Below are 72,089 nucleotides of genomic sequence, written 5' to 3'. Positions count from 1 at the left end.
TCAACAAAGTGGATTGATGCTATGCAAGAAGAAGTTGAGAGTCTTCTCAAAAACGAAATATGGGAATTGGTGAAGTTACTAGAAGGAAAATGAGTCATTAGTTGAAAGTGAATCTTTAAGAGGAACGAAGGGATCCCCAGTGTTGAGAGTACAAGGAATAAAGAAAGATTTGTTGTAAGAGGTTTTGATCAAGAGAAAGGTATTGACTTTAATGAAGTATTTTCTCCTGTTGCTTGTCATACTTCAATACGTATATTACTTGCTTTAGTTGCCTTGTATGATTTGGAGTTGGAACAGTTAAATGTGAAAACTGCTTTTCTTCATGGTAATCTTGAGGAAGAGATTTACATCCAGCAGCCTGAGGGGTTCGTTGTTCCTGGAAATGAGGAAAATGTATGTCGTTTGAAGAAATATCTTACGGCTTGAAGCAATCACCAAGACAATGGTATAAGAGGTTTGATTCTTTCATGGTTGGACATGGCTACTCCAGAAGTAGCTATGATAATTGTGTCTATTTTCAAAAGACATCCGATGGGTCATTTATATACTTATTGTTATATGTTGATAATATGTTGATTTCCGCAAGAGATAAATTTTTAGTTAACAAGTTAAAGGCTCATCTTAGTAGTGAATTTGATATGAAGGACTTAGGCCCTGCCAAGAAAATTTTAGGAATGGAGATTAACAGAGATCGTCAAGCTGGAAAACTTTTTCTATCACAAAAGAATTATGTTCTTAAGATGCTTGATAAATTTGGAATGCGAGATTGCAAAGTTGTTAATACTCCAATTGCCGCCCACTTCAAGTTGTCATCAGATCAATGTCCAAAATCAAACGAGGACAAAAGGCGCATGTCACATGTCCCGTATTTAAATGCAATTGGAAGTCTCATGTATGTTATGGTATGTACTAGACCTGATTTAGCTTATGTTGTTAGTAGGTTCATGCATAATCCAGGCAAGACACACTGGGAGTTAAATGGATACTTCCTTATCTGAAAGGTTCTCCAAATCTTGGTTTCGTATTTGATCAACATAGAGTCGATCCTGGAGGAGCAGTTGGCTATGTTGATGCTGACTATGGTGGTGATTTAGATCGGAGAAGGTCACTTTTAGCCTACATTTTTACCCTATGTGGGTTTGCTATCAGTTGGTATTCTTCACTTCAAGCCATTGCGGCTTTGTCCACCACTGAAGCAGAATATATCGTTGCTACAGAAGGTATGAAAGAGACTATATGGCTTCGAGGCTTGGTAAGTGAACTTGGTCTTTAACAAGATGTTCTTGTTATATTTTGTGATAGTCAGAGTGTTGTCCACTTAACCAGGAACAACAAGTATCGATTAAGGACCAAGCACATTGAAATTAAGCACCATTTTATCCGAGACATTGTTTATACGAGAGATATAATTGTTTAAAAAATTCATACGGCCAAAAATCCTGCAGAAATGTTGACCGAGCCACTTCCACCAGCTAAGTTCGATAATTGCCTTAACTTAGCTGGTATTATCCATACTTAATCAAGGCTTCATGGCGAGAGAGTGTTCCAGTCAAAGGCAAGTCAAGGTGGAGATTTGTAGGTTATGACTCACCTTTTCCGTTATCTTGGCATAATTGAGAGGTTACTTACCACAATTAATTGTAATCAAAGGGAGGTTACTTACCATTAATTATTTTTATTAATGTTGTCTCCTATAACCACTATATATAGTGGCTTCCTTCAAGTAAATGTAACACAACAAACAACAACATACACTTACTTCGTCTCTTTTTTCATATACTCTCTATTTCTTCTCTTGGGTGTAAGTGTTTAACCCATATAGAGAGAATTTTTTTTGGGGCTATTTATCTATTAGCCTGAGAGGAATTCATTGTACTCCCAGTACCATTATAGTGGAAGTTTTGGCTCTCTCGCCTGAGGTTTTTTATCTCTATTTAAAGGGGTTTTCCACCTAAAAATTTCTGGTATCATTCTCATTTTCCTTGTTACTTTAATTTCTCATAATCTTTGGTTGAAATTACCGCGCTTCCACACATGATATCCCTATAGAATCAATCATCATAACATAACCAAACACAAACAGAGATATGAAATAATTCATTTTTACCCGAGAGAACCAAGATAACACAACAGAACAAAATTGAAGGGGAAGAATGGAAGATACTCCAATGAATATCTGGGTGTTTCTCCAACAAATGGATTCCAACACCACATCATTTTTTAAAACACCATTTTACCCCTTTCGAAATGATTTCTGGATTATTTTTCTGGAATATTTCCGAAACACATTTTATGAATTTTGGATTTACCATTTCAGAAATTAAAAAAAAATGTGTTTTAGAAAGGATATTCTGGATTTTTGCTTTCCAAATTTCCTATTCCATAAATACTTTTTCCTTACGAAATCCTTATTCTTAATCACCCAAAATTATCAAGGACAATTCTGGTATTTCAAAGAATGTAGGAGTGCAAGAAGAAAAATGAAGGGGTGCATGACGAAATACTCTTAATACCTTATTTTCTTAACCCAACCTACTTTCTTGAGCAGCCCACTGTTTGCACCTCCTACATTAACTAATAGACCTCTATTTTATATTTTTCTTAAATTACTTTTTGAAACTGTCAAAACAAATTTATTCAAGAAAGTGTTTAACAAAATTGTAAAAATAAACATTCTTCCAATGTATTTTTCAAGTGTTAAAAAGTATTTAAAATTATTAAGATGATATATCTTTGTTATTGTTTCAAAAATTTATTTTTTAGCCTTTCAATTATATATTCTAATTTGTTAGTTTCAGCCAGACTTGCAACAAGAGCTTGCAAAATCTTTTCTTCCTCTTGTTCTTATAAGAGAGTGTGTGGAAGTTTCAAGAGAAAAAAGGTGTGATGGTAGCAACATCTTCAATGGCAGCAAATGTTCTTTAGCCACGATATTTCACATCCCACAAATCAGCTAGTTGTGGTATAAAAACACTAAAACTTGCTTTCGATTTTGAGATTTTAGTTTTGCATTGATATTCATCAAAAGACTCAATTCAATGAAAACAAACGACAAGATAAATTTATCACATACACAACCAAACCAAGACAAATTCTCCCAAATTTTTTGTTTCAATAATTAAATATGTAAAAATTGTGTTTTATCTCTATATTTGTTTTCAACAAGAGGTAGTGACATAATTTCAATTTCCTTACATTGAATATTGGTTAATTGTTTCTTAATAATTGTTCCACAATGAAAGTGTGTTAAGAAAATTTATTTTCCACGGTTTTCTATTTTAGATGACATAAACAGATTAGAATATATGTATGCTTAATCTATCTATCTCTCTATATATATATATTATGTATTGTATAATTTAAAATACATTTTTACACATCTAAACATACATTTTTAATTATATTATATAAAACTTTAAAATATATTTTTGGATTCAAAAATATATTTAAGACTAAAATATATTTTCTGATCAGAAATATATTCTGAACTGAAATTTAAGACATGTTTCTAAAGTATAAAGATTTAAAATTTTCAACACACTTATAAAGTGAACTAAGAGAACATAGGAATGGTGGAAGAATCTTCATACTTGTTATTAATTTTTATTTAAATTTTTAAGAATCAAATGACTAAAATATTAATAATTGAAGAATAATTTAAAATTTAATTATATATTTTTTCTTTATTTAAAATTATGAAATTATAGTTATTTTTAAATGAATAATTTTGTTTAAATTTATATTCTGCAGCGTAATTTATTTAATTTATCTTTTTGACATACGGATCTTATTTGTACTAAAATTAATAATACAAATTTTATTCCTGTCGGTTGACTTCGATTGCTTTCGTATGCCTACGATGATCACACGCCCAATTATCTCTGTCTTCTTTCGTGTTTTTCTTCGACCAAACACCTGAAAATGCAAAGACAAAAGGCGCCCTAGAGGTCGTTTACACTCCGACGCTCAAGTCAGTACTAGGCTAGGAAACACCGAAACTTAGCTGTAAAATGTTCTGTGTGTAATTTGTGTCAGTGCTGCGTAAAAACTTGCGTACCTTATTAGGTTTGATGCTACCCCTTATATACTCTAGGGTTTTCGCTAACCGCAATTAGAGTGTGCCTTAGTGCCGCTATCACCCACTCTTAGGGCAATCTAACGCGTAAGGCTCCCTTACTGGAGTGCAACCTCTGACGGGATGACCACCTGGGTACCAACTTGTGCACCTAATAGGGCCATCCGTCCTGGAAGTGTCCTAGCTGTTCACGGGCCATGCATGCAGTTTACCCCTGGAACGTGACCCTCACGGGTCGTATCTCTTCCAGTGGCTCTTTGCTTGTGTTACGCCTGAACGCGTCATCCACACCACACACATGGATCCCTCATGATCTAGGCTTCTCCCTAACAGGTAATTGGTGTGTTGTCTAGGATCCACCTCTCGTGGCCCAGCTCTACTGTTTGACGTGCCGAGGTTCGAGAACACGTCAGCATATCTTGATGATCGATGCCTGACCACTCCCCGACTCTCTGGGCGTACTGTCTGTGAGACATTCTAGGCGTACCACTTGTGAGACCCAACTTATGTGACCGATGCCTGACCACTCTCGATACCCTGGACGTGCCGTCTGTAAGGCATTGACCTATACCAATCGTGGAACCCAACTTACGTGGCCCCATGTCTACTAGCAGTCCACGACGTCCGAGGACTGATCAATACAAATTTATTTATATTTTTATTTAAATTTATATTTTAAAGAATAACTTTTATATAATTTTATTTAAAAGTTACAAAAGAAAAAAAATATATATCTCCACAAATATAAAATAATCTTCAAGATCTTTCAAGTTATTACACCATAAATAACAAGATTAGAAACAAACAATCTTTTTAGACTAAACTAGATACTTGAGATCATCTCATCAACTATAATCAATCCCCTTCTTTAGTTTAAACTAGCACGTTGATCTATGCAACACATGGTAATTTTTCTAATATTTTATATTTAAATATTAATATTAAAAATAATAATTTTATTTAAATATATATAAATTATTAAGTTGATGAAATGAAATTAAATATATAACAATAGTATAAGTTTACATACTTTTAGTATATTAATGAATTTAATATAACATAAATAATTAAAAGTTCATGAATATATTTTTGCCATAATAAATATATTACAATACAATAATTTGAACGAATACATTATTATATAAACAATTATCTAATATTATGTATTCATTATGTATTTATGGTGAAAATGAAGTCCTCTTCACCAACCTCATGCTATCTTCATGCTGTAATTTAATCTGCAAAAAAAAAACTCTCCAAAAAATTATTGCAATTAAAAAATAGAATTTCGTAGATTATACCAAGTACAATTATTACAAAAAACTATCAGTAAATGTGTGTTTCTTCTAGAAACAGATTGTAGGCAAAATCATATTAAATTATGAATTCACCTTTTATGATATAAATTAAATTAAAATGTAATGTAATATAATACAAATAAAACATAATGAAATATAAATATAATGAAATACTATTATATAAATAACTAAAGATCTTAAAAACCATACAACGATAATAAACATATATACATCATCAGGTTTATAGATAAAAAAAAGCAACAATTAATACTTGAATGACTAATTAACAATAAACAATATACAAAGAATAAAACGAATATAAGCATTCTCTACTATTAACACAAAATATATTAAATAAAAAATATGATCAAAGATTTTTATGACTTTAATATACTGACAATTGTTATAGCGTTAAGCGTATGTAATAATGCAAACCTATTATAAATAAACCAGATAATGAAACAAAATTGTAATAATTTAATAATTTATGTATTCACATTGCAAGAAATGCATGAACAAATAGAATATGAATACTACTAAACAGAAACATATAGTGAATATAATATAAACATAAAGAGTACCTAACTGTTGACCCGAGCAACGCACGAAAATTTTTACAACATTTTATTATATATAAATATTAATATTATAATTAAAAAATATTATTCCTTTACATAAGAAAATTGTAAAATTAAGCAAATGAAATTAAAATGTTAAAAAATTTAACTTAACTTATTATAAATTTGTAATATATATTAGTAGCTATGAAGCTCAGACACTTCTTTTAAATGGCGTGTCGGTGTCCGATATTCGTATCGAACACTGACACTCGTATGACACCTGTAAGTCACGTATCTGTGAAGTGTCCAATTCAAAAACTATTTGTTAGATTTCTGACAATTCTAGTACGATTTTAACACAATTTTAAAAAGGAAAAATACATTAATTTTCTAAAAATACAAACTTTATTGTATAAATTGTTATTATGATTATAAAAATAAAAAACAAATCCTTGAGAACCAGTCATGAAAAACATCTTTCTGCTCCAAAAAATAATCTAGAACATACTTGTGCACATAAATCTTTATTGTCAATTTATATAATTCATAATTATATATAATATATATATATATATATATATTTGTGTCCCTATGTCCTTGTGTCCCCGTGTCCCTGTGTCAGTGTCTATGCTACATAGATTAGTAGTCCACAAATTAATAATAAATAAAAAGGAATGAATAAAATTTTGTCATAACAAATACATTACAATAGAAAAAAATAATTTGAACAAATTTACATTATATAAATAATTATCTAATATTATGCTCTCATAAGATATTTACGAAGAAAATGATGTACTGTTCACCAACTTCATGCTAAGTTAATATGCAAAAATCTATCAGAATTATTATTGCAATTAAAAAATTAATTCATTATATTATACCAAGTACATTATAGTAAAAGTAATAAAAAATGTGTGTTTCTTCTAGACACATATTGTAGGCGAAAATCATATTAAATTATGAAGTCATATTTTGTCATATAAATTAATACTTGTGCACATAAATATTTATTGTCAATTTATATAATTCATAATTATATAATATATAGATCCGTGTCCGCGTATCCAGTGTCCCCGTTTCAGTGTCTATGCTACACAGATTAGTAGTCCACAAATTAATTATAAATAAAAAGGAATGAATAAATTTTTGTCATAACAAATACATTACAATAGAAACAAATAATTTGAACAAATTTACATTATATAAATAATTATCTAATATTATGTTCCCATAAGATATTTACGAAGAAAATGATGTACTGTTCACCAACTTCATGCTAAGTTAATATGCAAAAATCTATCAAAATAATTATTGCAATTAAAAATTTAATTCATTATATTATACCAAGTACATTATAGTAAAAGTAATAAAAAATGTGTGTTTCTTCCAGAAACATATTGTAGGCGAAAATCATATTAAATTATGAAATCACATTTTGTCATATATAAATTAGTACTTGTGCACATAAATCTTTATTGTCAATTTATATAATTCATAATTATATAATATATAGATCCGTGTCCCCGTGTCAGTGTCTATGCTACATAGATTAGTAGTCCACAAATTAATTATAAATAAAAAATAATGAATAAATTTTTCTCATAACAAATACATTACAATAGAAAAAAATAATTTGAACAAATTTACATTATATATATAATTATCTAATATTATGTTCCCATAAGATATTTACGAAGAAAATGAAGTATTGTTCACCAACTTCATGTTAATTTAATATGCAAAAATATCTCAGAATAATTATTGCAATTAAAATATTAATTCAGTATATTATACCAAGTACAGTTATAGTAAAAGTAATAAAAAATGTGTGTTTATTCCAAAAACATATTGTAGGCAAAAATCATATTAAATTATGAAGTCACATTTTGTCATATAAATTAATACTTGTGCACATAAATCTTTATTGTCAATTTATATAATTTATAATTATATAATATATAGATCTGTGTCTGTGTGTCCCCGTGTCCCCGTGTCAGTGTCTATGCTAAATATATTAGTAGCCCACAAATTAATTATAAATAAAAAAGAATGAATAAATTTTTGCAATAACAACTACATTACAATAGAAACAAATAATTTGAAACAATTTACATTATATAAATAATTATCTAATATTATGTTCCCATAAGATATTTTCGAAGGAAATGAAGTACTGTTCAGCAACTTCATGCTACGTTAATATGCAAAAATCTCTCAGAATAATTATTGCAATTAAAAATTAATTCATTATATTATACCAAGTACAGTTATAGTAAAAGTAATAAAAAATGTGTGTTTCTTCCAGAGTCGTATTGTAGGCATAAATTAATACTTGTGCACATAAATCTTTATGTTAATTTATATAATTCATAATTATATAATATATAGATTTGTGTCCCCGTGTCCTTGTGTCCCCGTGTCAGTGTCTATGCTACATAGATTAGTAGTCCACAAATTAATTATAAATAAAAATAAATGAATAAATTTTTGTCATAAAAAATACTTTACAATAGAAAAAAATAATTTGAACAAATTTACATATATAAATAATTATCTAATATTATGTTCTCCTAAGATATTTACGAAGAAAATGAAGTACTGTTCACCAACTTCATATTACGTTAATATGCAAAAATCTCTCGGAATAATTATTGCAATTAAAAAATTAATTCATTATATTATACCAAGTACAGTTATAGTAAAAGTAATAAAAAAATGTGTGTTTCTTCCATAAACATATTGTAGGCGAAAATCATATTAAATTATGAAGTCACATTTTGTCATATAAATTAATATTTGTGCACATAAATCTTTATTGTCAATTTATATAATTCATAATTATATAATATATCGATTTGTGTCCCCGTGTCCCTATGTCCCCGTGCTCCGTGTTAGTGACTATGCTACATAGATTAGTAGTCCACAAATTAATTATAAATAAAAAGGAATGAATTTGCCATAACAAATACATTACAATAGACAAAAAATAATATGAACAAATTTACATTATATAAATAATTATCTAATATTATGTTCCAATAAGATCTTTACGAAGAAAATGAAGTACTGTTCACCAACTTCGTGCTACGTTAATATGCAAAAATCTCTCGGAATAATTATTGCAATTATAAAATTAATTCATTATATTATACCAAGTACAATTATATTAAAAGTAATAAAAAATGTGTGTTTCTTCCATAAACATATTGTAGGCGAAAATCATATTAAATTATGAAGTCACATTTTGTGATAAATTAATACTTGTGCACATAAATCTTTATTGTCTATTTATATAATTCATAATTATATAATATATAGATTTGTGTCCCCGTGTCAGTGTCTATGCTACATAGATTAGTAGTTCACAAATTAATTATAAATAAAAAGGAATGAATAAATTTTTGTCATAACAAATACATTACAATAGAAACAAATAATTTGATGAAATTTACATTATATAATCTAGCGGGAACACAGGCACTCACGTGCCTGTGTATCCGCATTTTTTATTTTTATATAATTATGTTTAATAGTAAAATTGAATAAATAATATTATTATTTACACATTATTAGTAAAAGTGAAAACAAAATACAAAACAATTCAAAGCAAACATCATTCACCTTTTTCACCCTCTCTTTCAACATTACTGTTAATTTTATTACTTCCATTCTCATTGCTAACATGAACCAATATTTTAGAATGAAGTTCCATTTAACCAAAAGTTTGGTCTTCTCATCTTCTTTATTATTTCCAAAGGACAAATGCACACTCATCACCATGTGATTGTAAAATAATAATCCCAAAATATATAGGAACACACAATTCTCCAAAGGAGACTCAAGGCAAAACCCCTTTAATGGAAAAAAACAATGCCCAAAGAATCATTATTGTTGTTGCTTTCTTGAGTTTCTTTACACCACAGACTCCTAAAAGTATCTATCTTTTTCGACCGTGTAACTCTTGCACCCTGTGAAGGCAAAATGGGAGCACTTCAATTCTGAAAACACAAACGTTCTCATCTGGAGTAAAGTGTCACCATTCATTGGTTTATGATTTTTCCACATTCCCATGAGTCTTTGACCTTGGTCTTTGTAACATGGATAGGAAAAGTTGACTCTGGGAGATAAGAGAGTGAAACACCAAAATCGCCCAAAATTTAAATCCAAAACTACCCTTTTTGTGGGTCTGACACACCATCTACCGCGGTTTATATGCTTCACCACCCTCATTCTTGATGATATTACATAACAGGTTGACTTTTAATGTAACAAAACAAAATTATACATGTACCATCAATTTTCAATTTCAGTTGGATGAATGACTTACCTTCTTCTGCATTTAGATGCTTCCGTGTCGTGCAAATCTTGTGCTTATTCATCTACTTTGTTTGATAGTTTGAGTTCTTTGACATTTTTATGAGGGATAGGTTGGAAACATGAAATGATGAGATGAGGGTTGTTATGAACATGAGGGTAGAAAGGTTTGTAAATCTCTTCCAATTCATTAAGCACCGTTTTGGTTTATGAGAATTTCTGAAAATCACAAAGTAGGTCATCTTGTTCAGCACAAAAACCTTGAGAAAGAATGAGATTCGGGTTGTCCATAGTGGTGGCTAGGGCAATGGTGCATCCCACAATAGCTTGCAAATTTCAGGTCATAACGCGTGAAAGTTCTTCAAACTGCAAATCGCATATAATAAAATTAAAAGAGATTAAGGAAGAAAAGAGATACAAAGAATAAAGAGAAAAGGTAATGAGACCAAAAGATTAATTTGAGAGAGTTATAAATGTTCACGAAACAAAAAATGGAGAATCTTGTTAATGGAATGGTTTTGGTAATTATTATAAGAAACACAAAACAATAATTATATACATACTTACGAATTTGCAAGAGTCAACTGTGTAGAAGCCATTGAAAAACACTACTTACTGGTTGATTTGATTTCGTGGTTCTTGAAATAAAATTACGACTAATATTTTGAATAAGAAAATAGAAAACGAAAAAGATATTTGATGGGTTTATAAAGCCTTCAGTTTATATTTAAATTTAAAATTTTGAAAATTTAAAAAATTTTAAAATTCGAAATTTGAAAATTCTGAAATATGAAAATTTCGAAATTTTAAAATTTAAAGATTTTTTGGGTTTAAAAAATTTAAAATTTTTGAAAATTTAAGAATTTTTAAAATTTTAATTTTAATTTTTGTGAAGTGTTTTACTTTAGGGTTTGAAATTTTGAAAGAATTGAAAGTTTTTTAAATTTAAAAATTTCGCAAATTTAAAATTTAAAAATTTTGAAAATTTAAAATTTAAAATTTTAAAAAGTTTCAAATTTAAAAAGTTTGAAAAAATTTGAAACCGGATTTTACACAGTGGCAGCAGTTTCTAAATGGAATCCTTGTAATTGAAAACCAACTACCATTATGAATCCACTCTGCCACAATTCTACACCGGTGACCCATCGAACAACTCTCTCCTTGCCTATGTCTGCGGTGAGTCAATCAAAATCGCCGACTTCGTTACTACCGTCATCCGTTCCACACTCGATGTTGAGTCGGAATCCATTACCGCCATGGCACTGAACCTGACAATTGCAGCGGTACGTTCTTTCCCTTTCAATGTTTTATGTATTAGCACAATAAGAATAATATTATTATCAATAAATAAAACATAAAAAATAAAAAATAAAAGTAAATTCATATAATGTAATTTCATCTTCTATTTTATAATTGAAAGACAACACTTACTGGTTGGGTTCCTGGGTTCGTGGTCGTGGAACGTAAGAATGACTTCTCATATTTTGAATATGAAGACGAAAAGATCGTTTGATGAGAGAAAATAATGGGAGAAAAAGATATGTTTAGTTTTGATTTTTAAAAATAATGTTATCTCTTCTGTTATATATTTCTGTTATACATTTAAAACATTTAAAAAAATGAAATAATAGATTTTTAAATTTTTAAAATAATGAAATTAAATATAAATCTAAGAATAAAATTGAAATAATATTATATGGCAGTTAGAAGGGGAATCCCCTTTATAGGTATAGATTATTACTATTATTACTATTATTATTACTAGCGGGAACACAGGCATTCACGTACTTGTGTATCCGCATTTTTTATTTTTATATAATTATGTTTAATAGTAAAATTGAATAAATAATATTATTATTTACACATTATTAGTAAAAGTGAAAACAAAATACAAAACAATTAAGAGCAAACATCATTCACCTTTTTCACCCTCTCTTTCAACATTACTGTTAATTTTATTACTTCCATTCTCATTGCTAACATGAACCAATATTTTAGAATGAAGTTCATTTAACCAAAAGTTTGGTCTTCTCATCTTCTTCATTATTTCCAATGGACAAATGCACACTCATCATGTGATTGTAAAATAATAATCCCAAAATATATAGGAACACACAATTCTCCAAAGGAGACTCAAGGCAGAATCCCTTTAATGGAAAAAAACAATGCCCAAAGAATCATTATTGTTGTTGCTTTGTTGAGTTTCTTTACACCACAGACTCCTAAAAGTATCTACCTTTTTCGACCGTGTAACTCTTGCACCCTGTGAAGGCAAAATGGGAGCACTTCAATTATGAAAACACAAACGTCCTCATCTGGAGTAAAGTGTCACCATTCATTGGTTTATGATTTTTCCACATTCCCATGAGTCTTTGACCTTGGTCTTTGTAACATGGATAGGAAAAGTTGACTCTGGGGAGATAAGAGAGTGAAACACCAAAATCGCCCAAAATTTAAATCCAAAACTACCCTTTTTGTGGGTCTGACACACCATCTGCCGCGGTTTATATGTTTCACCACCCTCATTCTTGATGATATTACATAACAGGTTGACTTTTAATGTAACAAAACAAAATTATACATGTACCATCAATTTTCAATTTCAGTTGGATGAATGACTTACCTTCTTCTGCATTTAGATGCTTCCGTGTCGTGCAAATCTTGTGCTTATTCATCTACTTTGTTTGATAGTTTGAGTTCTTTGACATTTTTATGAGGGATAGGTTGGAAACATGAAATGATGGGATGAGGGTTGTTATGAACATGAGGGTAGAAAGGTTTGTAAATCTCTTCCAATTCATTAAGCACCGTTTTGGTTTATGAGAATTTATGAAAATCACAAAGTAGGTCATCTTGTTCAGCACAAAAACCTTGAGAAAGAATGAGATTCGGGTTGTCCATAGTGGTGGCTAGGGCAATGGTGCATCTCACAATAGCTTGCAAATCCCAGGCCATAACGCATGAAAGTTCTTCAAACTGCAAATCGCATATAATAAAATTAAAAGAGATTAAGGAAGAAAAGAGATACAAAGAATAGAGAGAAAATAAGAGAGAGAAAAGGTAATGAGACCAAAAGATTAATTTGAGAGAGTTATAAATGTTCACGAAACAAAATATGGAGAATCTTGTTAATGGAATGGTTTTGGTAATTATTATAAGAAACACAAAACAATAATTATATACATACTTACGAATTTGCAAGAGTCAACTGTGTAGAAGTCATTGAAAAACACTACTTACTGGTTGATTTGATTTCGTGGTTCTTGAAACAAAATTATGACTAATATTTTGAATAAGAAAATAGAAAACGAAAAAGATATTTGATGGGTTTATAAAGCCCTCAGTTTAGATTTAAATTTAAAATTTTGAAAATTAAAAAATTTTAAAATTCAAAATTTCAAAATTTGAAAATTCTGAAATATGAAAATTTCGATATTTTAAAATTTAAAGATTTTTTGGGTTTAAAAAATTTAAAATTTTTGAAAATTTAAGAATTTTTAAAATTTAAATTTTAAATTTTTTGAAGTGTTTTACTTTAGGGTTTGAAATTTTGAAAAATTGAAATTTTTTGAAATTTAAAAATTTCGCAAATTTAAAATTCACCGTTTTGGTTTATGAGAATTTATGAAAATCACAAAGTAGGTCATCTTGTTCAACACAAAAACCTTGAGAAAGAATGAGATTCGGGTTGTCCATAGTGGTGGCTAGGGCAATGGTGCATCCCACAATAGCTTGCAAATCCCAGGCCATAACGCGTGAAAGTTCTTCAAACTGCAAATCGCTTATAATAAAATTAAAAGAGATTAAGGAAGAAAAGAGATACAAAGAATAGAGAGAAAAGGTAATGAGACCAAAAGATTAATTTGAGAGAGTTATAAATGTTCATGAAACAAAATATGGAGAATCTTGTTAATGGAATGGTTTTGGTAATTATTATAAGAAACACAAAACAATAATTGTATACATACTTACGAATTTGCAAGAGTCAACTGTGTAGAAGCCATTGAAAAACACTACTTACTGGTTGATTTGATTTCGTGGTTCTTGAAACTAAATTACGACTAATATTTTGAATAAGAAAATAGAAAACGAAAAAGATATTTGATGGGTTTATAAAGCCTTCAGTTTAGATTTAAATTTAAAATTTTTGAAAATTTAAAAAAAAATTAAATTCAAAATTTCGAAATTTTAAAATTTAAAGATGATCCTGCCTGTTGACCGGAACGCTGGAAACTGCCTCGTCAAAGGATCGACGTGCGCACCGCTTCTCACGTCCGTTCCTCTCCGAGATCCACCTCAAGAACCTGCAAAGAAACAGAGCGGCGCCGCTGCGGCCGATCGCACTCCAACGCTCAAGTCAGTGACGGTATCACCAAAAACTAAGAGAACAAGAACCGTGCAAATCCTCTCTCACAGTCAGCTCTATCACTCGCAAGCGTAAAGTGTATGAACTGAACGTGCGTACCTCAGAAAGTTTGTTAAGAACTCTTATATACCTGGTAGCTTTCTCTCTCCTGGCAGTTACAGACTTGGACACGTGGCCCGCATCCAACTGTACACGTGCCATCATCTGGAGGCTCCCTGACTTGGCGTTGCTTCTACTCTCATTTTGGCTAAGTTACTTATGCATGGTACTGCCCAGTGCATAGCTAACTTAGGAGTGCGATCTCTACTGGAACTGGCGAGTTAGGGGCCTTCATACACCTTCCCTGTGGTCTCGCCGGCCGCCTTCATAATCTGCTTCTCCCTCATCTCCGGCGATGTGCTCGCTCTGGCGATCTCCAATGACTAGGTCGCCTGAAGCTACATCTGGCGACTTGATCTTTGACCTGGCGATCGCCGATTCTGGTAAGCTGGAAATCGGAACACACCAATATAACAGCTGGCGACTACACGAACCCCCGACTTCCTTCCCTTCTGCCAACCTGGCGCCTTGTCAACTCGCCTATACTGTAGCGGGATGCCACATCATCACACCCGACCACCAGGGCGGTACACAAGCCCCCCAGTCTTAAGCGAAGACTTGTCTAGCGAAAAGACTGAAAGAGCCTTCGTTAACACCGATCCACGTGGCACTGACGCGGAATTCCAAGCGGTTGTACCTTCTGCTGCTCTGACGCTCCACCAAACCCCTCACTCATCGCTCGACGCGTGGCTTCATCAACGGCTCTCTTCATTTGCCGGTTGCGCTTCCTAAAACCATTTCGAAAAACCCTTAAACCCATTTCGTTCCACTGTTCCATCACTTTCTTCGTGCTTGCAAACGCTCTAACTTCCTTCTGCGAAAACTCTCAACGCTCTTCAACGCTCTAGATCACCATCTTCCTCCATCGTCTTCCTGATCATCGAAAGGTACCTACTTTCCTTCATCTGCTGGGTTTTCTTGCATTTTCACCGATTTGCATCATCCTGTAACTGCTTGGTGCATACGCTGTGGGCTGTTTTTCCATTTATTCTTCTGTGTAACTTAGGGCTTCGTCAATCGTCGCAACGAACCTACATTCGTTCGTCTTTCACCTTCCTTCTATGATCGAGTCAGCCTTTGTAACCCCCCTGATCATTTTTCCTTTCTTCTTCCTTTGCAGCTGCTATCATGACTCGCACCAAGATTACCCCGAACCCCCCTCCATCAGCACGAAACCTTCCTTCACAAGCACACGACTCAACACAAGTTCGTGGCGCTTCCTCTTCGCAGGCTGAGAGGCCTGCGTCTTCCCAATCTGCCCTGGCCCAGGCGACTCCACCTAACGCTGGAGGAGCCCCCGTTCCTTTGCCAGACTTCAAAACTTTATACCCCTGGGCCACCTCAACCCTTCTGAAAGAGACGTCCTCTGTGAACACTGCGGGAGCAGTCTTGCGGCTGACTAAGGGGGACGAGATCTACCAATCGTTTCACAAGGAGCACGACGAAAAGATGATGGTGTTGCCTTGCCCTGCCGACCTACCCGTGTGTGCTGATGACAAAGTAAGCGCCGACGGGCCCTTCTGCTTTGTCTATACAACTTTGTTCAAGAAAGTCATGCTCAGGTTCCCCTTCACTCGATTCGAGAGGGAACTTCTGACTGAGCTCAACATTGATGCCGCCCAGCTTCATCCCAACAGCTGGGCGTTTGTTCGAGCCTTCCAAGTGACGTGCGCCCACCTGGGTTGCCCGCGTCGGTGGACATGTTTTTGTTCCTTTTCGAAGCCAAGCACCCAGGAGACCGCCTGTGGGTCAGCTTGAACGCGATTGCTGGGAGGTCCATCTTTACCATCTTCCAGTAATCGTACAAAGACTGGAAGGGGAAATTCGTCCAAGTACGTGCAAACGACAAGGACACCTCCCTTCTTGATGGTTTCCCCTTGTACTGGGTGGACAAGGGGAAAAAGGAGTCCAAGAGCTGCTTCAGGAGGCCCAGAAGTCCTGATAGCATGGGAGCATTGGACAGAGACCTTTGTCTCTTCTGGAAGAAGGTGGCGGATGCCAATGTAACATTCCTCACCACCACCTTGATATGCTTCGAATTCTATGAAGATCAGCTAGATATCCGAATAGGTTAGGACATTACACTCTTGTCTTGATATTGCTTCTGTTTAGCTGTTTCTGGGCGTCTTGTGCGTTATGCGCAAGACTTTGGTTTTACCTTTCCTGCATATACCACCTGCTTTGCTGTTTTATTACCTTATGCACTTATTCGTTTCCCTTGAGTTAACCCACGCATTTTCATTCCATGCAGACGACATGTTGCCCAGAAACATGCTCGCCGAACTGAATGCGCTCTCCCGAAACCACGGGTTGGCGACCGGTTCCCAAACGGTGCCAAACTCAGTGGTGGAGGCCGCCATTGTCCATGGGCGATCACCACTGAAGGAACCTGCCCAACGCAAAAAATTGGTCCTTAAGAGACCCAAAAGGAAAGCCCCTCAAGTCATCCATGAGGAGGAAGAAGAGGACGACGAGGTCACCGAGGATGGCCTCGTTACGAAGAGGAAAAGGGTGGCACCATCTTCCCCACCTGCCCCACCCCCTCTTCCAACCTCAACACCACCATCAACGCCTGCTCCTCCTCCATCATCGCCAACACCACAGGCTCCCTCCTCACCAGTCCAAGCGGTTCCACTGGCCACTGCGCCACCTGCAGCTGAGGCCCAAGAGCCAAATTTTCTGGAGGACCCCCCAAGCGCCTCTACGCCATACGTGTCAGCCGGAGGGGGCCCCCCTTCAAACACTTCAGCTGCAGAAAATGTTCCAATCGGGGATGAGGTTGCTCATACCTCTCCGATTCTGATTACCGAATCCCCGATTGCGTCGCCACGCCAGGAAGCAAACACTGAAGAACCTGCTAAGGAAGGTGGCGACGAGAACCCACTACAAGCCCCCCTGGCGCCTCTCCAAGCGACAAACCTTCCCCTTGAGGTCACAAGGATGTGGGAACCTCTAACTGCCAAACTGAAAACCATAGCAGAGGATATCCCAGCGATCATGAAAGCTGACGCCGCTAAGGTGCAAAAACTGGAGCAAAGGTCGATCGATCGAGAGAAACTACTTGGGCAAGTAGAAAAAGCGAGGGACGACGCCATGGCTGATCTCGTCGAGGCCAACAAAGAGAAGGGAAAGATGGCTGCTGAGTTGGCCCAAGCACGATCGGAATCCAAGAAGGTTACTGAAGACCTTCTCCAGGCTCAAGAGACCAACGAACAACTTAAAAAACAGGTTGAAGAGCTGGAACAGCAGAACAAAGAGCTGAAAGAGCAAACCGAAGACCTCAAGAAGCGGATTGAGGAACTTCAGGGGCAAATCGAAGAACTCAAGCTAAATTCTGCTCAGATTCTGGCTGCTGGATTCGAAGCTGCGCGGGAACAATTCGCTTGCCTATTCCCCGATCTCGATCTCAGCCTGGTGTCGCTGAACAACGAAGTAGTAGATGGAAAGGTCGTTCCTGCTGAAGACTAATCAACTCCACTTCATCTGCTACTTTTATGATTTCCCTTGTATTATTCTGTAAAAACTCCTGTATGTATGCCTTTAACAAATACTTATCTCAATGACAAAGTTTGGGTACTCATTCTCCTGACTTCTTTAAGCGCTTTAACCTTCTTTGCATGTTTAACTTTGTCGGATTTAACTTAACGATTTTGCGCACACGACTTTTGACTTAACTGCTTCGAACCACTTCAAACTCAAGTAATAATCACTTTAACCAACTTGTACTCTTAAGGAAACTAACCTTATCACAAGAATACCCTTCAAGCAACGAACTGTAACTCAATTATTGGCTCAAACAACGTCCCACTCGACCTGCTTTATCAAACAAGCCTTTTAACCTTCTCGCCGCTGTTTGAACTTTCCCCGATCTTCAAGAACTCTTGGTACCATTAGCTTTTCCTAGCCTCATGCTTTGGCAATCGTTTCTTTGCATGGGGCAGAGACGCCTTTAGGGATCCCTATTTACCCTCCTGGTCTTCAGAACAAAGACCGGCTGACTAGGCGTTCTCTTCGAACCTACCTTAGCCACCTTCCATACTTCTTCCACCCTCTACGCCATACCTGAACTCGTTCGAGACGAGAAGGATTTTATCTTGCCTAAGCTCGCATGTAAGCGAGAAGGTCTTTAACTCGCCTGAACTCGCTCATCGGCGAGAAGGTCTTTATCTGGTGCCTCAACTTGCCCAGGGTGTACATCTCCTCCCCCCTGGATGCACTGAGGACCTTTCTCTTTCTCGCCTGCACTCGCTCGACGGCGAGGAGGTCTTTAACTGGCCTTAGCTCGCACAACGGCGAGAAGGACTTTATCTGGTGTCTCAACTTGCCCAGGGTGTACATCTCCTCCCCCCTGGATGCACTGAGGACCTTTCTCATTCTCGCCTGCACTCGCTCGACGGCGAGGAGGTCTTTAACTTGCCTCAAAACGCGCGAGGGCGTCGAGGTCTTTCATCTGGTGCCTTCGATCGCCGAAAGACGATGAGGACTTTAAAACTTTAACTGGTGCCTCCAATCGCCGAAAAACGATGAGGACTTAAAACTTAACTGGTGCCTCCAATCGCCGAAAAACGATGAGGACTTAAAACTTTTTAGAAAGCATGCGATATATCTTTTCTCGCCTTAAATCACGTACAAGCGACAAGGTCTTTCTTCAAAAACTCTTGGAAAAAAGCAAACATGCAATCTGAAAACGCCTTATACTTCAAAAACTCTTCTTTATTGGGTGGCCTCATTAAAAACCCTCCTTAGGGAAAAAAGAGTGCCCCCTTGAAACTGTTTTAACAGAGACATTGTAATATAACATTGTGTTTGTCTTTACTTACAAAGCTCTTAACTATAGTACAACTTCAGGTGTGTGGCGTTCCAGGTGCGAGGGATCGCCCCTCCTTCCAGCGTCTCTAAGCGGTAGGCTCCGTTCCCGAGCGCCTCGGTTATTCTGAACGGTCCAGTCCACTTGGGTGACAGTTTATTCTCCATCTCGTACTGGTGGGCCTTCCTCATCACCAAGTCGCCCTCTCTAAACTGTCTTGGCATCACCTTCGAGTTGTATCTTCGTTCAACCCTTCTCTTCACGGCCTCAGCCTTCAACCTCGCCTCTTCCCTAACCTCATCCAGCAGATCCAGGTTCAGCCTTCTCTCTTCATTCGAGTCTTCCTCCACGAAGTTCTGGAATCTCGGCGAGCTCTCCTGGATCTCTACTGGAATCATGGCATCACACCCATAGACCAAGCTGAACGGGGTCTCATGGGTTCCTGACTGCTCGGTGGTGTGGTACGCCCAGACTATACGGGGTACCTCCTCAGCCCAACTTCCCTTGGCTTTCTCAAGCCTTCTTTTCAAACCTCTCAACAACACCCGATTAGCTGACTCCACCTGGCCATTTGTCTGAGGGTGCTCGACGGATGCAAACACTTGTTGAATTCCCACCCCTTCACAAAGCTTCTTCAACAGGTGGCTTGCAAACTGCGTCCCATTATCTGACACCAGGCGTTTAGGCACTCCAAACCAACAACACCCGATTAGCTGACTCCACCTGGCCATTTGTCTGAAGGTGCTCGACGGATGCAAACACTTGTTGAATTCCCACCCCTTCACAAAGCTTCTTCAACAGGTGGCTTGCAAACTGCGTCCCATTATCTGACACCAGGCGTTTAGGCACTCCAAACCAACAACACCCGATTAGCTGACTCCACCTGGCCATTTGTCTGAGGGTGCTCGACGGATGCAAACACTTGTTGAATTCCCACCCCTTCACAAAGCTTCTTCAACAGGTGGCTTGCAAACTGCGTCCCATTATCTGACACCAGGCGTTTAGGCACTCCAAACCGGCACACAATGTTCTTCCATACAAAACCTTCGATCTTGTGTGCGGTGATCTGGGCCACTGGTTCTGCTTCAATCCACTTGGTGAAATACTCAATCGCTACCACCAAGTACTTCATCTGCCTGATCGCCAGCGGGAAAGGTCCCAGGATGTCGATTCCCCAAGTGTGAAACGGCCAAGGGATATAGATCGACTTCAGCTCCTCGGGAGGTGCCTTGTGCCAATCGGCGTGCTGCTGGCATTGTTTGCAGCACTGGGCATACTTCTTGCAATCTTCTCTCATAGATGGCCAGTAGTAGCCTGCACGGAGAGTCCTCGCGGCCAGAGCTCGACCCCCGACGTGGCTTCCACATATACCTTCGTGGAGCTCTGCCATAATTCTCGTGCACTTCTCGCCGTGTATGCATTCCAGGAGTGGGTGAGTGAACCCAAACCTGTACAGATCGCCATCAATCAATGTGTACTTGCTGGAATTTTTCTTTACCTTCCTAGCTTCTGTCGGATCCAGCGGGAGGAGGCCATCTGCCAAGCACCGCTTGTACTGTGTTATCCAAGTGTCTGGCTCGTGGGTGGCGCAGACCTGCATCACATTCACCTTCTCTCCTTGACATGCTCTAATTCTCGGCGATCTCAGAGTTTCTTGCGTCAAGGACTTATGGCTTCTCGGTGCTCTCTCCGTCGACTTGCTTATCTGAAGGACCAGGTGATCTGCGACAAATGCCCTTGGCATCTTCAGAGTTTCTTGAATCACCGTCCTCTGCCTACCCCCCTTGCCTGAGCTGGCGAGCTTAGCAAGCAAGTCAACTCGGGCATTCTGCTCTCTGGGCACATGTACTACTTCAAAAGAGGCAAAGGAACTCTTCAACTCCTGCACATACGCCAAGTAAGCCGCCATTTGTGGATCTTTAGCCTGGAACTCGCCTGTTACTTGCCCCGTGACGAGCAGCGAGTCACTCTTAGCCATCAGCACCCTAGCTCCCATCTCCTTGGCCGGCAGAATCCCGGCGATCAGCGCCTCATACTCTGCTTGATTGTTGCTGGCTTTGAAGGCAAATCTCAACGATTGTTTGATCAGCACGCCGTTGGGTCCTTCCAATATGACTCCAGCACCGCTGCCCTGCTGGTTCGACGATCCATCCACCGAAAGTACCCAACGGAAATCGTCTCCTTCAACCCGCGCTGCCTCTGATGAGAGCTCGACCACGAAATCTGCAAAGATTTGCCCCTTGATCGGGCCTCGAGGCTCATATTTAATATCAAACTCTGACAACTCCACTGCCCACTTCACCATCCTTCCCGCAACGTCGGGTTTCTTCAAGACCTTCTGGATGGGCAGGTCGGTCATCACCAGTATTGTGAAGCTATGGAAGTAGTGGCGCAACCTCCTCGCCGAAAACACCACAGCCAGCGCAGCCTTCTCCAGGGCCTGATATCTCGTTTCTGGGCCCTGCAACACCTTGCTCACAAAATAAATAGGCTTCTGAGCCTGATCTTGATCCTGGGCGAGCACCGCACTCACCGCCCTCTCAGTTACAGCAAAATACAACCTGAGAGGGATTCCCGCCAGTGGTTTGCACAGAACCGGCGGGCTCGCCAGATACTCTTTTAGTTTGACGAAAGCTTCCTCGCACTCTTTCGTCCAAACGAACTTGTTATTGCGCCGCAGACATTGAAAATAGGGATGCCCCTTTTCTCCGCTAGCTGACACGAAGCGAGATAGGGCTGCCATCCGACCTGTTAGCTGCTGGACTTCTTTCACCGTATCCGGGCTTCTCATCGCCAAGATGGCGGCACACTTGTCTGGGTTAGCTTCTATTCCCCTTTCAGTCAAGAGAAAACCCAAACATTTCCCAGCCTCCACGCCGAAAATGCATTTCTCCGGGTTGAGCTTTAACTTGAACTTGGCGATCGTCGTGAACAATTCTTCCAAGTCTGCAACGTGCTTGCTTTTTTCCTGCGAGGTCACGACCATGTCATCGACGTAAGCTTGCACGTTCCTTCCCAGCATTGGTGCAAGTACTCGATCCATCAGCCTTTGGTACGTGGCCCCCGCGTTCTTCAGCCCAAACGGCATCACCTTATAGCAGTAGCACGATCTCTCCGTCATGAAGGCTGTTTTTTCTTCATCCATGGGATGCATCTTGATCTGATTATAGCCCGAGAAGGCATCCAAGAAACTCAGCAACTTGCACCCTGCAGCACTATCGACCAGGGCATCAATGCTCGGTAAAGGATACGAATCCTTTGGGCAAGCTTTGTTCAGATCGGTGAAATCGACGCACATGCGCCATTTCCCGTTACTCTTCTTCACCAGCACGACATTTGCCAACCATTCAGGGTACTGGACTTCCCTGATGTGGCCTGCAGCGAGGAGTTTCTGTGTTTCGTCCCTGATCGCCTGCCTCCTCTCCTCGTTGAATTTTCTTCTCCTTTGTCGCACCGGTCTCACCATGTTGTCCATCGCCAGATGATGGCACAAGAAGTCGGGATCAATCCCGGGCATGTCCGAAGCGGACCATGCAAACGCATCCAGATGCCGCTCAATCACCTTGGCGATCTGGTCCTAGAGATCAACTTCCAGAGATATTCCCAGCTTGAAGACTTTTCCTCCGATCTCCTTTTCGAGCCACTGCTCGACAGGTTTAGGCCTGGATTCTCTGGCGATCACCGCCCTGGCGATTCCCTGTTCCCTTGCTTCTTCGGGGCGATTCCGCGCCTCTTCCTCCTCCAGGCCAGCGTTCCTCTCCCCCAGCTCAGCATCCACCATTTCCACGTCTCTTCCGGCGGCCTCCTCTGTTACCGTCGATCTGGGTTTCACACCGGGAGGTGGGGTGGTTGTTACATAACTCACTGATCTTTTGTTTTTCAGGCTATTCTCATAACACCTTTTCGCTTCTTTCTGATCAGACTTGATCGTGATCACCACCCCTTCCATGGACGGCAACTTCACCTTCATGTGCCGAGTCGACGGAATGGCGCCTATCCTGTTAAGAGTGGGCCTTCCCAACAGGATGTTATATGCTGAAGGGGCGTTTACGATGAGGTACTTGATTTTCTCCGTCCTCGACCCAGCCTCATCTGTAAACGTGGTTCTCAGCTCAATGTACCCCCTGACCTCCACCTGGTCACCAGCGAACCCATATAAGCACCCTCCATAGGGCCTTAGCTGGTCAAGGGGCAATTCCAGCTGCGTGAAAGTCGGCCAGAACATCACGTCTGCCGAGCTTCCTTGGTCCACCAGAACTCTGTGGACCTTCCTTCCCGCTGTAACCAACGAAATAACTATGGGATCGTTGTCATGAGGCACAACGTCCCGAAGATCCTGCTTGGTGAACATAATGTCCACTTCCGGCGAGTGATCTTCAAACATGTCCACTGTCATCACCGATCGCGCATACTTTTTCCTCTGCGATGAGGTGCATCCACCACCTGAGAAACCCCCTGCAATGGTGTGGATCTCCCCGTGGATAGGCATCTCGTGTTGCTGGGCTTCTCCACCTGCTGGCTGGGAACTCGACGCTCCCCCCGTCCTTCTATCCAGCAGATAGTCATTTAGGAACCCGCTCTTAACCGATCGTCGAGCTGATATCCCAAAGACAAACACGAGTCCAAGGTGTGGCCAAAACATTGGTGGAACTCGCACCAGGCGTCCGGCTTTGACCCCAGCACCTTGTCGCCCACCTTCTCAGGCGCCTTCAACCTAGCAGATATGTTAGGGATAGCGATCAGGTCCGCTAGTCCCATGACAAATTTTAATTAAATTATAATTTTTTTACTTGTTGTAATTATTAGTTTTATTATTTATATTATTATTAATATTTAAATTTTGTTTATCAGTTGTTATTATTTTTGAAAATTATTTCAGATTTGTTGCTTCAATATTTGTTTTTTTTGAATATTTATTGTCTTTGTTATTTTTCATGCTCTGAATGCATTGTTTGCATTGTCCAAGAATAGTCCTTTGACCTTTTTAGTTGGGATTCCGCGTGGTGAAAACCCATCTTCATGAGTACAATAGTAATGGTAGTTAACTTAAACCCTATAAGCAACATACCTCACTACACATGTTCATGAAGTTAAATCTTCCATTGGTTTGCAACCTTAGTATTTCATCCCAATCTGAATCTGACATGGTCTGAAGAAAGCGTAATATTAGAGAACCAAGAACATAAAAAAGAATTGGAGAAAACAAACCAAAAAACATTTTGACAAACAATTCAAATAGGTATGTTATGGATGCACCAAAAAATGAAAAGAAAAGATTAAAGAATCACCTTTTATTCGAAAAAGAAGAAAGTTAGTGATCCAGCCGGTTGACCAAACGCAAGAACGTTGCCTCGTCACAAACTACTCTCACCAGCTTCAACGCCACGTGTACTTCAAGTCTTCGTTCCAATTTTATTGGATGTCAACTAAAGTTACAGAGTAGCGCCATTGCAGCCGGTGTACTCCTACGATCAAGTCAACAGCAAGAACACCAAAAACTCAGAGAAATTGGATTATGCGGAACCGTGCTCAAGTGCTCACTCCTCGCAAAATGAATTCCCCCCCTCCAAATTCTGTTAAGTGCGGTTTTTATACCTATACATTTTCTCTCTCCAGACAGTTACACTTTTGTACACGTGGCTCGTATCCAACTTTACACGTGTCATCATCTGAGGCTAAAGTAACTCAATCGTTATTTCTATGTATCTCGTTACGCGACTAAATTACTCACACAAGGAGTAACCCAGCACGTAACGCACTCTGGAACGCACACTTGACAAGGTTAATACCAGAATGCAATAGAGTACATCACCTCTGGGGTATCACCTGTTGCAAGTGCCACCTTCTTCCCTGACAAGCCACGCATGTTCTAGCTAAGGAAACCTCGCTATCAATGAATGTCCTATTCTGGGAAGCCCTATCACTGATGAGCAAGCTGCTTTCTCTAACTTACTACTCATGCTGGGACATGATCACCTCGTATCTTAACTTCTATGTTCCGTGTTGATGTTTACACGCCTGTACCTCCTAACAGCTTTAATTAAGTTTACTGAAACATCCGACGATGTGCTTCTTACGGCGATCCTTGACCACTTGATCTTCTATTCAAACACGACGATGATATGAAACTCCGACGACAACCGACTATGTACACTAGAGAACGCCGCTTCGTGGAATGGCGACTATGTTAACCTCTTAACTACTCGTCTTTCTCTCGACCACGTGTACCTCCAGGCAGGCCCCACACAGTCACTCACTGTCCACGCCATCACACCCGATGACCTGATCGGTACACAAGCCCCCCAGTCTTAAGCTGTGACTTATCCAGCGAAAAGACTAGGAAGTCGAATGCTCGGCGACCTACGTGGCTCTGCGCGCTAAGACTTATACTATTCATTGTTTTGACATTTCCTCAACCCCTTTCAATCGTCCCACACGTGGACTCATCAATGACCATTATTTGTTGTCGTTTGCGCTTCTGGCATTGTTCAAAACTCTTAAAACCCTCGCGCTACTCCACTGTTTCATTACCCTCTTCTTTACTTATTGCGTTCAAAACACTCTTGCAAATCTTTCATCTCTCTCAATCATCGCCTTTCTCAAAGCACTTCCAATCATAAAAAGGTAACGTTTTTATTTCTCCCACCGACATTTACTGCATTTTAATCGATTTGCATCATCCATTAACTGTTCTGAAGCATACGTTGTGGGTTGCTCTGTTTTTCTACATTTAGGTTCTTTATTACGTTTCTCTTCTGTGAGCCCCCCTTGTTCATGCTGTTTTCTTCTTTTCAATCAAATCATTCTGTTTATAAACCTTCATCTCTTCCCTTTTTACCTTCTTTGCAGCTCTTCCAATGGCTCGTACAAGAAACATCCCAAACCCACCTTTGTCTTCCCGAAACCTTCCACCAAAGACTCGCAGAGTCAATCCTTCACAAAACCCTTCCTCCTCTCGCAATCCACCGAGGGATTCCACTATTCCCTTAACCCAAACTGAGAGACCCGCACCTTCTCGACCCAGCCAACCACAACCAACTCCATCACAAACTGAAGAACCTGTGAGACCCCTTTATGACTACAAAAAACTATATCCTTGTGCCACCTCAGCTTTGCTGAGTGAAACTTCCTCCATTAACACAAACCGTCGTTCTGCGTCTCAAGAGAGGCAATAAGGCTCACCTTTCGTTTAGCAAAGAACATGACGACAAGGTCACCGTTCACCCCTGCTTTCCTGGAGAACCCGTATGCACTGACGGCCAAGGGAGCAACGGTGGACCATTTTTTTTTGTCTATACTACCGTCTTTAAGAAGGTCAAACTTTGTCTTCCCCTCACCTGCTTTGAAAGAGAACTCTTAACTGAACTGGACATAGCCCCTGCCCAATTACACCTCAACAGCTTGGCATTCGTTAGGGCCTATCAAATCATGTGTGCACATTTGGGGCATCCAGCTTCCGTTGATGTCTTCCTATTTCTGTTCGAGGCTAAAAACCCAGGTGATCGACTATGGGTTAGCCTCAGTGGGATTGCAGGGAGGTCCATCCTCTCCATCTTCCAGCAGTCCTACAAAGATTGGAAAGGGAAATTCGTTCGTGTTTGCCATAACGATCAAGACCCCACCCTCCTCGACGGATTTCCCTTATATTGGGTGAATAAGGGAAAGAAAGAATCCAAAGACAACTTCAGAAGGGTAAGGAGTCCAGAGAAGATGGGGGACCTCGATAGAGACTTGTGCAACTTCTGGAAAGGAGTCGCTTCTTCCAACATCACTCTGCCCACCTCCTCCATAATTACCTTTGAATTCCACGAAGATCAACTAGACTTCCATATTGGTTCGTTTTCCCTTCTTCTCCAAATTCCCTTTTTCCCTGTGTCCCAAATCATTCTATCTTTTATCGCCATTGTTTGTGTTATTCCGGTTTGCACTCAATCTTCACTAGCTAACTCATGTGTTTGTTCTTACTTGCTTTTCTGCATACTATCAACTGTCAAAATTCCCTGTGCTAGTTCGTAAATCTTGTTCCTTTTATGCAGATAGGATGTTGGGAAAAGAACAGATGGCCAGACTGCGCTCCATTGCCAAACTACACAACTTGGCGGCAGGCTCCCAAACTGTTCCCAACTCCGTTGCAAAAACTGCTGCAACATGTGGCAAATCTCCAATAGTCGGCCCAGTTCCTCCTGACCTTGTACAGAGAGAGCTGCAATCAAAGAAGACCAAAAGAAAAGCTGCTAGGGTAATCTCTGATGACGAAGAAGATGAAAGCCTTCAAGAAGAATCGGCCTTTAAAAGGAAAAGAGCAACTGCTGTTGAACCATCTGCGAATGAAGGCGTTACCCTTGACTACACAGAAAACCCCCCAAGCGCCTCCACACCATTTGGATCTGCTGACGATGCCTTTCCTTCCAATGCCTCCACTGCTGGGAATTATCAAGAGCAAATTGCTGATACCCAAACATCTCCTCAACCTGCAGCTGAGCAACCTTCCTCACCACCACACCCTGAAACTGCTCTTACCATTCAACCTGATGAGGGTGATGGTGGTGAGAATCAATCAACAACACCTCCTCCAGTTCGAACGCTTCCAGCTCCTCTCCAAGAAGCTCTGAAGTCCTTTACTTTACACTTCAGTGCCATAGCTGTTGAAAATTTGGAGAAACGCCTTCCCCAAGTTGTTGGTGAGGCTCTGAAGGACTCCTTGAGCAAGTATGAAATTGATAACCACCTTTATCAGGAAGAGGCAAACACTGCGAGAGCTCAAGCCGACAAACTTAGACGAGACATGACGATGCAAGGGTTAGAGTTCTCACGAGTAGAAAATTCCCTCAACGCCGAACTTCGAAGTTTGCGCGAGGATAATGCTGATTTGCGCCAAAAGTTGGATGCTAAACTCCAAGAAGCCGTTGAGTTAGAGAATGGGCTTGCTTCTTTGAAGGTCAAAACATCTGAGCTGGAGAAGGCCCATGAAACCGACAAGGCTGAGATGGTTATACTAAAGGAGAAATCAGCTGAGAGAGAAAACCTTCTAGGACAAGTCAAAACAGAACGAGATCAAAAGTCTGAAGAACTGAGCAAAACGACCCTGGAGCTTGCCCAAGTGCATGAAGAGAACAATGAGCTTAAGAAGAAGATCGACGAACTTGAACTCAATGTCGCCCATGTTCTCACCTCAGGCTTTGGGGCCGCTCTAGAGCAGTTTGCTTGTGAATTTCCCGATCTCGACCTCTCCAAATTCTGTGTACAATGAAGTGGTGGATGGCAAGATCGCTCCTTCGACTTAACTGCTTTAATCTGCCATTTCAACTTTATTACCTCGAAAACTCTCATTTTGAACTTTTTGATTTATCTGTAATAGCTCTCATCTTGTATAAACTACTTTTGTAAACGCGGCGTCACCTGTTCATGGCAATTCAATCTGTCTTAGCTTTATATATCTTTACCTTTGTCTGTTGTGCAATTATTCGATGCAACTAGCTGAATTTGCTTAACCAATATAACTTAGCACAAACTGACACTTAATTCTCTGAAAATCAACTCATCCTGGACAAACTGTTATCTTACAACAATAATATTTAACGTAAAATCTCTTGCTGGGCAGCATGTGCAAGTCAATCTAGTATTTTAAATATCGTTGTTCGATCTGTCAAGTGAAATGGGTATTTCTAGGTCATCACCCAAAACTCCGCTAATCTTTACTCATCTGGAGAAGAGTTGCCTTGCAGATCTCTTTCTCACTGAGCTTTAAAACAATGCTCCGGATAGTGAGGTGTTCTCTGCGTACCCACCTCAGCCACCCTTCACACCGCACCTGAACTCGTTCAAGACGAGAAGGATTTTATCTATCTTCACAACGCCCACAGACGCGGAAGCTTTAACTGATCTTACTAGGCCAATATTGATGTTTCACTTAAAGAGAGGAGACGTTTTTCATCAACCTTCCTCCTCCACATTTAAGATCATTAACACCCCTGACTTTTCAGTTTCAACTTGCCTAAACTCACTTGCGGGTGAGAAGGACTTTCTCTAGTGCCTCAACTTGCCCAGGGGTGATACCTCATCCCTCCTGGATGCACTGAGGACTTCCAAACTTGCCTCAACTGGCTTACAACCAAGAGGTCTTGCAATCTATTCTTGCCCGCACCCGCTCAAGGCGAGGAGGACCTTTCAATCTTCTTTCTATCATCTCAAAACGCATAAGGGCGTTGAGGACTTTTAAACTTTATACTAATGCCTCCGATCGCACGAGGGCGATGAGGACTTTTAAACTTTATACTGAATGCATGCAATAATCTTTAAGCTGTTACCTTAAATCACACAAGAGTGATAAGGTATTTTTCTGAAAACTTTGGAATGATAAACATGCAAACTTAATAAACTTTGAAACCTTCTTTATTGGGTGGCCTCATTAAAAACCCTCCTTAGGGAAAAAAGAGTGCCCCCTTGAAACTGTTTCAATTGAATACCAACTGTTTAAAATTGTTCAAATTAATCACTATTCACCATATTTTAACTGTAATAAAACTTGAGATGGGTGGCGTTCCAAGTACGAGGAATCGCCCCTCCCTCCAACGTTTCCAAGCGGTAGGCGCCGTTTCCGAGCGCTTCGGTTATTCTGAACGGTCTTGTCCACTTGGGCGACAATTTGTTCTCCATCTCGTGCTGGTGGGCCTTCCTCATCACCAGATCGCCATCTCTGAACTGCCTTGTCTTTATCCTTGAGTTATGCCTGCGTTCCACTCTTCTCTTCACCGCTTCAGCCTTCACCCGAGCCTCTTCCCTGATTTCGTCCAGTAAATCCAAATTCATTCTCCTTTCTTCATTCAAATCTTCAGCCACAAAATTCTGAAATCTCGGCAAACTTTCCTGGATTTCAACTAGAATCATTGCATCACACTCATATACCAAACTAAACGGGGTTTCATGGGTTCCTGACTGCTCGGTGGTATGATATGCCCATACTATACGGGGAACTTCCTCAGTCCAAGACCCCTTAGCCTTCTCTAGCCTCCTTTTCAAACCTCTCAACAAAACCTGATTGGCAGACTCAACTTGCCCATTCGTTTGTGGGTGCTCCACAGAAGCAAACACCTGCTGTATTCCAACGTCCTCGCACAACTTCTTTAATCGGAAACTTGCAAATTGAGTTCCATTATCCGACACTAAACGTTTAGGCACGCCAAATCGACACACAATATTTTTCCACACGAAACTCTGAATCTTGTGCGCGGTGATCTGGGCACCCGGCTCTGCTTCAATCCACTTCGTGAAGTACTCGATTGCCACAACCAAATACTTCATTTGCCTAATCGCCAACGGAAAGGGTCCCAGAATATCAATTCCCCATGTGTGAAACAGCCAAGGGGTGTAAATCGACCTCAGTTCTTCCGGAGGCGCCCTATGCCAATCAGCGTGCTGCTGGCACTGTTTGCAACACTGGGCATATCTTTTGCAATCTTCCCTCATTGCGGGCCAATAGTAACCTGCACAGAGAGTTCTCATTGCCAAGGCTCGACCCCCAATGTGACTTCCACAAATCCCCTCATGGAGCTCAGCCATAATTCTCATGCACTTCTCTCCGTGTACACATACTAGGAGAGGATGCGTAAACCCAAACCTGTATAACTCGCCATCGATAAGGGTAAACTTGCTGGAATTCTTCTTTATTCTTCTAGCTTCTGTCGGGTCAAGTGGGAGCACGCCATCCGCCATGTAGCGCCCGTACGGCGTTATCCATGTATCTAGCTCATGGATAGTACAAACTTGCCTCATCTTTACTTCTCCCACTGGATGTGCTCTAATTCTCAGCGTCTTCAAAGTCTCCTGAGTCAAAGATCTATGAATCATTGCCATTCCCTTCGCCAACTTGCTCACCTGAAGAACCTGATGATCTGCCACAAACGCCCGAGGTCTCTTCAAAGTTTCTTGTATGACGGTCCTCTGCCTGCCCCCCTTGCCCGAACTGGCGAGCTTGGCTAGCAAGTCAGCTCGGACATTCTGCTCTCTTGGTACATGTACCACTTCAAACAAGGCGAATGACCCCTTTAACTCTTGTATGTACTCCAGGTACGCTGCCATTTGCGGATCCTTGGCCTGAAACTCGCCAGTTACCTGCCCAGTGACCAACAACGAATCACTCTTGGCCACCAGCACCTTTGCTCCCATTTCTTTTGCCATCAAAATTCCGGCGATCAATGACTCATACTCTGCTTGATTATTGCTAGCTTTGAAGGCAAACCTTAGGGATTGTTCTATCAACACACCGTCGGGCCCCTCCAAAATAACTTCGACACCGCTACCTTGCTGGTTAGACGATCCATCCACTGAGAGCACCCAACGAAAATCATTCCCCTCACTCTGCGCTACTTCAGAAGAGAGCTCGACCACAAAATTAGCGAAGATTTGCCCCTTAATCGGTCCTCGGGGCTCATACTTAATATCAAATTCCGATAACTCCACTGCCCATTTTACCATCCTTCCAGCTATATCCGGCTTCTTCAAAACCTTCTGGATAGGTAAATCAGTCATTACCAGCACTGTAAAACTCTGGAAGTAATGGCGCAACCTCTTTGCCGAAAACACAACCGCCAAAGCCGCCTTCTCCAAGGCTTGATACCTCACTTCTGGAACTTGCAACACCTTACTGACAAAGTAAATAGGCTTCTGGATTCGATCTTGCTCTTGGGCGAGTACCGCGCTCACCGCCTTCTCAGTTACAGCAAAGTACAACCTGAGTGGCGTTCCCAATTGAGGTTTGCACAAAACCGGCGGGTTGGCCAAATACTCCTTAAGCTTCACAAAAGCCTCTTCACATTCCCTTGTCCACACAAACCTACTATTCCTCTTTAGACATTGAAAATACGGATGACCTTTCTCTCCACCAGCAGATACAAATCGAGACAAGGCGGCCACCCGACCTGTAAGTTGTTGCACCTCCTTTACAGTAGCAGGGCTTCTCATCGCCAAAATAGCGGCGCACTTATCAGGATTTGCCTCAATTCCTCTCTCAATCAAGAGAAATCCTAGAAACTTCCCTGCCTCAACGCCGAAAATGCACTTCTTGGGATTTAACTTCAACTTGTACTTGGCTATTGTACTGAACAACTCTTCTAGATCAGCAATGTGCTTGCTTTTCTCAAGGGATGTCACGACCATGTCATCAACATATGCCTGTACATTCCTCCCTAACATGGGCGCAAGCACCTTATCCATCAGCCTCTGGTACGTGGCTCCCGCATTCTTCAGCCCAAAAGGCATTACCTTGTAACAATAACACGACCTCTCCGTCATGAAAGCGGTCTTTTCTTCATCCATTGGATGCATCTTAATATGGTTATATCCCGAGAAGGCGTCCAAGAAACTAAACAATTTACACCCTGATGCACTATCTAGCAGGGCATCTATACTTGGCAAAGGATAAGAATCCTTTGGATAGGCTTTGTTCAGATCTGTAAAATCAACACACATTCGCCATTTTCCATTACTTTTCTTCACCAACACAACATTGGTGAGCCATTCTGGATATTGAATCTCCCTGGTATGACCCACAGCGAGGAGTTTCTGCGTTTCGTCCCTGATCGCCTGCCTCTTCTCTTCGTTAAACTTTCTCCTTCTTTGCCGAACTGGTTTGACTCAAGAGTCTATAGCTAGGCAATGGCACAAAAAGTCAGGGTCGATTCCCGGCATGTCTGAAGCAGACCATGCAAACGCGTCCAAATGCCTTTCTATCACTTTGGCGATCTGGTCTTGTATCTCGCCACCCAAAGACTTCCCAAGATTAAACATTCTGCCACCGATTTTCCTCTCCAACCAATCCTCAGTCGGTTGAGGCCTCTTCTCACTGGCGGTTGTCGCTCTTGCTATTCCTGACTCCCTCGTAACTTCCGGGCAGTCCTTCTCTTCTTCTACCTGAGCAGCGTTTTCACACCTCACCTCGACATCTGCCATCACTACTTCCCTTTCAACGGTCGCCTCAGAAACTGTGTCCACAACCCGCCGACTTGCTCGTCTAGGCTTCACACTAGGGAGTGGCGTTGTGGTTACGTGGCACACCGATCGCTTATTCTTGAGGCTGTTTTCGTAGCATTTCTTCGCCTCCTTTTGATCAGAGTGGATGGTGATAACCATCCCTTCCATTGAAGGTAATTTAACCTTCATGTGCCTTGTTGACGGCACAACTCCTATCCTGTTAAGAGTCGGCCTTCCCAACAGAACATTATATGTTGAAGGAGCATTCACGACAAGGTACCTGATCTTCTCTGTACGCGAGGCTACCCCATCATGTGAATGTGGTTCTTAAGTCAATATACCCCCTGACCTCCACTTGATCACCAACAAAACCATACAAACAACCCACATATGGCCTTAACTGGTCAGGAGATAGCTGTAATTTGTTGAAAGTCGGCCAAAACATAACATCTTTCGAACTTCCTTGATCAACCAACACCCGGTGAACCTTCCTTCCCGCCGTAACGAGTGAGATTACAATGGGATCGTTGTCATGGGGCACAACATCCCTAAGATCTTCCTTGGTGAACGTAATGTCCACATCGGGTGAATGATCCTCAAAAACTTCTACTGACATCACCGACCTCGCATATTTCTTCCGCTGTGATGTAGTACACCCACCACCCGAGAAACCTCCAGCTATAGTGTGAATCTCGCCGTGAAGGGGTACTTCATGTTGTTGTCCCTCATCGCTCACCGGTTGCGAGTTTGGCGATTGTCCTGTTTGTTTCTCCAGCAAGTAATCTTTCAAGAACCCACACTTCACCAACTCAGCGAGTTGGTGACCCAAAGCCAAACATGAATTAATGGAATGGCCAAAACCCTTATGGAACTCACACCACACATCCAGTTTTGGCCCCAACACCTTATCTGTCGCCTTCTCAGACACTTTAATTCTGGCAGCAATATTCGGAATGGCGATCAAGTCAGTCAATCCCTTCACAAACTCGTACCTCGGAGGGCGATTAAACTCCCTAGGCCGCCCTGGCCCCTTCCCTTTGTTCTTCTCTGGATCATAAGGATGGTGCATTCTCTGATCCTTCTTCCCAGTTGCCGCCTCCATCATCCTCTGCGGCTGAAACCTCGTCTGAACCCGTGGCTTAGCTAGAGCCGCATTTCCCCGTTTCTCAAAAACTTCGCTCTCAGCAGCGATATGGGCCACAACACGTCGCCGGATTTCAGCAAATGTGGCGGGGTGACTCCTAATCAACGATTCGCTAAACGGTCCAGGTAGCACGCCCTTTTTGAAGGCATAACAAACATGTCTTCGTCTTTACCTGGCAAACGAACAAACCGAGCTCCAAATATGTTCAAGTAATCCTTCAAAGACTCCCCTTGATCCTGTCTTACATCAAACAAGTAGTAAGACACTAATAGCGGCGCCTTATTCACTATGTATTGCTCAACAAACATTTTGGAAAACTGCTGGAAGGTGGTAATATGACCAGTAGGCAAACTAACAAACCACTTCAGCGTTGTACCACTGAGAGTACTCATGAACATTTTACAATAAACCGCATCTGAACCACCCGAGAGCATCATCTGCGTGTGAAACGCAGTGAGGTGAGCTTTAGGATCTTCTACGCCGGTGAAGGACGCTTTCACCGCCACCATATTCGTAGGAACCGCCGTGTCCATGATCTCTTGAGAAAACGGCATTGGAAAAACACGCGGCGGAGACGGCAGTGCAACTCTCTCCACCTCTGCACGCTCCTTCTGTTCCTGAAAAGCTTTACGCAACTCTTCATTGACTCTGTTAAGCTCTTCGTTCCTAGCCTGAGAGGCCACTAGATCCTCATGCATTTTCTCTTGTTCAGCACGCGATGCAACCACGTTCTCTTGCAATGCCCGCATCATCTCCATTACCTACGCCATAGTCACAGCGCCCTCCCCGGTCGATGGTGCGACTGAACTGGATCGTGTTGTCCTCATCCTTTCTCAATAGACTTCAGAAAAACACACTATGTTCACAGGATCGTACAATCGCAAACGTTCTAAACCGAAATTCTGAAAATGCTTTTCGGCTCGATAAAACCTTCAAGAAATCAGTACGAAACTCCAAACTCTTCAAACAAACTCCAGAAAGTCGATTGATCCAACAATCATTCGGTCAATCTTCCATCAAACTTAAAGAAACTCCAAGAAACCGACCAAACCAGCAAACAATCAATTCAAACGTCCAAAAACCTTCACAATTACTCACTATCTCAGTGTGAGCTCCTAAAATCTTCGAAAAGAATTTCCGCTAAGCGATTGATCTGCCAATCAATCGGTAGAAACTTCAGCAAACTCAAGGAAACTCCAATTCACCGATTAAAACTCCAAACGAACGGTGGAAACTTCAGAAAACCGATTGCGACAACAAGCAATCGAATAAAAATCACCAAAACTTCAATAAACTCGAGTTGTGGTTGGGAATCACCTTTTACACGGCCCCACGGTGGGCGCCTGATGATCCAGCCGGTTGACCAAATGCAAGAACGTTGCCTCGTCACAAACTACTCTCACTAGCTTCAACGCCACGTGTACTTCAAGTCTTCGTTCCAATTTTATCAGATGTCAACTGAAGTTACAGAGTAGCGCCATTGCAGCCGGTGTACTCCTACGATCAAGTCAACAACAAGAACACCAAAAACTCAGAGATACTGGATTCTGCGGAACCGTGCTCAAGTGCTCTCTCCTCGCAAAATGAATTCCCCCCCTCCAAATTCTGTTAAGTGTGGTTTTTATACCTATACATTTTCTCTCTCCAGACAGTTACATTTTTGGACACGTGGCTTGTATCCAACTTTACACGTGTCATCATCTGAGGCTAAAGTAACTCAATCTTTATTTCTATGTATCTCCTTACGCGACTAAGTTACTCACACAAGGAGTAACCCAGCACGTAACGCACTCCGGAACGCACACCTGACAAGGTTAATACCAGAATGCAACAGAGTACATCACCTTTGGGGTATCGCCTGTTGCAAGTGCCACTTTCTTCCCTGACAAGCCACGCATGTTCTAGCTAAGGAAACCTCGCTATCAATGAATGTCCTATTCTGGGAAGCCCTATCACCGATGAGCAAGCTGCTTTCTCTAACTTACTACTCATGCTGGGACATGATCACCTCGTATCTTAACTTCTATGTTCCGTGTTGATGTTTACACGCCTGTACCTCCTAACAACTTTAATCAAGTTTACTGAAACATCCGACGATGTGCTTCTTATGGCGATCCTTGACCACTTGATCTTCTATTCAAACACGGCGATGATATGAAACTCCGGCGACAACCGACTATGTACACTAGAGAACGCCGCTTCGTGGAATGGCGACTATGTTAACCTCTTAACTACTCGTCTTTCTCTCGACCACGTGTCCCTCCAGGCAGGGCCCACATAGTCACTCCCTCCAGGCAGGGCCCACATAGTCACTCACTGTCCACGCCATCACACCCGATGACCTGATCGGTACAGTTAGTAACTTTGATCAGAAACCCTAAGAACAACAAAAAAAGAGTAAGAAACAAAGAACTCAAAACATAAATAAAGTTGCATAGAAAAAGTAAGAAAAAACTACAGAAAAAGTAAGAAATAAATAACCAAAAAGATAAAAAGAAATGGGAGAAAACCAAAAAACATTTTGGCAAACAATCTGAACATGTATGTTATGGATACACCAAAAAATGAAAAGAAATGATAAAAGAGTCACCTTTTCTTCAAAAAAGATAAAAGTTCGCAACTTTGATCAGGAACCCTAAAAAACAGAAAATCAAGAACATAAAAAAACTCCATTAACGATTTTATAAACAAAAAAATGAACAATGAAAACAACAATGAGAACAAAGGAAGGAAAAGATTTCACCTTGATGCTGAAACAAAAGATGGATATGAACGAAAATCCCATTCCCCTTACACTAGGTTGCTGCAGAAGCTGAAATGTAGATGGAAAAAAGGTGTTCAAAATTTTCCAAAGAAAGTTTAACAACAAAAAAGAGATCTCTTTGAATGGAAGTCCAAACCCTAAGTAGCCCAAAAAAAATTCATTAACGATTAATCACCAAAAAAATGAACAATGAAAACAACAATGAGAACAAAAGAAGGAAAAAATCTCACCTTGGTGCTTAAACATAAGATGGATATGAACGAAAATTCATTCCACTCCCACTACTAGTTGTAGAAGAAACTGAAATGAAATGTAGAAGAAAAAAATCATCAGAAACATGAAAAGAACGAAACTTTGATAAGAAAAACCCAAAAAGAAGAAATAATAACCTGGAAAAATAGGAGAGAACCGTAGGAAACCCATAGAAGAACCGTGCAGGAAACCCAAAGAAGAAAAAAATCATCAGAACACAAGAAAAGAACGAAACTTTGATAAGAAAAACCCAAAAAGAAGAAATAATAACCTGGAGAAATAAGAGAGAACCGCAGGAAACCCCAAGAAGAACTGTGCAGGAAACCCAGAGAAGAAAAAAATCATCATAAAAATGAAAAGAACGAAACTTTGATAAGAAAAACCCAAAAAGAAGAAATAATAACCTGGAGAAATAGGAGAGAACCGCAGGAAACCCAGAGAAGAATCGTGCAGGAAAACCAAAGAAGAAAAAAATCATCAGAAACATGAAAAGAACGAAACTTTGATAAGAAAAACCCAAAAAGAAGAAATAATAACCTGGAGAAATAGGAGAGAGAAAACCACAGGAAACCCAAAGAAGAACAACGCAGGAAACCCATAGAAGAACCGCAGGAAACCCAGAGAAGAACCGTGTAGGAAACCCAAAGAAGAAAAAAATCATCAGAAACATGAAAAGAACGAAACTTTGATAAGAAAAACTCAAAAAGAAGAAATAATAACTTGGAGAAATAGGAGAAAACCACAGGAAACCCAAAGAAGAACAACGCAGGGCACCAGAGAAGAGAAACCGGGGAAGTTGAAAAATAGGAGAGAGAGAAACAATGAAAGTATATAAAGAAGGAGAGTATTTAAAGAAATGGGGTTTTGCACACGTGTAAGTCATATAGAGTGCCACTTGTCACTCCCAGAATGAGTTTCAGCTTGCTATTTTTAGTTAAAATTTGAATTTTTTTCTTTTTGAATTTTTTTTAGAACTTACTCCGAAAGTGCCTTCTATTTGTATTATAGATAGATAGATTGGTTTACAACTTACATAAATTTATTACTGAATAAATAATTTTAATTTTATGCTATAAAAATTACACAATATTTTTAATTTAGTTAAAAATTACATAAATATCTTATAATATATGAATAATGGATATAAAAATTATAGTTTTGTAAAATTAAAAACATTATTAGAAACTCACACCAAATTTTTGTTTGATTAAAAATGAGAATTTAAGAATTGTTTTTATAAAAATTTAAAACATAAAATAAACATACTATATAAGACTTAGAAAGATATTGTAGCTTTGAAATAGAGCATAGCCCAATAAAAGGTGTCGGGCAAAGCCTCCGTTTTTCCCAATTAAAAATAAAAGAGAGCATTAATAAAAAAAAAAATAAAATCTGCACTTCAATTAAATTAAAAAATTCAATTTGAAACCTGCAGTCCAATAAAAAAAAACAGAACCTAATTTCCTAAATCACACTACTTAACAAACCCTAATTTTACACCATCTATCTCTAACCTTTGATCGACACCTCCGGCATCACCGTCGATCTACAACCCTTGACCACCGCAATCGCCGCACGAACGTACAAACCGCCACCTCCAAGCGACCTAACCGCCACCACCGGGCGACCGCTGCGCTCGATTGCCACCACCGCCGCACTTGTTCAGAGAAGACGCATCACCTCCCCGCAGTCCACAGAAGACGCAAGGTGAAACGAAAACGAAAGGCGAAACGCTAAAGGTCAGTTTATTTCATTAATTTTCCCATTCAGAAGTATAGCGTTTTAGGTTAAAACGAAAACCCACAGGACTCGCGAGTTTGAGCGAGTTAACCGAGTTCAGTCCGAGTCTAGTCCGAGTCTGCTGAGTTTACTAAATAGTTGAGTTTACTACCGAGTTAACTCGACAAAAGTATGCGAAAATCTGATAAGGCTATGCAAAAACCTGAACTCGGATGAATCAACTAGAGTTGACTCGCTAGTTTCACAATCATGCTGCTAACATTTTCCAACAAGAGTAAACAGTCATTGACACCTTTTATTCAGCTATTGTCTATTTCAAGACTACAATATCTTTCAAATCTTATATAGTACATTTATTTTATGTTTTTAATTTTTATAAAAACAATTCTTAGATTCTCAGTTTTAATCAAACAAAAATTTGGTGTGAGTTTCTAATAATATTTTTAATTTTACAAAACTATTCGATTATTCATATATTATAAGATATTTATGTAATTTTTAACTAAATTAAAAATATTGTGTAATTTTTATAACATAAAATTAAAATTATTTATACAGTAATAAATTTATGTAAGTTGTAAACCAATTTAAACTAAAGAACATGATTGATTATAGTTGATAAGATGATCTCAAGCATCTAGTTTCGTAAAAAAATTGTTTGTTTCTAATTTTGTTATTTATGGTGTAATAAAAGATCTTGAAGATTATTTTATATTTGTGGATATATACTTTTTTTTCTTTTGTAACTTTTAAATAAAATTATATAAAAAATATTATTTAAAATATAAATTTAAATAAAAATCTAAATAAATTTGTATTATTAATTGTAGTACAAATAAGATCAGATGTCAAAAAGATAAATTTAAATAAATTAGGCAGCAGAATATAAATTTAAACAAAATTAATCATTTAAAAATAACTATAATTTCATAATTTTAAATAAAAATAATAATTAAATTTTAAATAAATTATTCTTCAATTATTAATATTTTAGTCACTTGATTCTTAAAAATTTAACTAAAAGTTAATAACAAGTATGAAGATTCTACCATTCCTACGTTCTTAGTTCACTTTATAAGAGTGTTGAAAAATTTAAATCTTTATATTTTAGAAACATGTCTTGAATTTCAGTTCAGAATATATTTCTCATCAGAAAACATATTTTAGTCTTAAATATATTTTCGAATCCAAAAATATATTTTAAAGTTTTATATAATATAATTAAAAATGTATGTTTAGATGTGTAAAAATGTATTTTAAATTATATAATACATAATATATATATATATATATATATATATATATTTTGATAGATATAGATTAAGCATACATATACGTATTCTGATCTGTTTATGTTATCTAAAATAGAAAACTGTGGAAAATGAATTTTCTTAACACACTTTCATTGTGGAACAATTACTAAGAAACAACTAACCAATATTCAATACAAGGAAATTGAAATTTTGTCACTACCTCTTGTTGAAAACAAATATAGAGATCAAACAATTTTTACATATTTAATTATTGAAACAAATTTTTTGAGAGAATTTGTCTTGGTTTGGTTGGGTATGTGATAAATTTATCTTGTCGTTTGTTTTCATTGAATAGAGTCTTTTGATGGATATCAATGCAAAACTAAAACCTCAAAATTGAAAGCAAGTTTTAGTGTTTTTATGCCACAATTAGCTGTGTTGTGCAATGCATCGTGGCTAAAGAACATTTGTTGGCATTGAAGATGTACCATCACACTTTTTTTCTCCTGAAACTTCCGACTCACTCTTATAAGAACAAGAGGAAGAAAAGATTTTGCAAGCTCTTGTTGCAAGTCTTGCTGAAACTAACTGATCCTGCCTGTTGACCGGGACGCAAGAACCTTGCCTCGTCAAACCTGGATTGACTTCTGCGCCGTATTAGCCTCCGTCCTTCACCGCGATTCACCTCAAGAACCTGCAAAAGACAGAACGGCGCCGCTGCGGCCGATCACGCTCCGACGCCCAAGTCAGCGACTGAACCACCAAATACTAAGAGAAAACTCAAGAACTCTAAGGAACCGTGCAAAATTCTCTCTCAGCGTACTCAAGACTCGCAAGCGTAAAGAAACAATCTAAAACGTGCGTACCTCAGAAGTTCGTTAGAATCTCTTATATACCTGTGCACTTTCTCTCTCCTGACAGTTACACATCTGGACACGTGGCTCGCATCCAGCTGTACACGTGTCACCATCTGGAGCATCCTTGACTTGGGCGCCACTTCTTACTCTTCAGGTTTTTTGGCTAAGTTACTTATGCATGACACAACTCAGTGCATAGCTGCCTTGGAGCGTGATCTCTTCTGAGTGGCGAGTTCGGGTGCCTTCGTACACACCTTCCCTGTGGTCTCGCCGGTCGCCTTCATGATCTACTTTACTTGCTTCACCGTGTATGTTCAGGTAAGCTGTCTCCCGACCTCATCCTCTGGCTAGCTAGGAAACGACTATCTGACTTCATCTTCGGCGATGTCCTTGTTTCGGCGATCTCTGGCCACCACGTGGTCTTGGGTTCGCATCTGGCGACTTCATCTCACACCCGGTGACCGCCGGTTTAGGTATGCTAGAGACCGGGGCACGCCAACTTAATAACTGGCGACCACACGAGCCCCCCGACTTCCTTCCCTTCTGCCAGCCATGGGCCCTGCTCAACACGCCTACATAATAGCTCGATGCCACGTCATCACTTCCGACTACCAGGACGGTACACAAGCCCCCAGTCTTAAGCGAAGACTTGTCCAGCGAAAAGACTAAAGGAGTCACGTCACTACCGATCTACGTGGCGCTGGCGCAGAATTCCGAACGTTCGTACTTTCTGCTTTCCTGACGCTCCACCAAACACTCTTCCAATCGCTCGACACGTGGCTTCATCAACGGTTATCTTTAGCTGTCGTTTACGCTTCCAAAAATCGTTTGAAAAACCCTTAAACCCATTTCATTTCTACTGTTCCATCATCTCTTTGCCTTCTCAAACGCTCTGAGTTTCCTCTGCAAACCCACGACGTTCTTCAACTCTCTCAATCCCCAACTCCCTTCAACGTTTGCTTGATCATCGAAAGGTACTCCCTTTACTCCTTCTGTTGATATTTGCTGCATTTTAACCGATTCGCATCATCCATTAACTGCCTGGTGCATACGTTGTGGGTTGTTTCTTCTGCTTCTCCCTTCTCGTAACTTAGGGCTTTGTCTCCATCACAACGAACTTTCGTTCGTTCGTTTTTCGTCCTTCTTTCACAATCGAGTCAGCCTCTGCAACCTTCGCTCACCTTTCCCTTTCTTTTTCCTTTGCAGTTTCCGCGATGGCTCGTTCAAAGATCACCGCGAATCCTCCTCCTTCGTCACGAAACCCTTCATCCCAAATGCCCAACCCATCGCGAGCACCTGGTGCTTCTTCTTCCCAGGCTGAGAGGCCTGCAACCTCTCACCCCAACCTTGCTCAGGCAACTCCACCCATCGCCGGAGGTGCCCCCATCGCCTCTCCAGACTACAAGAAGCTATACCCATGGGCCACCTCGACTTTGCTGAAGGAGACCTCTTCAGTAAACTCTCCCCTGGCGGTGCTTCGATTGAAGAAAGGGGACGAGCCCAACCTCTCATTCCACAAGGAGCATGATGACAAGCTGACGGTGCTGCCTTGTCCCCCCGACGTGCCAGTCTGCGCAGACGACAAAGGGAACAACGACGAGTTGTTCTGCTTTGTGTACACCACCCTTTTCAAGAAGGTGAAACTTAGGTTCCCCTTTACCCGTTTCGAACGGGAGCTACTAATCGAGCTCGACATCGCCGCCGCCCAGCTCCATCCCAACAGCTGGCCATTCGTGCGGGCGTTTCAGATTATATGCGCGCATTTGGGACTACCGGCCTCGGTAGACGTGTTCCTCTTCCTGTTCGAGGCCAAGAACCCTGGAGATCGCCTTTGGGTGAGCCTGAACGGAATTGTGGGAGGTCGATCCTCTCTATCTTCCAGCAATCTTACAAGGATTGGAAAGGTAAATTTGTCCAAGTGCGCCAAAATGATCAGGACGCTTCGCTGCTCGACGGCTTTCCCTTGTACTGGGTAAACAAGGGAAATAAAGACTCCAAGGGAAGCTTTAGGAAGCCAAGAAGCCCCGACAACATGGGCGCTTTGGACAAGGACCTGTGCCTCTTCTGGAAGAGCGTGGCGTCCGCTAACATCACCTTCCTCACTTCTGCGATCATCTCCTTTGAGTTCTACGAGGGCCAACTCGAGGCTCGCATAGGTTAGTGCTTACCTCAATATCTAAGTTATTGCCCTGTGCTGCACCTCTGTTATCTGTTGCTGGGCGTCTTGTCTGTTGCACACAAGACTTGGTCTTTATTTCCTGCACCACTTGTTTGTCTCGTTTGCATACTTACTCATGTGTTTATCTTTGTCTTTGAGCTGACCTGTATACCTTTGCATTATGCAGATCTCATGCTGGGTAAAGGAAAACTAGCCGAATTGAGGGCGCTCGCCCGAGCTCATGGGTTGGCGTCGGGCTCCCAGACTGTGCCCAACTCAGTTGTGGAGATCGCCGCTGCCCAGGACAGATCGCCCCCTAAAGGCCCAGCTCCTTCGGAAGCCTTGCCCGCCCAACAACGCAAGAAACTCATCCTAAGGAAGCCAAAGAGGAAAGCTCCTCAGGTGGTCTGATCCTGCCGGCAACTTGAACGTGGGTGAATCGCTTTGTAACACTTTCTGCCCTGTCTTCGCGACTGCGTCTCCTGAAGAATCACCTTCTGAACTCTCTGATGGCTTCAAAATGTGACCTGCAAAATACACAGACGGCGCCTCTAGCGGCCGTTTGCACTCCGACGATCAAGTTAGTTCAACAGAACCACCAGAAAATGGAAACTTAGTAAAAATGTGTGTGTGTAGAACTTGCACTCTGTTTTTCGTCTCTCTCCCTTTACTCTCACTCTGATTCTCCCTTTTATCTCTCTTTCCCTGCTCCTGGACATAACAGAATTCTGTTATGCTTTTCTGGCATGTGTCAGAACCCTGTCATGCTTTTCAGAGAAAGCGTACCTTCAGAATCAGCAATGGGGAGCGTGAGAGTCTGCGCATGTCTGCGCTTGGCTGCGCCTGTTTGTACCTTTAGCGGTACGGAGTGCTCTTTTGTCTGGACCGCACCCCTCTCAGATGGTGACACGTGGAGGCCTGCAACTCACATCTAACCACACGCGTGTCACTTACTGGAAGGGCTCTAGCGCCTCTCCTTGTCCGCCTAAGCTACGCCCTTGCGGAGTAACTTAGGATGCTTCTCTTATCTGGGTAAATTGCACACTCTTAGGAGTGGACGTCGGGTGTGGCTGGTCTAGGCGCACTCACCGAACGTTACTCTCTGTGTAGGCGACTTACCCTTCTGGATGACACGCACGTAATGGGTTGAGGGAATCACCAGTCACTGACTGGCTTACTAGTTCCCTCAGGCCACTCTCGTGCATGGTTCCTTGAGGTGTGCTCATGAGAGGTCCATGCGTAACGCTCTCGCTGGGAACCTTAGTCCCAGTTTAACTGCGTGTAACACGAGACCCCGATGACAATACACCCGATGACTGATCAGTGTTTATTCGCTACTCGCGCTCTGCCTCCAGGCGCGAGTCTGGGAACTGGTCTGCTGGTGGTCACTTGGCTTCTGACCACCGATCACCATTCTGGGTGATCTGTCCCCCGACCTCTCTGCCGCCTGATCTGTCGGTGGTAACTTGGTTACTGACCACCGATCACCTCTCTTGGCGATCGTCCCCCTACCTCTTTGCCACTTAGCCCACGTGTCACCCTGCGAGTGGTCCACGTGGTTCTCTGATGCTGACGTCATCGACTACCGATGACCGATCGGATCACAAGCCCCCCAGTCTCGAGTCGAGAACTCGTTCTCAGCGAAGAGACTAAGTGGTCGTGCCCTCAGTCCACGTGGCAAGTGGGGCCGCCTCACGTGCCACCTCACGTGCTGCTTCTTTATCGTTTGGACTTCCTTTCTTAATCTCGCGACACGTGGCCCCATCAACGGCCAGCGCTGTGCGTCGCTAGCGTTTCTTTCATTCAAATTGGCGCGCCCTTCCACTGTTCCTTCATCTTCTTCATTTGACTCCCAAACTTTCTGCGAACCTCTCTTCCGCGCACCCATCTTTCTTCAAATTCTCTGTGATCCTTGACTCTTACGATCATTCAAAGGTATGGTTTTTCTTTTCCCTGGCCCCTTTTTGGCCATCTTTACCGATTGTATTTATCATTCTAGTCATCATGCATCCATCTTCCCTGTTTTCTTCTTCTCAACCCGCGCTAGGGTTTTTCTCATGTTTCCGCTTTGACTTCTGCCTCCCCTTCTTTCTCCTTTACCTGGGCATTTCTTCCTCATTCCCTCTCTCTGTTTTTCACCGAACCATCCATCACTCTCTCCCTTTCTATTTCTGACCCTTCGTTTTCCTCCATTGCAGCTATCTCTCGATGGCTCGCTTGAAGCAGACCGCTCGTGTCATTGCCTCTTCTTCTGGTGCACAGCCCTCCGCTAGTGCACCAGCTTCGCCACCGCCTGTTGTCACCTCATTCCATGACAACGCCAAGGTCTATGACTGGGCCCCTCTGGCGTTGCTATCTGAAACGTCCATCTTGCTACCTGAGGACCATCTTAACTCGCTTCTGAGCCACGACCCGGACGAACCCTCGTGTTCCATAGACAGGGAAAACGACTTCCACATCCGAGTCCGCATCCCTCCCCGAGGGATGCCCATTTGCGCTGACGACAGGGCCACCAATGGGGTGCCCTTCGTTTTTGTTTACTCCGCGATCTTCAAAAGGTTGAAGCTGCGACTCCCCTTCACCTTCTTCGAGAAAGAGCTAATGATGGAGTTGAACGTCGCGCCCTGCCAACTCCACCCCAATGCCTGGGCCTTCATCCGGGCGTTTCAGATCCTGTGCAACCACTTTGGGCACAACGCCTTGGTGGAGGTATTCCTTTACTTCTTTGAGGCGAAGAAACCAGGGGATAGGTTTTGGGTCAGCCTGAACGGGGTTGCTGGACGGGTGCTTCTGGGCCTGTACCAGCAGTCCTTCAAAGACTGGAAGGGCATATTTTATATGATATCCGCCACCCCTCAAAGCCCTCATTTGCTCGAGGGGTACCCCCTCTACTGGGTTCCCCAGGTTCAATTTAAAAAACCCAAGGACCTCGAGACCATGGCCCCCTACGAGCGCGAGCTGTGTGGGCTGCTCCTGGGGGCTAAGTATGACTCCGCTCGCCTCATCAAGGATGAGTTTGATGTGGTTTCCCTGAAGAAATATACAGGTAGTTCTTTCTCTGCCGCCCCCTAGGACATTTATACCTCCTCATGCATGCTCTTATACTTTTCACCTTGCTTGCGTCTCTTAGCTGTCTAACTTTCCTCTTTCTTGCCTATGCAGATTCAATGTCAGGGAAAGATAGGAGGTTGGCGGTGTTGGAGCTCGCTAAACGCCGAGCGGCCAAAGGGACTGGCTCTTCCTCTTCCACCACCGAGCCAATCGAAGCCCCTCCGCTCTCGGTCGCGCCAGCCGAAGGCCCCGAGCAAGGGAAGAAAAGGAAAAGACTGGTGAAGGCTTCTTCGCTGGTACCTGCCGCTGCTGCTGCCTCAGTGGAAGAGGAAAGCTCAGGCTCCCCCCTCATTCACCGCCAGAGGAAGAAAGCAGTGGCTGAGGGGGTCTCGTCTCTCCAACCTGGAGGGATAGAGGTGGTAGAGGTAGAGGAAGGTTCACCACCTCCCTCTCCCTCTACTCGACCTGCCCCAGAGCCCGCATGCCCATCTTCTCCTGGCCAAAAATCGCCCCCAATCTCTCAACCGCCAACTTCCCCCCCAGCAGGCCAATCACCTGGTCCATCCGCTCACCCTGGTGGGGGTGTTTCCACTCAAAACGAGTGCGCCCCGCCTCCAATAACAATCTCCACCGCCAATGCTGAACATGGTGGGTCTGGCTCGCGCCCAAGCAACACTGGAGCCAACCATGAGAACTTCAGTAGAGTTATCTCCATGGTGCGACAGCACATCAGCAATGGGGAGCTCGTCGACTGGAGCGGGGAGGAGATAGACGCACACCTTGCCAAGCAGATGGTGCTCTCGCTGGAGTTCTCCACCCAGCATCGCAAGCAGAAAGCCCTGGAGAAGAAGGTGAAGGAGCTTGAGCACGACAATGAGTCGCTACACAGTGACCTTGAAGCCGCTCAGGGGTCTGTCGAGCTGATGCGAGGCATGGTGGAGAAGGCCAGGAGGGAGTACTTGCTGCAGGTCCAGGAGACCATCAAGATGGAGATCTTGATGGGGCAGACTGTTGGTCCTCTGGACTGCAAGGTGGCAGAGCTACAGGCTGAGAATTCTTCTTTGCTCGAGCGGAGTCAGATGGTGGAGGAGTTACAGGCTGAGAACGCCTCCCTACGCCAACAGGATTCTCAGCGGGTGGAAATGCTCAAGGCCGCCAAGGAGGCAACTGCTGCTGCCGAAAAGAAGCTTGAGGAGGCAGTGGGCAAGCTGTCTGAGGCTGCCTCCTCCCTTGCTACCCTTACCACGCAGAGGGATGCTGCAGAGGCTTCGAGGCGAAGTCTGGAGGCGGAGAAAGAGGACTTGATGAACGTGGGCGCCGATTCCCTCATTGATGGATTCGAGCTGGCGCTCGAGAAAGTCCGCTGCGTCCTTCCAGAACTGGACCTTGCGCAATTCAGCATTCATCACTCGGTGGTAGATGGGAAACTTAGGCCTCCTACTCCCTGAATCTCTTCCTTTTTGTAATTTTGACTTCTTCTGTACAAAGTTTCATTCTGTAACCTTATGTTTCTGCACCATTCAACTCTTTGTAACTGACAATTGTATGAACATCTCTGGTGATATATCTTGGTTTCAATTGCTCAATTTCTCTTTGTATTTTCTTTGGACTCCACTTATCTTTATGTGCGCGACTAACTGTTAGCTAGTTTAGGTTCAGCGCGATCTGCTTCTCTTACTCTTTGCGCGCGACTAAGTGTCAACCAACTCAGGCTTAGCGCGATCTGCTTCTCTTACTCTTTGCGCACGACTAAGTGTTAACCAATTCAGGCTTAGCGCGATCGGCTTGATCTCGACTGGCTATTCCCTCAGCTTGGTGTTTAACAGTCCTCGTGCGCTGCTTTGTACTACTAGCCAATTACCGACAACTCATCAGTGATCGCTCTTTAGTCCTTACTTAGCTTTCTCTGTCGCTCTAGCGCTAAGTGCATAAAGGACCTTGACATCGATTGCTCAAAATGAGGCCTCATCTTGGGGAAAAGGAAGTGTTTCTCGCTAACCCCTTTCCCTTTCCCCGAGGTCATTACCCTTTGGCGGGTTGAGTCGCTCGCTCCCTGTCTCACTCCTGGGGTGAGAAAGGTTTTCTGACTGAGAGTCTTACTGGGCCAATATTGGTGCATGCCAAGTGGGTAAGGACGTTTTGTCAAAACCTTTCCTTTCCCTCTCTTGGTCTTACTAGCACCCCTGGCCTTTCAAACCTTTCTGCTTGCGCTCACACCTGGGGTGAGGAAGACTTAGATCGGTGCCAGTACTTGCGCCTAGGGCAAGTAGGGCCTCACCAATCACCTGCACTTGCACCTGGGGCAAGGAGGATTTTAACTTTAATACTTGAGCACACTTTATATGCTGGAAATTTTTCTTTAATTGGGTGGCCTCGTTAAAAACCCTCTTTAGGGAAAAGAGTGCCCCCTTGTCTGTTCAACTGTTTTCACCACAAACAAAGCATGTGCCTTTCAGCGTGAGAACGCCATTACCGTACAATTTTAACTGAAATAAAATTTTAAATGGGTGGCGTTCCACGTTCTGGGGATTGCTCCTCCCTCCAAAGTCTCTAGGCGATAGGCTCCGTTCTCTAATGTCTCCACCACTCTGTACGGGCCTGTCCACTTCGGGGATAACTTATTCTGCATGTCATTCTGATGCGCCTTTCTCATCACCAGATCACCTTCCTGGAAGCGCCTGGGCCTCACTTTAGAGTTGTGCCTCCGCTCGACTCTTCTCTTCACGGCTTCAGCACTGACTCTGGCCTCCTCTAGCACTTCGTCTAGCAGATCTAGATTCACCTTACGCTCTTCATTGGACTCTTCAGCAACGAAGTTCAAAAATCTGGGGGAGCTCTCCTGTATCTCTACAGGAATCATGGCGTCTGTCCCATAGACAAGGCTGAAGGGTGTCTCATGGGTGCTGGACTGTGGGGTGGTGTGGTAAGACCACACAATTCTGGGGACCTCCTCTGCCCAGCCTCCTTTGGCCTTGTCTAGCCTCCGCTTCAGCCCCCTGAGCAGCACTCGATTTGCTGACTCCACCTGCCCATTTGTTTGTGGGTGCTCCACTGATGCGAAAACCTGTTGTATCTTTAGCTCTTCACACATCTTCCTCAACTGATGACTGGTGAACTGGGTGCCATTGTCGGAAACCAGCCTCTTGGGTATTCCGAAGCGGCAGACAATGTTCTTCCAGACGAAGTGTTCGACTTTCTGTGCGGTGATGTGTGCAACTGGCTCTGCCTCCACCCACTTAGTGAAATATTCGATGGCCACAATGAGGAACTTCATCTGCCTTGTCGCCAGGGGAAAAGGTCCTAGGATGTCAATCCCCCATGTATGGAATGGCCACGGGCTATGGATGGACCTCAACTCCTCAGGGGGTGCCTTGTGCCAATCTGCATGCAGCTGACATTGTTTGCATCGCTGAGCAAACCTTATGCAATCTTCCTTCAGCTTCGGCCAGTAGTACCCCGCGCGGAGTACTCTACTTGCCAAAGCGCGACCACCTACATGGCTTCCGCACACCCCCTCGTGCAGCTCAGACATGAGTCTGGTGCATTGCTCGCCGTGTACACAGATCTGCACAGGGTGAGAAAATCCAAATCTAAATAGGCTTCCATCTATGAGAGTAAACTTACTTGAACCCCTCTTTATTCTTTTGGCCTCTGCCAGATCGAGCGGGAGTACACCATCTTCTAAGTATAGCCGGTATGGCGTCATCCAAGTGTGGGGTTCCTTCTCCGCGTGGACCTCCATCGACTCACCAATCTTTGAGGGTCGCGATCTCACCCTCGGCGCTCTCAGCGTCTCTTGAGTCAACGACCGATGACCGATCGTTAGACGCTCCATTGACTTGTATACATGAAGCACCTGGTTGTCTGATACAAACGCGCGCGGCACCTTCAGGGTCTCCTGAATGACAGTCCTCTGCTTCCCCCCCTTGCCTGAGCTGGCTAGCTTGGCAAGCAGGTCTGCTCGGGCATTTTGCTCTCTTGGCACATGCACTAACTCAAACTCAGTGAAGGACGTCTTCAGGAGCTGCACATACTCCAGGTAGGCTGCCATCTGGGGATCCTTTGCTTGGAACTCCCCCGTAACCTGCCCAGTGACCAGTAACGAATCGCTCTTGGCCAGCAGATTTCTTGCTCCCATTTCCCTTGCTAGCAACATTCCCGCGATCAGGGCTTCGTACTCCGCCTGATTGTTGCTAGCTTTGAAGGCGAAACGGAGGGACTGCTCGATCAGTACTCCGTTTGGCCCTTCCAGGATGACCCCAGCGCCGCTTCCTTGCTGATTAGAGGAGCCATCCACCGATAACACCCATCGGAAATCTAGCCCTTCTGCAGGTGTCGCGATGGATGATAGCTCGACTACGAAGTCCGCGAACACCTGCCCCTTGATCGGTCCTCGGGGCTCATACTGAATATCGAATTCCGACAATTCTACTGCCCACTTGACCATCCTTCCTGCCACATCAGGTTTCTTCAATACATTCTGGATAGGCAGATCAGTCATCACCACCACTGTGAAGCTGTGGAAATAATGCCTGAGTCTTCTGGCTGAGAATACCACCGCCAGAGCAGCCTTCTCGAGGGCCTGGTACCTGGTTTCAGGGCCTTGCAGCACCTTGCTGACGAAATAAACAGGCCTCTGGGCCTGGTCCTGCTCTTGCACCAGGACTGAACTGACTGCCCTCTCCGTAACAGCAAAGTATAGACAGAGAGGGATGCCTACCTGGGGCTTTCGCAAGACTGGTGGGCTTGCCAGATATCCCTTCAACTTAATGAAGGCCTCCTCGCACTCCTGCGTCCAGAGAAACCTGCTGTTGCGCTTGAGACACTGGAAGTATGGGTGACCTTTCTCCCCCCCAGCAGACATAAACCGGGACAGTGCCGCCAAGCGACCGGTGAGCTGCTGCACCTCCTTCACCGTCGTTGGGCTCCTCATCACCACGATCGCCGCACACTTCTCCGGGTTAGCTTCGATTCCTCGCTCTGTCAAGAGGAAACCCAAGAACTTCCCAGCCTCTACACCGAATATGCATTTCTCAGGGTTGAGCTTCAGCCTATACTTGGCAATGGTGGTGAATAGCTCTTCCAGATCAGCCGCATGATGCTTCTTCTCTTGGGACGTAACCACCATGTCATCTACATAGGCGTGTACGTTCCTTCCCAGCATGGGCGAGAGCACCCTATCCATGAGCCGCTGGTAGGTAGCCCCCGCATTCTTCAACCCAAATGGCATGACCTTGTAGCAATAGCAAGACCGTTCCGTCATAAACGCGGTCTTGCATTCGTCCATTGGGTGCATCCTGATCTGGTTATACCCTGAGAAAGCGTCCAAGAAGCTGAGCAGCTTTCCCCCCGATGCGCTATCGACTAGAGCATCTATACTGGGTAAGGGGTAAGAATCCTTGGGGCACGCCTTGTTGAGGTCAGTGAAGTCCATGCACTCGCTCGACGGCGAGGAGGTCTTTATCTCTTTCTCGCCTCAGGACGCGCGAGGGCGTTGAGGTCTTTTAAACATTGCCGGTGCCTCCGATCGCCGAAAGACGATGAGGACTTTTAACTTTAACTGATGCCGCCAATCGCCGAAAAACGATGGAGACTTAGAAACTTTTCAGAAAGCATGCAACATAACTTCAAAACTTGCCTTAAATCACGTTCGAGTGACAAGGTTTTTTCTTCAAAACTTTCGCAATAACGACAAGCATGCAATCTAAAACAACTTTAAACTTCGAAAACTCTTCTTTATTGGGTGGCCTCATTAAAAACCCTCCTTAGGGAAAAAAGAGTGCCCCCTTCAAACTGTTTTAACAGAAAGCTCGCAAACTCTACGTGTTTGTTTTTACTTACAACGCTTTTAACTGTAATATAACTTGAGGTGCGTGGCGTTCCAGGTGCGAGGAATCGCCCCTCCTTCCAATGTTTCTAAGCGGTAGGCGTCGTTCCCGAGCGCCTCGGTTATCCTGAACGGTCCCGTCCGCTTAGGCGACAGCTTGTTCTCAATCTCGTACTGATGGGCCTTCCTCATCACCAGGTCGCCTTCTTTGAACTGCCTTGGCATCACCTTCGAGTTATACCTTCGTTCAATCCTTCTTTTCACTGCCTCAGCCTTCACTCTTGCCTCCTCCCTGACCTCATCCAGCAAATCCAGATTCAGCCTTCTTTCCTCATTCGAGTCTTCCGCTACAAAGTTCTGGAATCTCGGCGAGCTCTCTTGGATTTCCACTGGAATCATTGCGTCGCATCCATAGACCAGGCTAAACGGGGTCTCATGGGTTCCTGACTGCTCGGTGGTGTGGTACGCCCAAACTATACGGGGTACCTCCTCAGCCCAACTTCTTTTGGCTTTCTCTAGCCTTCTCTTCAAACCTCTCAGCAGTACCCGATTGGCTGACTCTACTTGGCCATTTGTCTGAGGGTGCTCGACGGATGCAAATACTTGTTGAATTCCCACCCCTTCGCACAGCTTCTTCAACAGACGACTTGCAAACTGAGTTCCGTTATCTGACACCAGGCGCTTGGGCACACCAAACCGGCACACGATGTTCTTCCACACAAAGCTCTCGATCTTGTGTGCGGTGATCTGGGCCACTGGTTCCGCTTCAATCCACTTGGTGAAATATTCGATTGCCACCACCAAGTACTTCATCTGCCTGATCGCCAATGGGAAAGGTTCCAGAATGTCGATCCCCCACGTATGAAACGACCAAGGGCTGTAAATCGACTTCAACTCCTCGGGAGGCGCTTTGTGCCAATCGGCGTGCTGTTGGCATTGCTTGCAACACTGTGCGTACTTCTTGCAGTCCTCCCTCATTGTTGGCCAGTAGTAACCTGCACAGAGTGTTCTTGCGGCCAGAGCTCGACCCCCGACGTGACTTCCACAAATCCCTTCATGGAGCTCGGCCATGATTCTTGTACATTTCTCTCCGTGCACACATTCTAGGAGTGGGTGTGTGAACCCAAACCTATACAACTCACCATCAATCATCGTGAACTTGCTGGAGTTCTTCTTTATCTTCCTGGCCTCCGTCGGATCCAGCGGGAGAAGGCCATCCGCCAGGCATCGCTTGTACCGTGTTACCCAGGTGTCTGGCTCATGGGTAGCGCAGACCTGCGCTCCGTTTACCTTCTCTTCCCGACACACTCTTATTCTCGGCGATCTCAAGGTCTCCTGAGTTAAATACCTGTGGCTCCTCGCCGCTTTCTCCGTCGACTTGCTTATCTGAAGAACCAGGTGATCTGCCACAAATGCCCTAGGCGTCTTCAGAGTTTCCTGGATCACCGTCCTCTGCCTACCCCCCCTTGCCCGAATTGGCGAGCTTAGCTAGCAAGTCAGCTCGGGCATTCTGCTCTCGGGGCACATGGACCACCTCGAAGGAGACAAAGGAACTCTTCAACTCCCGCACATACTCCAGGTAAGCCGCCATTTGTGGATCCTTGGCCTGAAACTCGCCTGTTACTTGTCCCGTGACCAACGACGAGTCACTCTTAGCCATCAATACCCTAGCTCCCATCTCCTTGGCCAGCAAGATTCCGGTGATCAGCGCCTCATACTCTGCTTGATTGTTGCTGGCTTTGAAGGCGAACCTCAGGGACTGCTCAATCAACACGCCGTTGGGCCCTTCCAAGATGACTCCAGCACCGCTACCCTGCTGGTTCGACGACCCGTCCACCGAAAGCACCCAACGAAAATCATCCCCCTCAACTCGTGTTGCTTCTGACGAGAGCTCGACCACGAAGTCTGCGAAGATCTGCCCCTTGATCGGACCTCGGGGCTCATACTTGATATCAAACTCCGATAGCTCCACCGCCCACTTCACCATCCTCCTAGCTACATCGGGTTTCTTCAGAACCTTCTGGATGGGCAAGTCGGTCATCACCAGTATTGTAAAACTGTGGAAATAGTGGCGTAACCTTCTCGCCGGAAAAACCACAGCCAGCGCGGCTTTCTCCAAAGCCTGATATCTCACTTCCAGGCCCTGCAGCATCTTGCTGACGAAATAAATAGGCTTCTGAGCTTGATCTTGGTCTTGGGCGAGCACCGCACTCACCGCCCTCTCAGTCACAGCAAAATACAACCTGAGAGGGGTCCTCACCAGCAGTTTGCACAAAATCGGCGGGCTCGCCAGGTACTCTTTGAGCTTGACGAAGGCCTCTTCACACTCCTTCGTCCAGGCAAATTTGTTGTTTCGCCTTAAACACTGAAAATACGGGTGGCCCTTCTCTCCGCTGGCTGACACGAAACGAGACAGGGCGGCCATCCGACCCGTAAGTTGCTGCACCTCCTTCACGGTAGCCGGGCTCCTCATCGCCAAGATGGCAGCGCACTTGTCAGGATTGGCTTCTATTCCTCTTTCAGTCAAGAGGAATCCCAAGAACTTTCCCGCCTCTACGCCAAAGATGCACTTCTCGGGATTCAGCTTTAACCTGAACTTGGCGATCGTGGTGAACAACTCCTCCAAGTCCGCAACGTGCTTGCTCTTCTCCGGCGAGGTCACGACCATGTCATCCACGTACGCTTGCACATTCCTTCCCAGCATTGGTGCAAGTACTCGATCCATCAACCTCTGGTACGTGGCCCCCGCGTTCTTCAGCCCAAAAGGCATCACCTTGTAGCAGTAGCACGATCTCTCGGTCATGAAGGCAGTCTTCTCTTCATCCATGGGATGCATCTTGATCTGGTTATACCCTGAGAAGGCATCCAGGAAACTCAGCAACTTACATCCTGCAGCACTGTCCACCAGGGCGTCTATGCTTGGCAAAGGATACGAATTCTTTGGGCAAGCCTTGTTCAGATCGGTGAAATCGACGCACATGCGCCATTTCCCATTGCTCTTCTTCACCAGCACGACATTAGCTAGCCACTCAGGGTACTGGACCTCCCTGATATGGCCTACAGCGAGGAGCTTCTGGGTTTCATCTCTGATCGCCTGCCTTCTCTCCTCGTTGAATTTCCTTCTTCTCTGTCGCACTAGCCTGACTTGGTTGTCCATTGCTAGATGATGGCACAAGAAGTCGGGGTCAATTCCCGGCATGTCTGAAGCAGACCATGCGAAAGCATCCAGATGCCGCTCTATCACCTTGGCAATCTGGTCTTGGAGCTCAGCCTCCAAGGATTTTCCCAACTTGAAGACCTTTCCCCCGATCTCCCTTTCGAGCCATTCCTCGACGGGTTTGGGTCTAGCTTCCCTGGCGATCACCGCCCTGGCGATTCCCAGCTCCCTCGCTTCCTCTGGGCGGTTTCTCGCCTCTTCTTCCCGCTCGGCGTTCTCTCCCTCAGCCTCTGCATCCATCATGGCGACGTCTCCTCCGGCGGCCACCTCCATCGCCGCATCAACAACCCGCCACTCTGTTGGCTTGGGCCTCACACCGGGAGGCGGCGTCGTCGTGATGTAACTCACTGACCTCTTGTTCTTCAGGCTATTCTCATAGCACTTCTTCGCTTCTTTTTGGTCAGATTTGATGGTGATCACCACCCCTTCCATCGATGGCAACTTCACCTTCATGTGCCTGGTCGAAGGCACAACTCCTATTCTGTTGAGCGTTGGTCTTCCCAACAAAATGTTATATGCTGAGGGAGCGTTCACGACGAGGTACTTGATTTTCTCCGTTCTCGAGCCCGCCTCATCCGTGAAAGTAGTTCTCAACTCTATATACCCCCTGACCTCCACCTGATCGCCAGCGAAGCCATACAAACACCCTCCATAGGGCCTCAGCTGGTCAAGGGGCAACTGCAACTGTGTGAAAGTCGGCCAGAACATTACATCTGCCGAGCTTCCTTGGTCCACTAGTACTCTGTGGACCTTCCTTCCCGCCGTAACAAGCGAGATGACTATTGGATCGTTGTCATGAGGCACTACGTCCCTGAGATCTGCCCTTGTGAACGTGATGTCCATGTCTGGTGAGTGGTCCTCAAACATATCCACCGTCATCACAGACCTCGCATACTTCTTCCTCTGTGACGCGGTGCATCCACCACCCGAGAAACCTCCTGCAATGGTGTGGATCTCTCCGTGAGTAGGCATCTCGTGCTGCTGAGCCTCACCACCTGCTGGCTGGGAGCTCGACGCGCCCCCCGTCCTTCTATCCAGCAAGTAATCATTTAGGAACCCGCTCTTGACCAGGTCGTCGAGCTGGTATCTTAAAGCCAAACATGAGTCCACGGTGTGGCCAAAGCCCTGGTGGAACTCGCACCAGGCGTCTGGCTTTGGCCCCAGCACCTTGTCGCCCACCTTCTCGGGCGCCTTCAGCCTAGCTGATATATTGGGAATGGCGATCAGGTCCGCCAACCCCATGACAAACTTGTGCTTCGGCGGGCGATTGTACACCCGACGTGCCGGTTGAGGGCCCCCTGGGCCCCTGCCCTTGTTCTTCCTTGGATCATAAGGATGGCGAGTCCTCTGATCCCTCTTTGGCCGCCGCTGTCTCCAGCACCCTCTGTGGCTGGATCCTGGTCTGGGCACGTGGCCTAGCGGGAGCCACGCTTCCCCTCTTCTCGGCGACCTCACTTTCGTCGGCGATGTGGGCCACCGCAAGTCGCCTAACCTCAGCAAACGTGGCGGGGTGAGCCCTGATCAACGCCTCGCAGAAGGGTCCCGACCGCACGCCCTTCTTGAATGCGTAGACCAGCATCTCTTCGTCCTTGGCTGGCGAGCGGACCATCTGCGCCCCAAAACGATTCAAGTAGTCCTTGAGGGACTCTCCCTGGTACTGCCTTATGTCGAACAGATCATAAGACACCCTAGGCGGCGCCTTGTTCACTATGTACTGCTCGACGAAGATCTTCGAAAACTGTTGGAAATTGGTTATGTGACCCGTAGGCAGGCTCACAAACCATTCCAGCGCCGTCCCCTGGAGTGTGCTCACAAACATCTTGCAATACACAACATCCGATCCTCCTGACAGCATCATCTGCGTATGGAACGTGGTGAGATGTGCCTCAGGATCCTCCACGCCGATAAAAACAGCCTTCACAGGTACCACACTCGCAGGGATAGGCGTGTCTGTGATCGCCTGAGCGAAAGGCATGGGGAAAACGCGAGGCGGCGTTGACGGCGCGACCTCTTCCGCGACTGGGCGCCCTCGCTGCTCCTGAAGAGCTTGGCGCAATTCTTCAGTAACTCTGCTAAGCTCTTCATTCCTGGCCTGAGAGGCGACCAGGTCCTCGTGCATTTTTGCCTGCTCTATGCGCGAGGCTTTCACATTCGCCTGCAACGCACGCATGATTTCCACCATCTGCGCCATAGTCATGGCGCCTTCAGCAGCAACGGGCGCAACTGGACTTGAACGGTTGCTTCTCATTTTTCTCATGAAAACTTGACAAACCACAGAGAGCGATGAACAACACCTTCTTCAGCGACGATCGATTCAGCGATCAATCGGTCAGAACCTCGCAAACTTCGAAAAACCTCAAGAACACACCTCAACAGAAAACCTCCACAGAAACTCACAACTCCACCACAAACCACCGTTTCTTCCACAAAAATCCGAACGAGCGGCGAAACTTAGATCTCACCGATTAAAACTTGCGTAAGCAGCGAAAAACCTCACCTCACCGAACAAGAACTCAAACGAACGGTGGAAAACACGAAACTACCGAACAAAACTTAGATGAACGGCGGAAAATGGTTGCACCAGCATACAACCAAACAGAAACTGCAGAAACCTCCAAGAACTCACGCTGTGGATGGGAACAAGTTTTACACGGCCCCACGGTGGGCGCCTGATGATCCTGCCTGTTGATCGGGACGCAAGAACCTTGCCTCGTCAAACCTGGATCGACTTCTGCCCCGTATTAGCCTCCGTCCTTCACCGCGATTCACCTCAAGAACCTGCAAAAGACAGAATGGCGCCGCTGCGGCCGATCACGCTCCGACGCCCAAGTCAGCGACTGAACCACCAAATACTAAGAGAAAACTCAAGAACTCTAAGGAACCGTGCAAAATTCTCTCTCAGCGTACTCAAGACTCGCAAGCGTAAAGAAACAATCTAAAACGTGTGTACCTCAGAAGTTCGTTAGAATCTCTTATATACCTGTGCACTTTCTCTCTCCTGACAGTTACACATCTGGACACGTGGCTCGCATCCAGCTGTACACGTGTCACCATCTGGAGCATCCTTGACTTGGGCGCCACTTCTTACTCTTCAGGTTTTTTGGCTAAGTTACTTATGCATGACACAACTCAGTGCATAGCTGCCTTGGAGCGTGATCTCTTCTGAGTGGCGAGTTCGGGTGCCTTCGTACACACCTTCCCTGTGGTCTCGCCGGCCGCCTTCATGATCTACTTTACTTGCTTCACCGTGTATGTTCAGGTAAGCTGTCTCCCGACCTCATCCTCTGGCTAGCTAGGAAACGACTATCTGACTTCATCTTCGGCGATGTCCTTGTTTCGGCGATCTCTGGCCACCACGTGGTCTTGGGTTCGCATCTGGCGACTTCATCTCACACCCGGTGACCACCGGTTTAGGTATGCTAGAGACCGGGGCACGCCAACTTAATAACTGGCGACCACACGAGTCCCCCGACTTCCTTCCCTTCTGCCAGCCATGGGCCCTGCTCAACACGCCTACATAATAGCTCGATGCCACGTCATCACTTCCGACTACCAGGACGGTACACTAACAAATTAGAATATATAATTGAAAGGTTAAAATTTAGAATTTTGAAACAATAACAAAGATGTATCATCTTAATAATTTTAAATGCTTTTTAACACTTGAAAACTACATTGGAAAAATGTTTATTTTTACAATTTTATTAAACACTTTCTTGAATAAATTTGTTTTGACAGTTTCAAAAAGTAATTTAAGAAAAATATAAAATAGAGGTCTCTATTAGTAAATGTGGGAGGTGCAAGTAACAGTGGGCTGCTCAAGAAAGTAGATCGGGTTAAGAAAAGAAGGTATTAAGAGTATTTCTTCCTGCACCCTTGAATTTTTCTTCTTGCACTCCTACATTCTTTGAAATACTAGAATTATCCTTGATAATTTTGGGTTATTCAGAATAAGGATAGCAAAAAGTATTTTTGGAATAGAAAATCAGAAGCAAAAATCCATTCCAGAATAACACATTTTTAGAATATCTGAAATGTTAAATCCAGAATTCATAATATGTGTTTCGAAAATATTTTGGAAAAAATAATTAAGAAATCATTTTGAAAGTGGTAAAATAGTCTTTTTCAAAAATGATGGGGAGTAGGAAGCCATTTGTTGGGTGCAGGGAGAAACACCCAGGTATTAATTGGAGTATCTTCCATTCTTTCGCATCAGTATTGTTGTGCTGTGTTATCATGGTTCTCTCGGGTAAAAATTAATTATTTCATATCTCTATTCGTGTTTGGTTATGTTATGATGATTGATTCAGATCAATTTTCCTCTTTATTTATTGATTAATTGGTTTCAAACACAGTGCTTGGTTCTGTTGCTGTTGGTATTGGTATTTGTTGGTGATAGCAAAGATACAATGTCGTCTCTGGGCACATCCAAAGGGATTCTAGAAATTGCCAAGTTCGGTGTGTATGTGACGGTACCAATCATTCTTATGTACACTTTTGCCAACAATCCCGGCAACCTCCGCAAGTTCATGGGAAATGTAATCATCTTCTCATATCTTATATATAATCATTTTGGAGGCTTATGTACTTCTATGCTCACCAGTTTCTTTTTATTGATATTAAATATTGTTATACAATGGAGTGTTACCAAGTAGAGTTTCATTTGTCATATCTATCAATTTTGCATATTCAATGATCCTGAAATCAGATTATATAATTTCAGATGCAACTATCCCATAAGTTTAGATGTACAGTAAGCAAGTATAATCACTTTGAAATTGAATAAATGTTTTCCAGATCAATTGTCTTGTCTTGATGGCTTTGAATTCATTCATGAGCATGAATGCAATTTTGAAATTGTTTTTAACTAAACCAGTATCTGTACTCCAAATCATATTTCATTCTTATCATGTTACAGAGGTCATACATTGAATATCCACCAGAGGCAGAAAGGCCACCATCACCGGAGGAAATTAGGGAGATGGCTCGGGAGATGGCCCGTAGAAGGAACAGTGTCTGATGTTCGATGTGGTTGGTTTTGGTTGCACTGCAGGGTTTGTGTAACAGAAACACTGGTTATGTAGTAAATATGTTTATTGCTACGTGTGTAATACTAAATCAGGATCTACAAAATACTCTACATAAAAATAGATGTTTTATTTTACAAAAATTCACAGAGTTTGGTGCACTGCCTACAACTATTGTATTATCTTCAAATCTAAAAAAAATCCATATTTTGGAGATCCTGTTATACTGTTATTCATATGTTCTAGTTGAGTGATGGGTGTTATTTATTGGTAAATCAAGGATATGAAAACACCCCAATTATAGAAAATGCCGCAAGAAACCTTTAAGATTCATGGACTAATTTTGTGCATTTGGGATTTGTCATCCTTTGAAGATCTAACAATGAAACCAATTTTGGAAGGCTTGCCTCTTTATTCTTTTTCAGTTGCTTTATGATGAAAAGTTCTCGGCCTACATTACATCGACTTCTTTCAACTATCATCAATGAAACATTAAATATTTCTTTATAACAGATCTGAATCCAGCAATGATTTTAAGAACATAAAAGAGAATGTGAAAGTGTCAATTGCTGCCACATCGCATTTTGCCTGCATCATTCTCCTGAACAAGTCAATGGCCTTCTCTGGTTGGTTGGCGAGTCATCCCAAATTCCCTGATCATGGTGTTCCATATAAACACATCGGGTTTATCGATTCTGTGAAAAACCCTGACGACGTAATTGATATCTCCGTGACCTGAAACCGCTTAAAACTCAATGATCTTTCCCACCACAAGCGGGGTATTATGGAAACCATTTGCACAACACGACCCTGCATCTCCTTCAACCGCTTCATGCTGAAACACTGCTTCAAAAGTATCAAGAGACTTGGTTGAGCCTTCCAAAATGCTCCGTCTTTGGGACTCATTGCAATACAAATAATTAGGTGGAGATTTTATTTTATTAAATCTCATTTAAATACCAATATTTTCTCAGACTCAAGTTCATCGTATGTTCAGGTATAATGATAAAACTAAACTAAGCTATGAATATACATATTTTTAATTTAATTTATAAAATTGGAAATTCAATTTCTATATACGCAGGTGTGGAATGCAATGGTCCATAAGTTTTCACTTATCACGTGTTGCCCTTTTACAAGTTATCCTTTCTGCTATAGAGGTGGAGAGAAAATGTGTTAAATGAGTTATTTAGAGGCCGTGAGAGTAGGATCGTGTGAAGTAACTACAAAATTCAGGCAAATTAGAGAGTAATAGTATGTGGTGACCCTTCAGGGAATGTACAGTGACCCACTTTATACTTCCTGCACAAACCCAATGAAACTTTTTATGGAAATATGAAGTGAGTGTTCATGTTTGTTGTGATGGACATGATGTGGGGAGAAAATGTGTTAGATCAGGTCTTTAGAGGGCATGAGTGTAAGGCAGTGTCAAGTGAGCAATAATTCAGTCAACTTAGAGGGTTGCAGTATGTGATAACCCTAGTAGGAGTATGTGGTGACTCACATTACACTTTCTGCACAGACCCATGGAAACTTTTTCTGGAAATGGGAAGTGAGTGTTCGTGTTGGTTGTAGTGGGGCATGAGCTGGGGACAAAGTAATTCAATTGAGGTGTTTAGAGTCCATGAGTGTAGAGCACTGTGAAGTGGGCACAAAATTCAGTAAACTAAGAGAATATCATCAAATGGTGACCCTATAGGGAATATGTGGTGATCCACATTACACTTCTTGCATATATTCAGGGAAACTTTTTCTAGAAATGGGAAGTGAGTGTTTGTCTTAGTTGTAGTGGGGCATGAGCTGGGGACAAAGTGGTTTAATTGAGGTCTTTAAAGGCCATGAGTTTAGAGCAGTGTGAAGTGCGCAGAAAATTCACTCAACTAAGAGAATATCATCAAATGGTGACCCTATAGGCAATATGTGGTGACTCATATTACACTTTGTGCACAAATTAGTGATTTTTTTTTCTGGATATGTGAAGTGAGTATTCGTGTTGGTGAAGGGTAGGCCATGAGGTGGGAAGAAAGTGGGTTAAATGGGTTCTTTAGAATCCATGAGAGTAGGAAAGTGCGAACTAACCACAAAATTCACTCAACTTAGACAGTTGTAGAATGTGGTGACCCTAGAGGGAATATCTAGTGACCCACATTATAGTTGTATCACAGAGGTAGAGTAACTTTTTCTTAAAATGTTAGGTTTGTTCTGTAATTAGTTAGGGTGGGGTGAGGAATAATGTAAGTTTTTTTTGTCCTTGTTATGTTCCTTGTGTTGACTCAAAGTTAGTTTATTGCAAAAGCACATTTACATAATACATTAACTGTGAATTGTTTGATTTTTTAAAGAATGATGTTCTTTCATTGTTGTTTGGTTTTGAATAACGTATTCATTGTTGAATTTTTATGTTTTCTAGTGACGTGAGTTGATTAGGAGATTCATTAATTTGTGACACTTTAATAAGATGAAGAAAACCAAAAACAGTACTACTGGAATTTGTGTAAAAAATGTGCGTGACTTTAACAATTTATGTTGAACTAGATAATGCAAACTGGAAGTTGAAATTTAAACCACTGAAAATTCAAGATCTTATCTCAAATTAGGCACTGTAATCATACAAAAACAATGTGCCAATGAATTGTGATAAAATTTTCAAAATCATTGCCACTTCACCGTATTTTTCAGCTCCTCCCGCGCTTCTAGTTTGTTCTCGGTCGCCCGAGGGTCTAGGTCTACCAACGTGACAATTGGCTCAACTGACATCGGTCAGGCCTCCCTGGGTGAGCGATCCTTTCGGGAGGACTTTCTCTCGGGAGAGAGGTTGTTCCTTAAGGGCTCCACTCATAGGCTTTCGGCATAGCACTCTCGTGCCTCCTTCTGGTCCACGTGGACCGTAAGAATATCCCCCGTCTTCGAAGGGAACTTCATTGCCAGGTGGGGAGTCGATATGATGGCCATCAGCCGGTTGATGGACGGTCGACCGAGGAGGATGTTTTAGGAGGTATTGGCATCGATGACCAGATACCGAATCCTTATGGTCTTGGTATTCTTCTCCTGGCCGAAAGTGGAATAGAGCTCAATGTAGCCCTTGGTACCCATCCTCTCACCCGAGAACCCGACAACATGGTCGTCGTAAGGCACCATCTTGAACTCGGGTATCCTCATGGCTTTGAACGTTTTCCAATAGAGGATGTCTACCGAACTCCCTTGGTCCACAAGGGTCTTCTTGATGGTGAATCGGTCTATATCGACCGATATCACCATGGGGTCATCCTGGCGGTAATCCACGCCCTTGAAGTCTTCATCTGTGAAGGTGATGGGTGGCATCCTCGGTCGGAATGTCACCACATTCACCTGATGCACCGCCCGCAAGTGTTTCTTTCGGACGTTGTTGGTGCTCCTTCCTCCGGTGAAGTCGCCGGCTATGGTGTTGATAACCTCTCGGTTACCTCCTCTATCGGCCTCCCTGGGAGGGTCCTCCCTGCGGGGAGGGTTGTCTCTCCGAGACCAGCGGTCGTCCCTGCGGTCTCAATCGTCTCAGCCTCGTGGAGGTGATCTCGTTCTCTTGGAGGGCTCCTCTCTGCGAGGTGAGCGACTTGTGTCTTGGCCATTCCTGACGAATCGACGCAAGTGCCCGACCTGGATGAGCTCCTCGATCTTGTCTTTCAAGTCCTGGCATTCCTCAGTGGAGTGTCCACTGTTTTGGTGGTACCAGCACTATTTCCTTCGGTTGGCATTGTTCGGGCTGGCCACTTTTGTGGGAGGAGGGATCAACTCGGCGTTGAGTGCCTCGTCCAAAATTCTTCCCCTCTCGGTCGTTAGGGGTGTGTACCTTGAGAACCAGATTGGTCGGTCTCTGTTATCTCTGCGCTTGTCGCCCCGATGGCCTGACCGGCCTTGGCGATTCTTCTCTTCCTTGTTCTTCTCCCCACTAGCCTCGGCTTGGGCTTGGTTACAGAACTCCCTGAGTTCCTCCAGCTGCATATACTTAACAACTCTCTTTCTCAGCTCGTCTAGGCTATCGTCCGGCTGCATTCACAAGTTATCAACAAAAGGTCCTGGGCACAGGGCCGTCAGCATGTGATGCATGACAACGTCCGGGTTGAGGTTCCGGATGCTCATTGCCACTTTGCTGAACCTATCAACAAAGGTTCTCAGTGACTCTCCCTTTTCCTGGCCGATGCCTACCTGATGTGAGTTGGTATATGAAAAGACACTTTCAAGAATTTGATCAAGATTCTAAACCATTCAAGAACTCATCAAGAACTCATCAAGAACACAAGATTAGAAACAAGATCAGAACAAGAATTAAAACTACCGATTGAAACACAACAAAGAACAAAACCCACCAATTGAAACTCAATAATTCAATATAGCAATGGGTTTCTATGAAAACTGAAACAAGAACAGTATGAATGGAAAATAACCGAACAAAGTGCATAACAAGTGCAGCAAATGAAAGGAAACAATAAAAGAAAACAATTGAACCGATTGGAATTGAAAAACTACAAGAAAACAACAAATGGGTAATTATGGAAGATGAAAGGAAATGAACTTTTGTGGTTGATGATCCTTGGAGTGTTTCACACCACTTGAAGGGTGGAGAAGCTTCAAGATGAGTGGATGCTGCCACTTGAGAGTCCCAAGAATGTCCCAAGATAAGACTAGGAAGAAGAGTAGAGAACAAGTCTCACACAACTCTCTCACCAATTTGGTATAGTTTCTTTACTCAAATATTCAATTTCAACTTATGATACAAGGTACCATGTACCTCTATTTATACAAGGCAAGGGAGTTGGAAGAGTCACTCTTCTAGTTCCTTCTCTAAAGTAGCGTCTAAGAGCCTTACATGAGAGGTGTCTTTTGGTTTTCCTCTTTGGTACTTTCCTAAAGCTACTCCTATATTATCTACAAACTTTATACAAGAGTTTTTACAAAAAGAGATATTAATTGGACTTGGGCCTCATCTTTTGAGAAGACTAATAAGAAGAACTTTAAATTGTTTGGGCCTTGTCCATTTCTTCTATTGATGAATTATTTATTTGCTTGTTGAGATGACCCTTCAAATATAACATCCTTGGTCATCTTCATGTATTTTCTTGGTTCACATCATGCCCTCCAAGTTGGAGAAAATTCGACCACGAATTTAGTACTTCTGCATTAGACAAAGTCAGTTTACAATCAAAATTAACAGTTGAATAAGAGAAAGGCAAACATGACTTAGAATTTGTAAGCATTGGGAGTTCATAAAATGAGGTCCTATAGACAGACCAAGTTGGAAAAGATTGTTTGGGAATGATGATATTTTTTGGAAAAAGTCCTCTTAAATGGTGAAAACCATTAGGAGGTATGAAAAAAATCATCCCTAACATTCTTTAACCAATATGGTGGTGAAGTAGGAACCTTTGGTAATGAAAAAGATAAGGAAGGAAAACACCTTGGAGGTGAAAGGATAAGACTCATGTCAACTTGGCCTTCTTTGTCTCTTTTCATTTTCACTTTTGGTTTTTATTTTAAGTTGGTCTTGTTTAACCACGTGTAACATCATGGTTTGTTTAGTTGGACAATAGATAGCTATGTGTCCAAAACTTAAACATTTAAAACATTTGGTGCGTGAAGTTATGGTTGGTGACTTAGGGGTAGAAGGATTTTGAGTAGAAACTTTTTTGGAGAAGTGGTTTGTTTTGGAAAAATTGGAAGAAGAAATTTGAGTAGAAATTTTGTTTGCATCCTTCCTAGAAGATTTGTAAAAACCATCATCATGAGTATTTTTTAAAGTTGTTTTCAAAAGGTGTGATTCCACCTTGATGGCTAGGGGAACCACTTTCTCAAAGTACTCATGTAATTTTACAAAATCTTTAATTTCTCTTCTTAAACCACTTACAAACCATTTTATCTTTGACTCTTCGTTAGCATGCATATTCATTTTAGTCAAAGTTGTTTCAAAATCTTTAAAGTATTCATCTACTATCCTATGTCCTTGAGGAAGCCTTTGGAACTTCAAAAAGTGTTCATTCCTAGAAGGAGGAGGAACAAACCTCGCGCGCATACACTCTTTTAAATCGTTCCAAGAAACCACGGGAGGTCTCTTGTTTAGTCCAATGTCCATAAGAGTCTTATGCCACCATTGCATGGCATAGTCTAAAAATTCTAAAGAAGCAAGTCCAACCCTTTGGTCTTCTAAGACCTCATGTACATGAAAAATTTGCTCAACCTTTGCCTCCCAATCCAAATATACATTAGGATCACCATCCCCACTAAAACTAGGCAATTTTACAATTAGAAAATAAGGCTTTGCCACATGTTGGCGCCTATCTTCATGATGATGACGATGCCTCCTTCGTCCACTTTCTTCTTCATGGCCGTGAGAAGTGGAAGAACTTCTTGAAGAATGTCTATGAGAATGGCGGCTTCCATGGTTGGAATGGTTGGTCCTATCATGAGTCACTTCAAGTTTTTGTAATCTTTCCTCCAATTGTTTTATGGCTTCATCTTTTTGTGCAAGGGAGCGTTTTGTCTCCTTCAATTCACCAAGAATAAATGCTCTTTTTTGGAGAGTGTGGTTTGGAAGATTCACCACTTGAATAGGTAGCCATTTCCAAAATGAAAACAACAAACACAAGGAACAAACAATTTCAAGAAAACAATGTTAGAAAATTGAACAATTATGTTGCGGTAATGGAAAGTAAAAGGCACTCAAAGCACTCCAAGAAATAATTCTTTCCTCAACCAAGCTTCTCTTGGGGTTTGGGTAAATCTTAAATGAAAGATGTCAAAGCAATCCACCTTTTCTCAAAGCCAAAACAAACCTAGAGAAAAACACTACAATAGGATGAAGAAAACCAAAAAACAACACTACTGGAAATTTGTATAAAAATGTGTGTGACTTTACAGATTTATCTGGAACTTGATAATGCAAACTGGAATCTGAAATTTAAACCACTGAAACTTCAAGATCTTATGTCAATTTGAGCACTGGAATCACACAAAAACAGTATACCGATTAATTGTGATAAAGTTCTGAAAATCACTGCCGCATCACCGTTTTTCCAGAGTCATAATTTTACACTCTGTACGTATTTCATTTATCATTTTTTTTTAATTTTGATTTTTGATGTACTTCTTTTTTTTCACTCTTTTTTAACACTTCAAACTACATAAATCCAGATTTTCAAAATATTTCTCCAACAATTGTAATTTGCATAAACGAAAACAGTCAGCACAATTTCATAAAAAACAGAGGAAACTTAATTTGGAATGAAAAAACAGAATTGAGAACTTCAAAAGACACAATAGAATTGATGTTTTAAGAACTTGTATAAATCTAACACACAAGCATGAACTTAAAACTAAAAATAAAAGGCACCAAAGGATAAAAAACAGAAATATAAAACTGCACTCAAATAAAATCAATCAACCAAAATTATCAAGAAAAGTACTACATAGAATTGATGACATTTTAGGAGAAACATGACTTGACAAAACTTATGGAGATTCAAAAATCAAAATTGTTGGGTTTAATAGTGCCAAAGTTCAAGAGGGGGGGTGAATTGACCTTTTAAAACTTTCTCCCAGAAACAATGTTTAACCCAGTTTTTCAGAAAATAAATCGATTTATGTGAAAATGAACATATTTATTTCAGCACTGTTTTTGTTTGAAACGCTTTTAATACAGCAAGGTTAATCACAAGACTATGCAGATAGATTTTCCAGATGCACACACACAGATATCAGATTGAAAAACAGTGAAACACCAAAACAGCAAACTTCAGTTTCAAGCAAGTGATTAAGGTTCAATTGATAGCATGCTTGTTAATTGAGTGACCTTTGCAAACAACCTGTTCCAGTGGCTTTTAACAGATTATGAGTGTTCTTGATGTCAAGCAATTTTCCAGAAATTAAGAACAATGAATCACAGAACAGCAAGCTTCAACTTTAAGCAATTGCTTAAGGTTCAATTAATAGCTTTGACAGTTTCTTGAGCAACCTATCACAGTCAATCTGTTCCAATGGCTTTTAGCAGATTATATATGTTCTTATCAGATTCAAACAACTTTTTCAGAAATCAAGAACTGTATGCACAGTGCCCAGAAAGAACAGATTTATTTTCAATTGAACAGATTTATTTCTTTGCTGTTTTATCAATTATGCAGAAACGAAATTGCAGAGAGTGAGAGAGAATGAACACAAGCAATTATACTGGTTCACTCAACTGAGCTACATCCAGTCTTCACCAACAACAGGTGGAAATCACTAACACACAGTACAACCAAGTACAATTCCCACTGTTCTTGAAACCTACAAGAACTTAGGTACTCTTGCTGAAAAAACCTATTTCAGCATACACACACACCCACTCTTCAAGAACACCTATCAAGAAGAGTGTTCAACCAAACTATTACAAGAAAGAGATGTGAAACGATTACACCTGATTGAGGATACACAGATCTGCCTTAAACCAGTAGGCAAGATTGCTAGACCAGTAGCTGCACCTCACACCAAGCTTTTGAACCAAACCAAGAACAAGCACTTTGTGATTTTCGAAATCTTTGAAGAACAAATGCTAATCCTTTGTAAACACTTAACTCTCTGCTGTCAAAACTTGTTTTTGCAAATGTATGAATTGGTATTAATCTCAGAAACAAGTTTGCATTTTATAGAAAGCCAGCTTATAACAGAATTTTGAAAAACAGTTAAAGCTGTTATAAAATGAACAGATTGAAAATAAAATGAACTGATTTATTTTCAAAAGCAGTTAGAGAATTTGTTAAGTGAAGAGACTTAGTCAACCATTCTGGTGCTGAGATAAAACTGAAAAACGTTTAAGCTTGACATGGCACCAGAGACAAAAAGAATCTATTCATTTACAGATGAACAGATTCATTTTTCAAAACAAAAACAGAAAAAGTTTAACTATTTAAAACTCAGTCGTTTTGAAAAGAAGAAGACTTAGTCAAAATACCTGATTCACAAAATCTAATTTTTACAAGACTTAGCCAAGGCATCAGTGAAAAAAATGAATCTGTTTATTTAGAAAAGAACAGATTTATTTTTATGCAGTAAACTTGTTTTTGTGTAAAACATGTGAAAAACAGTTTAAGAAAACTTATGCTTGTTCTTATCACATGACCAGTGGTTATGAGGTGAGTTACTCAGCAAAAAGCCACTCTTAGACAACCTCTAAGCACTAACTAAGACATACTTAAAGCAAAGCAAAATACAAATGAAATGTACATATAAGACTTCATCAAACACTACATATAAGTCTTCATCAAACACAATCTTGAAGGGGCAACAACCATCTTCAACAAAAATGACTCAAACTCAATTAATTTGTACCAATTAAAAACATCAAAAAAAGACTCAAATACAGTAAAAACAGAAGAACACACACCAAAAAGAAACCTAAAAAAATTTCTGCACAAAATAAGGTGCTGGAAAAATAAATTGCTTGAATTAAAAGTGTCAAATAAACTCAAAACAAGAACAAACCCATCATGATACCACATGATGTGAGTTGGTATATGAAAAGGCACTTTCAAGAATTGGATCAAGACTCTAAACCATTCAAGAAATCATCAAGAACCCAAGATTTGAAACAAGAACACAACAAGAATTAAAACTACCGATTGAAACACAACAAAGAACAAAACCCACCAATTGAAACTCAAGAATTCAATATAGCAATGGGTTTCTATGAAAACCGAAAGAAGAACAGTATGAACAATGGAAAATAACCGAACAAAGTGCATAACAAGTGCAGCAAATGAAAGGAAACAATAAAAGGAAACAATTGAACCGATTGGAATTGAAAAACTACAAGAAAACAACAAATGGGTACTTATGGAAGATGAAAGGAAATGGACTTATGTGGTTGATGATCCTTGGAGTGTTTCACACCACTTGAAGGGCGGGGAAGCTTCAAGATGAGTGGATGCCGCCACTTGAGAGTCACAAGAACCTCCCAAGATAAGACTAGGAAGAAGAGTAGAGAACAAGTCCCACACAACTTTCTCACCAATTTGGTATGGTTTCTTTACTCAAATATTCAATTTCAACTTATGATACAAGGCACCATGTACCTCTATTTATACAAGGCAAGGGAGTTGGAAGAGTCACTCTTCTAGTTCCTTCTCTAAAGTAGCGCCTAAGAGCCTTACATGAGAGTTGTCTTTTGGTTTTCCTCTTTGGATATTTCCTAAAGCTACTCCTATATTATCTACAAACTTTATACATGAGTTTTTTACAAAAAGAAATATTAATTGGACTTGGGCCTCATCTTTTGAGAAGACTAATAAGAAGAACTTTAAATGGTTTGGGTCTTGTCCTTTTCTTTTATTGATGAATTCTTTATTTGCTTGTTGAAATGACCCTTCAAATATATCATCCTTGGTCATCTTCATGTATTTTTGGTTCACATCACTACCAGGGCGATGGAGGTCAGGTGATGTGGTCTGCTGGTGGCGAACTGAGTCTTGAACTTTGTCATGAGCGTGGCAAAGCTATCAATGGAGTTGGGTGAGAGCTTGGTGAACCAGCTGAGGGTTGCCCCCCTCAGTGATGTGGGAAACACTCGGCACAAAACTGCATCGTCCGAGGTATAGAGACTCATATGGGTGGTATATGCATCAATATGCTCGTCCGGGTCAGTGGACCCGTCATATCGGTCTCGGTTGAAACCCTTCCACTTGTCTGGTAGTGGGACTTCAATGATAGTGTTTGTGAACGGGTGTTGACGGGCCGAGTCCGTGGTGATGGTCTTCCTAGCCGATCTGTTTAAGAAGGATTCTCCCTCCATCTCATGGGTGAGAATCTTGTCAATTGTCTCCTCCACCGGTCTCGGTCGGGAAGGAGAGGCGAAGGACCTGCCATCCACATTGGTCGGTCCAGTGGATGGTCCTCCCTCCATCAGCTTTTTCTTCATCTCGTCATTCTCCTTTCGGAGAGCTTGCATCTCTTGTTCATTCTTCTGGACAACTTCCTTTGTCCTCCCCTTCATCTCGGCCATCTCTCCCTGGAGAGATTTCAGCAGCATTTCCTGGTCGGCATCAGTCATCCTTTCCATGCTTCTGGTTGATACCATCTACTTTCTTCCTTCAGCTAGTTTCTCTCGGCCCCACGGTGGCGCCAATTGTTCCTGCTAGGGAGATGGGACCTAGAGAACTATTGAAGTCTTCGTCTTCCTCCTTCGGTCGGGCAGGTTGCTAGGTGCTTGGCTGAGATCCTTCTCGCCTTCGTGTCTCTTCTTTGGCTTTCGGTCTCGGGTGAATACCAAATAGGGGGTACCTGCAGAAGGCACTCCAACGCTCAAGTCA

The 72,089-nt window shown here is 42.5% G+C and overlaps 3 protein-coding genes across 3 annotated transcripts; 2 read left to right on the top strand and 1 right to left on the bottom strand.

Moving 5' to 3' along the window:
* Window positions 1-33,800: 33,800 nt before the first annotated feature.
* LOC137830925 (uncharacterized) lies at window positions 33,801-37,976 on the bottom strand. The gene is made up of 5 exons (XM_068638338.1): window positions 37,922-37,976; window positions 37,629-37,698; window positions 37,378-37,446; window positions 37,225-37,269; window positions 33,801-37,011 (listed from the first exon to the last, which is right to left on the bottom strand). Exon 5 carries the CDS (start codon window positions 35,390-35,392, stop codon window positions 34,736-34,738), a length of 657 nt encoding a protein of 218 aa, XP_068494439.1. The 5' UTR covers window positions 35,393-37,011; window positions 37,225-37,269; window positions 37,378-37,446; window positions 37,629-37,698; window positions 37,922-37,976; the 3' UTR covers window positions 33,801-34,735.
* Window positions 37,977-39,079: 1,103 nt separating this feature from the next.
* LOC137830924 (uncharacterized) lies at window positions 39,080-60,994 on the top strand. Its single transcript, XM_068638337.1, has 3 exons — window positions 39,080-39,389; window positions 60,109-60,291; window positions 60,672-60,994. Exons 2-3 carry the CDS (start codon window positions 60,163-60,165, stop codon window positions 60,771-60,773), a joined length of 231 nt encoding a protein of 76 aa, XP_068494438.1. The 5' UTR covers window positions 39,080-39,389; window positions 60,109-60,162; the 3' UTR covers window positions 60,774-60,994.
* On the top strand, window positions 45,730-48,740 carry LOC137830923 (uncharacterized). The gene is made up of 2 exons (XM_068638336.1): window positions 45,730-46,704; window positions 46,821-48,740. Exons 1-2 carry the CDS (start codon window positions 45,867-45,869, stop codon window positions 48,155-48,157), a joined length of 2,175 nt encoding a protein of 724 aa, XP_068494437.1. The 5' UTR covers window positions 45,730-45,866; the 3' UTR covers window positions 48,158-48,740.
* Window positions 60,995-72,089: the final 11,095 nt, after the last annotated feature.

This window comes from Phaseolus vulgaris, chromosome 6 (assembly GCF_000499845.2).
Source record: "Phaseolus vulgaris cultivar G19833 chromosome 6, P. vulgaris v2.0, whole genome shotgun sequence".
Lineage (NCBI taxonomy): Eukaryota > Viridiplantae > Streptophyta > Magnoliopsida > Fabales > Fabaceae > Phaseolus > Phaseolus vulgaris.
This window is presented reverse-complemented; position numbering and strand designations above follow the sequence as displayed.

Bases quoted from the DNA above. Each gene is read 5' to 3' on its own strand.
- LOC137830924 (XM_068638337.1), top strand. From the start codon at position 60,163: ATGTCGTCTCTGGGCACATCCAAAGGGATTCTAGAAATTGCCAAGTTC. The intron at 60,292-60,671 runs GTAATCATCTTC...ATCATGTTACAG, and splicing joins TCCGCAAGTTCATGGGAAAT to AGGTCATACATTGAATATCC.
- LOC137830923 (XM_068638336.1), top strand. From the start codon at position 45,867: ATGGCTCGCTTGAAGCAGACCGCTCGTGTCATTGCCTCTTCTTCTGGT. The intron at 46,705-46,820 runs GTAGTTCTTTCT...TTGCCTATGCAG, and splicing joins TTCCCTGAAGAAATATACAG to ATTCAATGTCAGGGAAAGAT.
- LOC137830925 (XM_068638338.1), bottom strand. From the start codon at position 35,392: ATGGAGATGATGCGGGCATTGCAAGAGAACGTGGTTGCATCGCGTGCT.